The sequence below is a fragment of the Adiantum capillus-veneris genome, chromosome 17 (assembly GCF_014529385.1).
Source record: "Adiantum capillus-veneris isolate H3 chromosome 17, ASM1452938v2, whole genome shotgun sequence".
In the NCBI taxonomy this organism is placed as follows: domain Eukaryota; kingdom Viridiplantae; phylum Streptophyta; class Polypodiopsida; order Polypodiales; family Pteridaceae; genus Adiantum; species Adiantum capillus-veneris.
In genome coordinates this window covers 19,642,739-19,714,827 of record NC_140947.1, presented here as the reverse complement: position 1 = coordinate 19,714,827, position 72,089 = coordinate 19,642,739, and the positions used below count along the sequence as shown (strand labels likewise).

At 44.3% G+C, this 72,089-nt stretch overlaps 2 protein-coding genes across 2 annotated transcripts; one reads left to right on the top strand and one right to left on the bottom strand.

The window, feature by feature from the left end:
- The first annotated feature begins 5,519 nt into the window (after positions 1–5,519).
- On the top strand, positions 5,520–8,902 carry LOC147436888 (ACT domain-containing protein ACR4-like). Its single transcript, XM_086486277.1, has 7 exons — positions 5,520–6,595; positions 6,694–6,739; positions 6,855–6,969; positions 7,066–7,133; positions 7,248–7,829; positions 7,915–8,019; positions 8,155–8,902. Exons 1-7 carry the CDS (start codon positions 6,531–6,533, stop codon positions 8,506–8,508), a joined length of 1,335 nt encoding a protein of 444 aa, XP_086342403.1. The 5' UTR covers positions 5,520–6,530; the 3' UTR covers positions 8,509–8,902.
- A 4,098-nt stretch (positions 8,903–13,000) lies between these two features.
- On the bottom strand, positions 13,001–68,693 carry LOC147436887 (Photosystem II reaction center PsbP family protein). Its single transcript, XM_086486276.1, has 9 exons — positions 68,494–68,693; positions 68,218–68,321; positions 66,842–66,907; positions 57,504–57,584; positions 13,993–14,075; positions 13,840–13,915; positions 13,645–13,763; positions 13,374–13,418; positions 13,001–13,291 (listed from the first exon to the last, which is right to left on the bottom strand). The coding sequence occupies exons 1-9, from the start codon at positions 68,622–68,624 to the stop codon at positions 13,265–13,267; spliced, it is 732 nt and encodes a 243-aa protein (XP_086342402.1). The 5' UTR covers positions 68,625–68,693; the 3' UTR covers positions 13,001–13,264.
- Positions 68,694–72,089: the final 3,396 nt, after the last annotated feature.

The window sequence follows — 72,089 nt, the reverse complement described above, 5'->3', positions numbered from 1 at the left end:
CGTAGGTCACAAGGAACACAAAGATTGTATTGTACCAAGTCTCTCTTGATGGGAGAAACTATAATACAAATGCCTATTGGAGGGGGGACCGGCTCCATATGAATCTGGTTCTCAACTATTGTCATGTTCTCTAAACTCTCTCTCTTGCAAAAGTATTGCTCATGCCAAGTTAACTAACTACCATGTTTATGTTGCTACCATCAATTAAGTTCACCCGCTATGCTCACAAAGTAATCTCTCAAAAGTGCTTCACCTAATTTCCTAATTCCGCTACTCTCAAAGTTCATAGGCCCTTTGCATTACATGTCCCTTGAGTTGATGTTGTTAACATGAAGCATGTACATGGGCTCAAAGATGTTGAAGCTACTCTACCAAAGCATTTACAATAGCTCAATTGTGTATATTTAAGGTTGTTAAAGACTCTTGAAAGGGCACATTGTAAACTAGGAGTGATGTAGCTCCTTTAAACATTGTAAATGTCCATTTAAAAATATTATAATGGTGGGTGTATATAGAGCTGTGGGTTTTTGCCTTGATCCCCCAAGAGTTTTTTTCATTCACAGACAGGGACCTTTATTTGAGTGGGGGTGTTGAGCTATATATAGTATCTCTATATATAGCACCCTGGTCCCCTCTATATAAACTCATCTCGCGTGATCAGTTGACACACTTTGGGGTTTGCAATTGTGGACTCGTCTCTCTCTCTCTCTCTCTCTCTCTCTCTCTCTCTCTCTCTCACACACACACACACACACACACACACACACACACACAAGAAACACCGTGGTTGACACTATCTTGGTCGACATGTATGCCAAAGGTGGTGTACTTCATAAAACACAAAAAGTGCTTGAGGAGCTTCCTGTTCGGGATGCCTAAGGTAAGAAATTCGGCATAGCACCGCCGAAGGCGGCGCTGTTGTACTAGTAGAGATAAGAAACGCTGACAATTTTTGTTGACGTGAGCGGACAAAGATTGAACAAAGCTCGTGCGAAACTACCCTAATGTGAACAATCTCCCCCAATGGCCTACCTGTACCTAGCACGATGCTAGTAAAAGCCTCTTACAAGCAAAAGAATGAAAAAAGGTTGGCACCAATCGAAAAGCTTTATCCAATTGTCCACATTGCTCCACGATTGCTCTCAAGAGTCCTATGCTATCGGAAGGACTTGTGAGGCCAAAACGAGCCCATTCATGTTGGAAAAGCAGGACAATCATAAGGATGCAAATGATGAATAACAACAATATATATGGCTAGAATAAGACAATGAAAGTTTGTTGTAAGCGAAAGTTTTGATTGGACACCCACTTATGGATAATGCATCACCTCTATAGCTTTGCACATCATGCATAGTTCTTACTATTATGCTATAGCTTATGACAACAATTTCCACGACCAAAAAGGGGCTTCACACAAGGGGCAAACAATAGATGGAAAAAAGATCGTGGCGACAGTCTGCACACGTTTACACAACGAGGGTCAGATACAGGAAAATACTTCTCCTTTCCTAATGTTCGCAAAAGAAAAAAGACAAAAACATTGAAAATGGACCTGTTAGTGTTGGTTTTTGACATTTGGAAACTTGTGAAAACTAGGATTTTTCTTTATTTAAGTATAAATTGTAATTCTCAATGGTTTAATTTTTTGATGTATTTTAAAAAAAAAGTTTTTTTTTTTTTTTTTTTGGGGGGGGGGTGGGGGGGGGGGGCAATGGTGGCCCTTGGAGGCTAGGAGGAGCTTTGAGCACCACGTCTTTGTGTGCAATTGAAGCTAAACTACTACTAGGCCTAAGTTACTTGTTGACTACAAAATGTGGAATTTTGAGGAGTGAGTTGAAGGGTTGGATAAGTGGAATACAAGAAAGCGGTCAAAAGGTAACCTAGGAAAGAAGGCATCAACGTGGGGAAGAGGAAAGGTTGGTGGCCAAAGGGGGAGCAAGAAGAGTTGTGCGGTAGAAGGAACATGAAAAGAAAAAGGGGGATGCCAAATTCCAATCAAAGGAGCAAAATTTGGTTGTATGTGTGTGGAAAACTTATTCCTTTGGAACATGGGGAGTCTAGTGTGTGTGTGTGTGTGTGTGTGTGTGTGTTGAGTGGGTCTTTTGGCCCGCCCAAGAGGCAGGGCCATAGCATTGCCTACCCTTTTTGACATCTCCACCGGCCTTTTCGGCGTAGAGGGCGAGATGTCAATGAGTTGTGAAGGGGAGAAAGAGAGGTTTATTGAGGCATGTTAGAATGTGTGTGGTGTGTGGTGGTACCTAGGCTATAATTATAAGAGTCATGCAATGTTGTTGTTAGGCAAAGGTGAGTTGTCCCTTTTAATGAATCATTGAGCTTCCGTGGGAAGCTGGAAAAGGTTGCCTAGTCTTCTTCTTCTTGCCCTTTTCTAAACTTCTTAATCCTTTGTGAATAAGGGCAACGTGTTGAACTGTTGAGAGGAATGGGGATTCGTATCATGCCTAGGAAGGAGAGAGAGAGAGAGAGAGAGAGACCTCTTGGAGAACTAAAGATCTTGTCAACTTATTTGTTGTTTTTGATCTTTGAGCCTTGAGGGCCAAGACAAAGTTGAGGAACCAAGACAATTAAAAAACTTGGCTATTTATTGATTTTGATGTCTTTTTGTCTTTTGACCTTAGAGATATTTGTGTGTGTGTGCGTGTGTGTGTGTGTGAGAGAGAGAGAGAGAGAGAGAGAGAGAGATCGACACAAGAAGTTTTGGACAAATTCTCACAATAATTTCCACATTGTGACTTACCTCAACATCATGAGCTTCTCTGAGGGAGGCACCGCATACCTAGCTAGGTACGATTGGGGGCAGGGGACCCCCGGCCCCATGGGAGGCACCGCATACCTAGCTAGGTACGATTGGGGGCAGGGGACCCCCGGCCCCCCCATGGGGCCGGGGGTCCCCTGCCCCCAATCGTACCTAGCTAGGTATGCGGTGCCTCTCGAGCAGAAGCTCATGATGTTATGCATTGTATGAAAAACATTGAAAAAGACTCCGTTTTCCAACATGAGAATATTTCTAAATCTTCTTGTGAGAGTGTGGCGGGAAGGGGAGGGGAAAGGGACAGGGAGAGTTTTAGGCAACTCTTGCTAAATTTGAAATGGATAGGCCAAAACTAAGATAAAAACATTTTCTTCATAGAAAGATAGTTGTATGCATGGCTTCTAATTTTGGAATGGATTGGCCAAAAATCTATCGAAGGTGGATTTTTGAGGGTCGACATTAGATTGAAAGTTTGCCCGACCCTATCGAGTAGATTCATGCGTACAAGTCATTCAACTCTCTACAATGTATTCTTCCCACCTTTTAAGTGCTTATGATGTATTCTTCCCACCTTTTAGGTTTCTACAAGGTAGAATAATCATAAAGGAAGTGTGGTTGGGTGCTTTGAAGCCAAAAAAATTTCAACAAGGCTCCCTATTCATTGAGTGCCAACTAGGCATCACCATGATGGTGGAAAGCACTAATAGAAAGAGGTTCCAAATAGTCCATCGATCAAAGGCATGGTTCTTTGACTAACCAACGAGCCAAAATCTTTAGTGGGGCTTAAACAACACGTGAGATCATTTGCACTCGACATCAAAAGTAGAGTAGAAATTGGAGATTGACAACTTTAGTTGTTAACTTTCTTCTTTTCTTGAAAGCCAAACTGTTGTTGAGATCCATGCTAACAAAGACAATGCAAAAGATCGATGGAGGGGATCGTTATTGCTATCATTGACCTCTTTCTGAAATAGAGCAAGGAGGGAGCCATAAGAACGAATCCCTCGCCATCCTTTTGCTGCATGTAGGAGACATAATCTGGTGCCTCTAATGCCCTAACTTGTGTCATTGGAGAGTTGGAGCCCATGCACATAATATTCCTATTCTTTGCAAGGCACTAAGTGATTAAAGAATCGGTTCACTCAATACCTTGGGAAAGGTCCTAAGATCTACAATTTCTGGGCCAATGTATTACCTTTCAAGACACCAATTTTTCTATGTAACCATACAAATTTCCTTGCTTTGACTAATGTTTCCATATTATTTTCTATTAGATTTTGAAAAATTTGATGTATGTATACCCCGAGTAGGTTTAGAAGACAAGATCTCCAGTTCCAATAAACTACCTTGACATTTGGTGCCTTTGTTGCTTGACATCTACATTGCAACATATGCATGCACCCCTACATTGCATGACCGGTACAATGTTCTCCTCCCGTCCCGTCGCTTTGGTCCTCACAAGGTGGTATTTCAATTTAAACACAATATTCACGAGAAATTAGAATCAATGGGAAAAAAAGAGAAGATACGAACCAATAATAAAAGGGAAAAAGCCAACGGTGAAAGGGCATGGCCATGCAAAATATATTTTGGACAAATTCTCACAATAATTCCCACATTGTGACTTACCTCAGCATCATTAGCTTCTGTGAGGGAGGCACTGCATACCTAGCTAGGTACAATTGGGGGCAGGGGACCGCCGGCCCGGTGGGGGGGCCGGCGGTCCCTTGACCCCAATTGTACCTAGCTAGGTATGCGGTGCCTTTAAAGCAGAAGCTCATGATGTTATGTATTGTGTGAAAAACAATGAGAAAGACTGCATTTTCCTACATGAGAAAATGTTTAAATCTTCTTATGATAGTTATTGATATGATCTTACTGATGCAACTATGTCAAAATTGACATGGCAGGCCTTGCATAGTTGCATATAAGACAAATAATTATCCACGCGTGACCATGGATGAGGCACAACTATTGTTAACTATGCATCAAATGACCACTATCTTATACTGAAGAGTGTTTGTCTGATTACTTGGTGAGCCCAAGGTTCTTTTTGCAGTGTCTCAACACAGAAGCCACCACGTGGCATCAGATTATTTTTTTAACATCAAAGGTTGTCGCTTTTCTTCAAGGCAACCTTGAGATTTGGAAGAGATAATTTCAATTTTTGCCTTAATTAAAAGAATACTTGAAGGGGATCATGGGAAGTTGGAACCCTAACTAAGTGATGGAGGGGGTGATGCAAGCGGGCAAACCTGGCCCAAAGAAATAGAAGGATGGAAGGTCGTGGGACAAGGGTTTGAAAAGGGTGCTTTATTTAGTATTGGAATTGTGTAGGGCTTTCTGAAAGCCTGGAGGAGGGCGGATCTTGGCATGACTCTGGAGGGGGGTAGGGGCAGCGCCAGCCTGGCTGTGACATCGACACCTGCCGACAGTGCAGCCGAGGATGGTCCGGTGGTGGTGGTGGGGATTTGGCCGGTCACAAGGCGGCGCGGAAAGTGGCGGTCACAGGCGGCGCGGCAGCCCGTTGATGGCGGTGGCTTGCTGCTTGTCGGGGAGGCAGGCAACCGGCGGACCGCCTACGTGGCGGTCACCAGGCTGTGCTCATTCGTCTCGCCCTCTCTTCCAACGTTCCTGTCTCCTCTCTCTTCCCTTACAGGGTCCCTCTCTCTCTCTCTGCTCCAACTTCCAAAGATCCAGGCGCCAATCCTCTCTCTCTCTCTCTCTCTCTGCGCTCCAACTTCCAAAGATCCAGGCGCCAAATTGCGCCAATCCTCTCTCTCTACTCTGCAGTTCTCCCTCACACACACTCTCTCTCTCTAGCCTCGTCTCTCTCTTCCCAGCTCCTGGCCTGGCCTCCAAGGCTCCATTGCACCATTTTGGCTATGGGTTTCATTATTATTTGGTGAGCCTTTATCAATTCAAGCTGTCTGCCTGCGTGAAGAAATGCTGGCAAACGCTTCGCTTGCTTGAAGACAAGCGCCGCCCCTCTTTTCCTGATCATTATCACACCCCCGGCCATCCACACACACACCACACACCACACACACACTGCACAGATGACAAAATCTCCACTCTCTCTCTCGCCTCTGCTCTCCTTTTTTTTGCATGATATGAACCCATGATCCCCCCACGGTCCCAAAGACTGATACCCACGTACCACGTTGTGCTGCCCATTTTCAAAACTGGCATCCTTCGCCCGTTTCCTGCTTGCTTATAGGTCCATTCCTTCCTCCAGTCTCTCCAATCTGCGCTTTGCCCTTTCAGACAAGAAGCACAGAAAGAGAAAAGCCGATCTTCTGAGAGAGAGAGAGTGTGAGAGAGAGAATTTCTTGTTCTTTTCAACAGCATGTCTCTAGAGCCCCCCCCCCCCCCCCCCCCCCACAACACTCTTGTCCTGCTTTTCTCGTTGACATTGCATCCTGCATCTGTGCCCTTTTAGGCCCCGGATCTTCCCGCCGTGTCCTGCTTGGCTTTCTCATCTCTTAATCCCGCTTTACTCCACCCCTGCACCTAATTCCTCAACTTTCCCTCCCATTGTCTAGCTTTCACCTCTGCATTTTCTCAACTACCCAGCTCGAACTCCATAGCTTAGTCTGGGTTGTCTTCACTCACTCACTGCGAGGTTAACTCGCGTGGCACCCATCACGACTTCCCTGTACGAACTCGAGAGCTAGTCTCTCCTAGTAACCTCTGCATTCTGGCTCGATTTAGCGTGCTAGCCCCTTCAATTACCCAAAGTCCAAGGATTAGACGACACATGGAGTCGTCTCAAGCAGGATTCGATGAGTATGAGAAGTTTGTCTGGCGCATGAACCCGCCAAGGTTGGATTCCAAGCAACAGCCTCTTGCTCTGCAATTCACATATGTAGTGTGTGGTTTCTCAAGAGCCATTCTCATCTCCTCTTTTGCAATTGCTGCAGGGTAGTAATAGACAATACATCGAGTGAAACAGCTACTCTGTTCAAGGTAAGTAATGATGAGTTCAGGCCTTGGCTGCTTGTGCCATATTTGTCTGTGCAGATCTCCATCACAACTGGGGTTGAAAGGATATGCTTATTTTGCTACTTTGGGAACTATGCAGGTTGATAGCTCAAATCGGCATGGGATTCTGCTTGAAGTTGTGCAGATCATAGTAGATCTTGAGCTTAGAATTCGCAAGGCCTATATTTCCTCCGACGGTGGATGGTTCATGGATGGTAAGCATTTCATTTTTGTTGCCATTGGACAAGTGCAATAGCCCAAATCTCCTGTTTGCATGTGACAGGGTAAAATTGTTGGCTTTTTGTTTGCAGTTTTTCATGTAACAGATGTATTTGGGGACAAAGTCACCGATCCACAAACTATCATGTTCATCGAAGAGGTAACTGGTTTCAGAATCGGACCTTGTCATTGGTCGTTAGCTTGCTTTGGGTGTTGTCTTCTCTAGGAAAGATGCATGCACATGGTCGTTCTAACAGTGACTCGTTTTTAACAGAGTATCGGGTCGAGCCATGAATTTTCAAGACGAGGTGTCGGTGTTCTTCCATCCACAGAGCATACAGCCATAGAGTTAACGGGCACCGATAGGCCAGGGCTCATGTCTGAGATCACAGCATTGCTAGCTGAAATGCGATGTAATGTTGTTTCTGCTGAGCTATGGACTCATAACATGCGAGTCGCATGCCTTCTCTATGTTACCGAAGAGGCTACAGGAGGACCTATTAATGACCAGGAAAAATTGTTTCGAATAAAAGAATCTCTCTGCAACGTGCTCAGGGGGGACAAGGACTCTAAGGTTGCACGCACAAATTTTGCGACAAGTATCACTCATACAGAGAGGCGGTTGCATCAGATGATGTTTGCAGATAGAGATTATGAGAGAATTGAAGACGAGGATGATTGGGATCACAATGGCAAAATAACCGTCGAAGACTGTGATGAAAAGGGATACTCTGTGGTTCATATAGAGTGCAAAAACCGGCATAAGCTGGTCTTTGACACGGTCTGCACTTTGACGGATATGCAGTATGTGGTCTTTCATGCCACCATTGATACAGACGGACCAAGAGCCTACCAGGTAAAGTCTTTGCTTGTTTGGATTGCCTAATGATACATATCTCCTGCTTGCTGTTCTCATTATGCACTGTCTGCCTTCTTATTAGGAGTACTACATTCGCCATATCGATGGCTGCACCCTTAACTCTCAAGCAGAAAGGAGGAGACTTATTCAGTGTCTATGTGCAGCCATAGAGAGACGGGTTTCTGAGGTAACTACATGATGGTTTTGTCCTAGTATTCTACAACTATGAGTGTGTACTTGGTACATGAGCATCATGCCATATCCAATGAGATGAGATGTCTATGTTGTTGGTTTCTAACCGGCAGTCAAATTTTTTATGCAGGGCTTGAGACTTGAGTTGTGCACTAATGACCGAGTCGGATTGCTGTCAGATGTGACACGCATATTCAGGGAGCATGGTCTCTCTGTTACAAGAGCTGATGTATCAACAAGGAACAACAAAGCAACCAATGTCTTCTATGTCACAGATGCAGCGGGCAACCCAGTAGATGTCAAATTGGTTGAAGCTGTAAGGAGAGAAATAGGGCAGACGATACTCAAAGCCACAGAGGAGCCCCTCTACACAATATCACGATCGGAGGTGCAAGAAACAAAGGCCAAGTTTTCTCTGGGGAGCTTGTTTGGGAGACCAACACAAATGCTGTACAGTCTTGGCTTGATCAAGTCTTGTTCATGAAAGCATGTGATGGGCTTGAGCTTTTAAAAATGCTGGGTATGTCTCATCACATGCCCCCTCCATAGCACTTGAAAGACATTCAACCGGCCCGCTTAGATGAGACCCACTTCAAAAAGCCTATGGCAATACAAGAATGTACATGATACCTTACTTATTAGGCTGCAAATCCCAATACTCATTTCATCTAAAGGGAGTGGAGAACCCTCGACAGAAGAAGCTGTGTACACACACAAACAGGTAACATATTTCCCTCGTTGATGGGGGCAAAAGCTGATTTGTAAATAGCCATACCCTCTATACTAACCTCTTATTTGTTAGCCTTGTACAAACATGAACCCACTAATATGCTAAACTATTGTAGCAACTTTTTGGACCAGAAAAGGTCTCATCAGCAGTCTGGAGTTTCTCTTTTAAGTTTCCAGTGACTGAATTGTTTATTGTATTGTGTATAGCTGCTAGCCCAACCACAAGACAGTTAAAGCTGAAAAAATGACATGCAAGTATGATTGTTAGGGGCCATAGATACCTAGAGACACAAAAACTAGCCCTGCTAGAGTAGGTATTTTTGGCCCTTTGTGTATGCGTGGGCTACCATATCCAGACTTTAAAACCTCGCACGAATTCTCTGCAAGCACATGGGTAGATGATCACATGCCTTGTCTTCCAGATTCCTTGTTTTCTACATATGTGGGTTGTAATGGCCATGGAAGTGAACTAAACATCAAAGGCACACCAACTATGCACCAGTGAACTTTGATATTTAGTTCGCATTCAAAACCTCAAAAAAATAACGAACTTGGTGCATACACAATTGGGACACCTAAAACCTAGCTTTCAATGTTATTATTATGGACTCAAGATTTTCGAGAGTTTTTGCACAATGAAAAAATTGAAGGTAGAGTTCAAGCAACGAGAAATGATTGAGTTAGGGAGTCAAAAAAATACGTGCCGCCTTGGTTTTCAACATATTAAGTCCATTTGTAGTTGTTTTTTTTTTTAAAATAGCAAAACTCACAATTGTGAGTGAATTATATTAATCAACCCAAATGTTTTTTCCATATCTTATTAAGGAGGCTAAACCACTTCTTCTTATGCATCATTGTAAGGTAAATGTCTTTAGGATGGGGTTTCCATAAGAGTGCTTCCGGGCCATTTCCAAGCGTTCCAATCAAAATCCGAATCACAGATAGGCATGGTTAAATTGCATTATAATAGTCCCAATTCGATGAGAAGACCTCTTATTCAACATGTGCTCAAGTATGAAACACTAAGTAACACTTTCATTCTTTTGTAACACTAAGTACTAACACTTCGCTTTACAAAAACATAAAAAAGGCCGTATTTACAAAAAGATAAAAAGAATTTTATGATTTTTTTGGTAGAACTTGAAATTTTACTAAAATTTACAACTTAGAACTTAACCATAATTCACCTTATAGTGTTTGTATTTTGACATGGAGAAAAATTCATTGTTTTCTTTCCCTCATAATAAACTTATGGTAGAAGCAAGGTGTGAAAAACTTCTTTCTAGCTTGCCAAATAAATTGCCAAAACTTGGTAGAAAAGCAAGACACTTTAGTGTCTCAAGACAGTGTCCAATTACAAGACTAGTGTTAAATGATGAAATCCAAAAATCACAAGAGAAGTGTTGGAGTGAATATATCAAGATCATATGAAACGTGAATGTGATAGCCAAGCTACACAAAAACATACATTCCTAATTGGTTAAGTCTCATTTTAAAGCTCATGATCATTGTAGCAAAGTTGTTTCAGTATCAAGGAAGGCATCTTCTTAATATTTTTGCAAGAATTGAAGTCCAAGGGACTCCTAAACCCTTTGTAATCCACAAATCTCACTTCTTCATAGGATCTCAAATGCCACAAATCTCACTACTCCATAGGGGAGCCTAGAACCTGATACACAAAAGTAAACATGTAATGGTCCACATCTCCAAAAATACAATCTTAAGCCATCAGTCCTGGTATTCCCATGCTATATACATACACAGATGTTTAGGCCATCGAGACTTACAAGTAGGAAGCCTCAAAAGTTGAGGACCAGCTCCTCATCGCATTGTAAGGCATTGGGCTCATGACCATTCTTCTTACATGTGGTATGTCCAGTCTTTATCGTAACTAAAAACTTACCTGCAATTCTTTTCCGATCTTTTCTCTAGATTGATTTTCTGCTACCATCAAGGATGTTGGCCGTGAACCCTTGAGAAGTCAAATGCGTTCAAGCTTGACACTTGTCAATGCCTTCAAGCTTGGCCACTCCCATTTGTGTTTAAACAAAGCAAACTGATATCGCACTTAGATGCATGATTTGTTCTTTGAGATCAATCCAATCTCATGGCTTGGCTGATATCTAATAAAAGATGGCCAATATGTAGATGGTGCCCTTGTGTTTTTTTTTTTTGAGTATGAATGCATGAAACAGTCAACATGGTGATGGCAAGTGTTCCTTGTGTCTACACATGTGGATCAAAAAGGAATTTGTGATAAACAATTGAGATATATTAGACAGAAACTGTGCAAGACTAAAGCCATTCTCTTTGAATGTGTTGATTGTGAAATGAGGAGAGCTTCAGAATGGTTGTGTTGCTCATTATTCCTATATTCGCATACCAGCCACCAATAAGATCGCTATGGTATACTTTTACTTATAAGTACAGAAATGTATCATAGTTTTAGAGGCCTGGAAAATGGTGTTCCAAGGACAGCCTCCAACAAAGGTGGATCAGCCTTCTCCATTTTCTACAGACAAGATACCCAGAGGGGCATCCTAGTTACAAAGCCATGGTGCACTCAAGCCCACATAGAGGAGATTGCAACTGCTTTTTAGCCTTTGGAACCCTGATGAGAAGAGTTCAGCTCATCATATTTCGGAATTCCTGGATACTAAGGTACGGATCAAACTGCATGCGTCTAGCCAATTTTCCGTCCATGTGGACCAAGGGTCCGTTCTTTATGCACCCATTCACACTGTGGTTTTCCGCTCTGTCATCCGAGTGGCATGCTTAGTCATGGCCAACCCTTTACAAAAATGTTACGGGCTGCTCAGCCTGCCCATGGGTGGAACTCTCCATTTCCGTCCAATCAGCAAGCGACAACAACCGAGTCCTGCACTACAAAGCGCAGCACGTCCATCTGCAGAGTGTGAATCATTCTCTTAGACGAGCACACCAGCTGCTCATTTCCGGATGGAAAAGGGGTGGGAAAGGTCAAAAGAGTACAAGGCTACTGGGCTATTAGCCCTTTTCTCAAAAGGGTCTATTTACACAATCATGTAAGGTCTAGGGAACTTTGGGCTGATGGGGTAGGGAATGGTCAGGGGACCATTCCCTGTAATTTGTGCGACCCCTGTTAGAAGGAGGAATAACAAAATGAGCCATTCATGGATGAAATAGAACACAGTTAAGCTTCAATTCATCATAGCAATGAGTACATGAGGGCCCCTTATATAGGCAATGGCTGCAGAATGGTGTCGCACAGCAGGGCTGATGTTGACGTGGGAGGCCTTGAAGAATTCCGTGCGCTGAACTAGATGATTATCATTGGCTTGCAGGCTAACATTCTAGACACTGACATGTCTACATTCTGTGCGCTGACCTGGAGTGGCATGATTGGCTTGCAATCTGTATAAATTCCGGGTGCTGAAGTGGTGGCCATCCATCGACTGCACGCTGGAATCCTGCTCAGAATTGACAGTAGATGGAGGGCTGAGATTTGCAGTCCCCCCCTCCCCCAACCTTGATGGGTCACCATTTTCCCCCTGCCAATGGCCATTAACTCACGAAGGAGGAGCCCATGCATTCGCAAATGTAACTCATGAGATAGGTAGCTTGGCAACATTATACGAGCCAACAACAGCTTTACACGGTCATGTGAGTAAGGTCTAGGGATGATGAGTCACCATTTTCCATCGGTCATTGGCCATAAATCTCACCAAGGCGGAGCCCATGCACTTGAAAATGTAACTCCTGAGATAGGTAGCTCTTAAATGGTGTTTCTGCATCAACATGAAGACAACTTCTCCACCAAGAATTCCAAAATGGCTCAAGAAAGCTCCTGATTAGTAGGTTCACCACAGTAAAATACTAAAAAAATCCTGACAAATTGAGATCCCTTCACAATCAAAATAACTCCCAGATTCAAAGATGTGTTAGTGGTATGCCTCTCACACTGCACTTCAAATCTTGCATGAAACAACGCCCAAGCTCATTTCTGTCGACAATTAAAGATGCTCCTTTACACCAACTATATGAAGGTCTCTTTTCTCTTTCACTTTTCCCAGCGGCTCAACTGTGAGTTCCTTAACACCCACAAATGATTAATATGAGTGAAATCTCTATGCAACACTCCACTATGCCTTCTCTTCCCACCTCTCGGGTGTTTGCAATTTTGTCTCCACCTGAATTCACTCTCGTACACAGTCATTCTTAAACTCAGTGAAATTTGAACTTCTAAGGAGTGTCTTTACATATTAACATTCACACACTGAAGACACTCTTGATAAGCCTTTCAAAAAACTGTTGCGACAAGGTTGGGTTTTGGGTTCTCAGACTTAGCTCTTTTATTGTACAATATATAACAGCTCATGTCTTAACTTATACAGATATTATTCAAAATGTGCAATTTGATGCAACACCTGCATCTGTGTGGCCACTCAATGCATCTTGTAAGGTTGGTTGATAATACATCAGATCGAAGGGGAAATAAGGTATTCCAGCAACTCACTAATATCCTCTGATAACTAAGCGAATTTGAATGATTCAACCACCTGCATTCAGATAACAACAGAAGTGATCTCACATATGACATAAGGGATGCGCCGTTCAACATTGAGAAAAATTAACCATCACCTTATCTAACAAGGGACCATACTTGGCCTTATCATCTTCCCAGAACTGCAAGATTCAAATACACTATTAAGATTAATGCATTGCTAGAGCTTAACCATTGTGTTCAGTATATTGCCAGCTTGACCAATCAAAATCGGTCAGCCCTCAACAACCATAAAAACAATTTTTTGGCAATTCTAAAATAAACTTGACATGTTTGTTGATCAAAATTTCCTAGACTACGTGAAGAAAGCCAAGCCATCTGTGAAACAAACAGTCAAAAATTATGCACCTGTCCTGTTACCGTATACAAGCGATTGTACCATCCATTGAAACGCATTCCGACAACAGAAAGCAAATGTCTTTTCTTTTCACCAGGCTTCTGAACTGTGTATTCTATATAGTATAACCCTGGAAACAGTTGCTTCGATTACTGGCTGAGATGAATGTAGTTGACATTACTAAAAGCCTGTAAAATCAATCTTACCCTTGTTTGATTTAGAGTCCACAAGCTTTGCGGCTTGGCCTGGTGGCCTCTTCCAGCTTCTGTCTATACTATTTACCTGCAAGCAAAAGCCAGAATGCGGAGCCTGTAGCTATATAAACTTCAAATCCAAACAAGAAAGTGGTATTAAAATACCACTGTTTCTGCAAAAGCATCGAGGGTCCCAAAAGATCCTAAACTTGTGTAATCTGGGCCCACAGCTGTTATCAAGACATTGACTGCCACAGTAGAAAAGCACAATCAGTCAGCACACCCCCAGATACTACACAGCATCCCCTGCTGAAAGCTTGCATGCACTCCAGACAACTGTAAGCTTCTCGTTGAGCAAATTATGTCAACTGGGGTCTCATGAAAAAAACCTTGTACTATTCATATAGGAAGAGTGAGAAACAGAATTCAGACATAATGCAAAGCATGAAACTCCTGAAGAGTCCACCAAACGGGGTTATAAAAAACAGAAACTGCTAACCTCAAAGGTGTAGGAAATTTAAGAATAGCATGGTAAACTAGGCAGGTTCAGCCACTCCACAGTTTATAAAACTTGCTGGTGTAACATATCCATTCCTCTCTCTCTCTCTCTCTCTCTCTCTCTCTCTCTCTCTCTCTCTCTCTCTCAAAAAATGCAGCCGTTTTTTGACCTAGTAGACAGCAGTCCACTCTTTTGATCATAACTTCTTCATCCGAACTCCGATTTGGGTGATCTATAGCCTCAATCGAAGAGCACGAAGTCCTCTACGCATTGATGTAAAGACAGAAATTTTCAGAGTTATGGAAGGCGTTTCTGTAGCAGCATTTCCGAAGTGAACAGGTTCAACAAAATTGATTCTCATCTCCTATTTTACATACAATGTCTTCCGGCACTCGCAAGGGTTCTTCTTCTTCAACAAGGTCCACAACCATTGTGGAAAATTATCCAAAATCTCCTAAGTGTGGAGATAGCAACACAACCACCCAACCAACGACATCGGAAACCATGATCATGGCGTACTTGGTATCATTGCAAGAGACCGTAAACAAACAAGGCGAAGACTTACGAGCACTTGCAATGGAGAATGGCACACTAAAGGTACTTGCGGTTGAGAATGAGAATCTCAAGAGGACACTTGAGATGCAAACAACACGTTTGATGCAACTTGAAGAGGAAGTCAAGGAATGTAAACGCTCTCTTGTGGACTTGAATGCTTTGAAGGAGCGGATGAGCAAAGAAGAGAATGACCATGCATTGAAAGAGGAGAAATTTGACACTATGAGCCGGGATGTATGCGACATGAAAAATGTATGCACAAACAAGTCTTGGGCTGATGTATGTGGTAGCAATGTGGTTTCTAATTCCTCACTCATGCAAGCTATGGTTCAAACAAAGAATGTTGAGAATGTGGATGTGGAGGAGTTGAAGGAACGGGAGCGACGTTCCAAGAACATTGTTATTCGTGGAATTCCCGAAGAGAAGTTAGAGACACCTCCTTCTCTTGCCATTGTTATTGAAGATTTCTTCAAAACCCACTTTGGTATGTCCGGAGTTATGGTCTATGAAGCACATAGAGTGGGGAAGCAAGGAGCTCCTCGCTCGGGAGAACGGCCAATTGTATGCACCATGCCGGATGAGACCAAGCGAAAGATTATCCTTGATAATAGTTGGATCTATTTGAGGGATACAAAATGTTTTGTATGTGAAGATCGCACTATTAAGCAACAAAATATGCGTCGCAAGGCATATGAGGAAAAGAATAATAAAAACAAGGAGATCTCTCATGAAGAAAATGTTCCCAAGGAGGAGGCAAGTCTCTCAAGCAAATAGGGATGCGTGATCTATGAGACCGAGTTACAATTGAAAATATGCTTTTGGAATTGTAATGGATACCCATGGAATGCGGGGGTTGGCATTGATGAACTAACAAGCAAAGCCGATGTTGTACTTCTTGTTGAAACTTGGGAGCATGATACACAAAGGATTAACGGCTTGGAGGATTACAATGTACATTCATTGATGTGGTTAAAGAATCTCAAGCAACGAAGAGGACAAGGAGGGTTAGCATGTATGGTTAAGAAAGGATTGGAAGATTTTGTATCAATTGTGAAAGATGACAAGTACAAACGTTATGTATGGCTGAAAATTATGACACCAAAAAGAGCACCCATTTTTGTAGCCGGTTGCTACATTCCTCATCATGATTCTCCCTTTTATGCTTGCATGGATAGAGATCAATCATTTTCTGATTTGGAAGAGGACATTGCTTATTTCAAAGGTGAAGGTGATGTTATTGTATTTGGGGATATGAATGCTCGCACAAAAACATTGCAACATGATACTCAACAATTTGATATGCCATACATTTCAAGGGAGTTGGAGGAAGTTCACTTGTATGATTGTACTTCAATGGATGAGAAAGAGCCAGATCACTATGGAAAGTTACTTTTACACATGTGTAATAGCACGGGTATGCTCATTGCCAATGGTGTATCTTTGTGGAGTGGAACCAATGGATTTACATGTAGGAGACATAATGGGGATAGTGTGATTGACTATATGCTACTCTCTGAAGCCATCATGTATCGCATAAAGAGTTTTATGTTTGGTCAATGGACCCCGGAATCCGACCATCGCACCTTATGTATTGACCTTTCATGTGGAGAAGCAACTAAGCAAGATAATCTTAGCCAAAGGAAAGAGAAGTTATCACTATGTATGGATTTCAAACGAGCACCAATGTACATTGAAATGGTTGAGCAAAAATTATGGATGACAAAGCTTCAATGTGATGCACCATTGGAAACTAAATGGGAAGCTTTCAAGAAAGCTATTTGTTCTTGTGCGGAAGAATGCTTTGCCATAAAGCATCTCCATGGTATCAACAAAGATAGATCACGCAAAAGGTGGTTTGATAAAGAATGTCAAGATGCTCGAAAGTCCTTGATAAAGCTTGATGCAACTATGGACAAAGACAACTATCAAAGTCATTTGCATACATACAAGGCATTGATTTAAAAGAAGAGAAGAAGATGGGAAGTAAAGCAACAAGAATTTCAAGTCCAAGAAAAGGCACATGCATGTGGAAGATTTTGGAGAAACTTGAGAGGCAAGCGGGTTGAGAATTTTGGTAACTTGAGTCTAGTGGATATGTACACACATTGTAGGCAATTATATGAGCAAGCAAATACTGAAAAAATGCCATTTTATGGTTCACTCACATGTATGCCGTCTTTTTTTACTATTGAGGATGTATGCGGTGGGCTTGAAAAGTTGGCCACTCGCAAAGCGGGAGATCTTCAAGGTATCAAGCCGGAGATGATCAAATGGACGGGAGATTCTACCCATGAGTGGATGTGTGATATGTTCAACCTTGCACTTCAACATGGTATGCCTTATGATCGGAGTACTAATTGGGTTAAGCCTTTGCATAAAGGAGGAGATGTAAAGAATGTAAGCAACTATCGGACTATAATGATTGGGTCTCTTATGGCAAAGTTGTTTGGGTGCATAATGGAGATGAAATTGAGTGATTGGGCTGAAGAGAATGACAAGCGTGCAAAGGGACAAGCGGGTTTTCGTCGATGCCATAGCACCATTGATCATCTTGTCACTCTTTGTGTTCTCATGGAGTAAAGTCGGTTGAAAGGCAAGCGATTGTATTGTTGTTTTGTGGACTTTAAGAAAGCCTTTGATATGATTCCACGTAACAATTTGTGGAGAAGGATGGAAGAACTCCAAGTGCCAAGTGAGTTTATGCTTGCGGTTTCTCGAATCTATGAGAAGGTGATTTATCAATTGCGCATGGGAAGAGAAATTTCAGAAATTTTTGTAAGCACTATTGGGGTTAAACAAGGATGTCCATTGTCACCAACTCTCTTTGGTCTATGCATAGATCAATTGGAACAAATGGTACTTGACTTTATGCAAGAAGAAGGCATTGAAGAGGTCACTATTTGCAATGCGGTAATCATGCTTTTGTTGTATGCAGATGATGTAGTGCTTCTAGCACACACTTTAGAAGATGCACAAAAGCTTATGGTTGTCCTTGAGAACTTTTGCTTGCATAGTGGGCTGATTGTAAATGAATCCAAAACAAAGGTTATGCTTGTGAAAACCAACTATAAGGAGAAGCCATGCATTGTGTACAACAACAAGACACTTGAAGTTGTTGAGAGCTTTAAGTACCTTGGCCTTGAGGTTCCATCCAATCACAAGTGGCATGAATGTGCTATGAGTCGTTTGGAAGCGGGAAAGAGAGCATATTATGCATTTGAGAACATGTGTAATGCGGGAAACATCAAGTGTTGGGTTCTCAAGAAGTATCTTTTTGATGCATTGGTGACACCGGTTCTTCTTTATGGAGTTGAAGTGTGGGGCGGGAGCATCTCAAAGTCTACTTGGAAAGAGTTTGAGAATGTCCAAAAGCGTTTTCTTACAAACTTTCTCCAAGTTAAGACACAAACACCATATATGCTCCTACTTCTTGAGTCGGGATCTCTTCCAATTGAGGTTATGGGCATGGAAAGGGTTGTGGAGTACATGATAAAGATGCGTCAAAACCCCTCACATCGACTTCCTACAATTGCATGGGAAGCAAGCAAAACAGTTCAAAAGACGCATAAAAGCAAGATCTTGAGCACGGGATGGATGCAAGACATAAAGAAGTGGTTTGGGAGATGGGATGCATTACACTTGCTACATGATGCTTCAATTGACTCTCAAGTGAATGAAGCTTTTCTACAACGCCAATGTATTACGGCTTGGGAGAAATCCGGTGGGTCACGCTTCATACATTACACCACCTATATTGCCCCCAATTACAAAACCATGTTCTTCGCTGAGAGAAGAAACCGTACTCACACTTACATGCTTGAGCCTATTCCCTTGTCCGCGATACGCACTATCGCAGCAATTCGGCTTAGCTCCCATTTCCTTCGATGCGAGATAGGGCGTTGGGGCAATGGAGAAGAGTCAAATCGATTGTGCACATTATGCTCACTGCAAGTTCGAGAGTCTGAGTACCACACACTACTAGAGTGCTCAGCTTTTGATCGCATCCGAACTTGCTTCTCTCACATTTTCAGCCATAACTTAGACCTACACACTTTCCTCTCCCAGCCAAAGTGTGGGTTCTCCATTGCGACTCTCATCACTACAATTTTGGAGCATCGAGAGTCACTCATCAGCCATACACATACTACATCACATGTAACTTTGGTCCCATAGGTCATATTTGACCTCCGAGGACGATAATAAAATCTCTCTCTCTCTCTCTCTCTCTCTCTCTCTCTCTCTCAGCACCAGAACCCCATCAAGGAAGGAGAGTGATTTGTAGGGTTTGCAGTGCTCACTCATCCATGAACCTGATTGAATTCAGGAAAGGGCCAAATTCAAGTAATAAGTGCAGGCTATGTACTCATGAAACTATCCACAAGACAATAGAGTCATCAGCTCCATTATGCATACTGCAATCGCACTAACATAATAGGGGGTAAAAAAAGGTCCCACCATATGCAGCCATGCTACATTCACAAGGTCTCCGTTTGGATCAGTGTAAGGTTTCATTTTCACATGTCTGCCCTGGTTGTTGAAACTAGGGCATGGAGCTTTTCACGAGACAATATAGCCATCAGCTCCATTATGCATACTACCATAGGGGGTAAAAAGACGTCCCACCACATGCAGTCATGCTACATTCACAAGGTCTGCGTTATGTTCAGTGTAAGGTTTCATTTTTCACATGCCTTCCCTGGTTGAGTGAAACTAAAACAAAAACATCAAATTCAAAAAACAGTTCACTGTTTCCTGTTCCCCTTTCTGCCACTGGAAAGTTTCTTATCTTAGGTTCAGTAAAGGGCATGATGAACCATTGATTAAGCCTATCACAAGGGTGATTTTTGCACAACTTTTTGCTGAGCTTCATTTTCCCACACCTTTTCACACTTGCTTTATCTTTTTATGTGAGCTTTTAGTCCAAGGTTGAGCCCTTTATGAGAGCAAGAATAACCTTGAGGCAGCTCCGTAAACATTAATCATCACATGGCTCCCATGTAGCCTCTAGATGCATCATCGTTTGATATGTGAGCACAAAAGACTATGCACTACGATGATAAAAACCTACAAAGGGTAATATGGTTCTGGCAGTTCAGGCTACACACTCTTTTGTGTAGAAATAAGATAACTCTTTTTTGTCAGATTCTTGATGTAGCACAACCACTTAACAAGGCCCGTGTTCACAAAGGTTTAAAACATCAAAGTTGATACCTTCCTTTTAAGCAAACCCTTTAGCAACAAGAGTCCAAGACGAGCCTTGTACTTGTTTAGATAGCCATCAGAATGAAACTTCACCTTGAAAATCCACTTCACACCAATTACCTTCTTGTAGAATTAATAGAAAATATCTTAGCTATCATGGCCTCTCTCCAATGAGAGCGACATCGCCTCCTCTACAGACTCTGGCTCAACAACCTGTGACACCAAAGCATGATTCACCAACTGTAAAGTACAAGTCACACGACGAGTAGGTAATAATCTGAGAGCCCAAAATTTCGAAGAAGAGTGCAACCCCACCTAGGAGGAACCTTAGGCTTTGCATGTGTCGTAGAGGATACTAGCGCAAAAGCACTACCACTATCACCTAACACGAAGGGCCAAAGAATAGCCGAAGTAGCGGGATAATGGATAATAGGGAAGGATGCAGAGGGTAAATCACTAACCAATGAGAACAGGAGGAGGGGTGGTGGTTGTGACAGTGGATGGAGGTGCTAAAAGAGGCTGAACAATCTCAATATTTGAAACTCAAACAACACCAGGATGAGATGAAGGAGCTCCAAGAAAAACAAGCCCAAATCGGGTCTCATCAATCCAAACATTACAAGAAAGAACAATATCCTTCATGGTAGGATCCCAAAATCGAAATCCTTTGTAGCGAAAGGCATAACCACAAAAGATAATTTCTTTAGGTCTACAATCCATAGTGAAGCTCCCTTCTTCCAAGGCACATAAACATGAGCAGCACACCCAAAAAAACATGATGATGAGAGACATTAGTTTTATGAGTTGTAAATACCACCTCTAGAGTGATGCCATCCATTGCTTTTGTAGGAGATTGTGAAGAAGATAGATTGTTGTAGCCCCAGCTTTGCCCCAAAATGAGGAAGGGAGAGAGGCATGATGCAAGAGAGTGCATGCCATCCCCTTCTTTGTCATGTCCTTCCTCTCCACAACACCATTCTATGAGGGCTGAAGGTGGGAGAGATTTTTCTTTAAATGCTTTAGAAGAGAAATGAATCAAAGGGTATAAATTCACCTCCATTGTCAGTTCTCAAGATAGAGGCCTGTGCAAAGCTTGAGCAAGCCAATAACCTTATCATTGGAAACAAGATGTTGCAAACTCACAACGGGGACATGGACAAAGCGAGAGTGCCAAAGAATACTCTGATGATCCATCATAATTTGCTTCAACAGGTACAACTCTGGGAACTCTGCTCTACTTCTCCATGTGGTAGAATGCCAAAGAGAGAGCGCGCACAACTTATTTAAAGGCCCTTGGCGTACCAAAAGTATCTCTAGTGAAAAGCATTGCACCCAAAATCAACTGGACTAAACTCTTGCGTCCAAGAAGCTGTACATACAGCGCTGCAACGTCATCAGCCCCTCCCACAAAAGGCGGGCCAGTATGTACAATCCAGCCATGTCATCAAGTCTACGCAATTTATCTGCTAGGGATCTTTCTAAGGGTTTTAGGCCCGTTGACCACTAATCTGCAAGTTGGTTGGGCTAAGATTTTTAATCCTAGCCCCTTTTGTCCTCTAGGCCCCTCGACTGGCTTCAGTAAGCTGGTAAGAACTTCTTCTACTTCTTCTCTTAGGGTTTAAGCCCCCGGCCGGGATCTGCAAATTGGCCGGGGTTAGGATCAGGGAGTCATAACCCCCTTCGTCTTTAGTGGTTGACATGTCACCAGTTTGTGGCAATGGGTAGGGGAGTACAACCAGTGATATGCGAAACACTAGCTAGCTCCATATGGTACCAAAATGAGGGTGTAGTATGGCATGCGCAGGTGGCTAGGGAGGGAAGAGTCCTCGTAACATAGAAGAAGGTATGAGCAAGCCCGATCCATCTCGCTCTATCTAATCTGCTCGTGGTTGTCGAGTCTCTCGGATGGCCATATGATGTACCCTCTGGGCTTAATATCCTCGTGCTCTGGGACGTCTACTGGCTCGGACAATCTCTACTTGCTTTAGGCCTCTCTCTAAATATCTCTGGCTGGAATTGCGGGAGCTTTCTGAGAGAAGTCCATGAGCCCTGACTATCGCTCTCCCTTCGTGGGTGTGGATGACTGTAGGAGAGACTCTCAATGTGTCTTAATGTCTAGTAAGAGGCAACCTAGCTCTCTCTGGTCCCTCGATTCCATTAGCACTCTAAGCATGGGCTGTCATTCAAAAAGCGCTATATAGCGGCCCTGTATGCTCTCATATGTTGGACATCTGCATATGCATAGTGCTCCTCATCCTCCACCTCAGCTCCACATACCTTGCATCTCGCATGTTCCAAAATCTCTATCAATACGTGCTCCCTGCCCAAACTCTAGTCTATGAGATGAGACTCTGGGCTGCCCAATCGCCACTCTAGCACGATGTGGCATATATTTATCCCAAATATCCTAGACTCTTGATGAAGCCATCCTCTAGAATATTCATGAAGTGCTCTCATCATACTGTATCCTCAATGGAAGGGGTTGTCTGGGCACAATCCATGTCTCTCAAATGTACGAGTGTCAAAGGTCCTGCCAGAGAATCCAATTCCTCTCACTATGTAGCAAGCATGTGATGGTGAGTCTAGGTCATCCAGAATTGGTGGGATCCACTCTATATCCAAACCATGTGTGCTGAACCACTGTGTCATCTGTGCATACCATGATCTACTCTCTCCTGCCTCTGCCAGTAGCCTAGATGCCTTGGGGACTGTCCTGTGGTACTTCCCTCATTCTCTCAATAAAGCATACTATCTAAAAGAGAAACATGGGCAGTGTGGCCAGGTCTGCTCTAATATGTCGTTTGGGATGGACGGTTTGTTGCAGATAAAGCGGGGATCATCATGACCTATAGCCTCTCAAACTATTCACCATGAAGCTATAAGTCCACATACCCAAACAATTGCTGCATACATCATGGCAAGGGCAACTGGGGCGTCAAAAAGCCACCCCTTCCTGTGGGGCTCCCGAGAGTATGCCCGTGGCAACAACGCTCTAGCATCGCTAGTACAACATACACTCTAGCGAGTTTGTCTTTAACTGCACTCGCTATGGAAAAGTGGCAGTGGTGGCTATTAAAGTAATCCCAAGGTATGCATATGAGTCTTACCACCTTCATTTTTCCTCCGGCTAGTGTGAGTAGGGCTCTGCTCTTGATTTGTCTAGGTGTATGAAAAGTCAAGACCTTGGTCTTCCCGAGGTTCATTGTGAGTCCTCTCTTTGTGCAAAACTCATCCGAAGCCTGCACAAAGAGAGAGAGAGAGAGAGAGAGAGAGAGAGAGAGAGAGAGAGAGAGAGAGAGAGAGAGAGAGAGAGAGAAATGAAATGAAATGAAATGTTATAGTAACGTCTTCAAAAGGCCAAAGTGACTATGAGACCAGAAAGTTACAATGTGGTGGATCTGATTCAAAGTCAGAGTAACAAGAAGACAAAATGATAGAATGACAAAATGACAAAATAAAATACTATGGAATCCTAAACTGCTAGGTGTGGACTAAGCAGCTAAACAGCTAGTTGGGATAGCTAGATCACAGGAGATCCAGCATCGGTCACTGGCGGATCTCATCAATCTCCTCCATGGTCAGTAGTCTGACCGGGCGTCGTGCATGTCGAGCCAAAGTGACCCGATCCTCTGATGCAGCCTCCGTCGATGTTGTGTAGTCCTCCGCAGTCGTGGGCGTATGGATCTCCCCAGCTTAGTCGCTCGGTCGATCAGTATGCCTCTAGTGTAAAGCGAAGAGCTCTGCTGTGGTAGTAACTCCTTCGGGTGTCTAGTGGCAGCTCTAAAGAAGTCTGTGGTCTGTCTCTGAGACTGGCTAGCCTCTCCTCTCATCAAGCTCTCTCTGTGTCTGTGCAGCTCGAGCAAAAACAAACCCAGGCATCTGTGATCCTCGTACCGCATGACGAGAGAGAGAGAGAGAGAGAGAGAGAGAGAGAGAGAGAGAGAGAGAGAGAGAGAGAGAGATGAAATGAAATGTCACATTAACATCTTCAAAAGGCCAAAGTGACCTATGAGACCAGAAAGTTGAAGGAGTACGAGCGGAAGTGCGACGCAAGAGAGTGCGAGAAGAAGAGCACGACGATATGGTGAACTCGCTCTACTGTAATGTGTAGAGCATAGTGAGTTCTTATTAGGTTTTTACAAAAGAATATGTGTACATACCTGGCGGACCGCCCACATACCTGGGCGACCACATTGGGCTTTATACCCCAACAACCTCCCACTTAAAGTCCAATGTGGTACTTTAAGTGTGAGAGAAGCTACTATACAAGCTAATATACAAGAGATGTAGAGAAGTGATGTACTACCCTACACCTAACTGCTTGCGAAAATGCGCAAAGCTCTCTGAGGGAAGTCCTTTTGTAAGTAGATCAGCAGGATTTTCTGTGGTGTGAACTTTGACAAGCTGAAGTTGCTTATCCTCGAGCATTTCCCTGATGAAATGATACTTCACATCCACATGCTTTGTCTTTGAGTGATAAACTGGATTGCGAGCCAATTATATAGCACTTTGACTATCACAATATAACAAAGGCATCTCTTCTTTGATTCCCAAATCTATTACTAGTCGATTAAGCCAAATTGATTCTTTGCATACCTCTGATGCTGCAACATATTCAGCCTCTGTAATAGACTGAGTAACACAATCTTGTAATCTAGAACGCCATGATACTGCTCCACCAGCCAATGTAAAGACATACCCTGACGTAGACCTTCAGTTGTCTAAGTCACCTGCATAATCTGAGTCTGTAAAACCCTTTACAATTAGCTCCTGACTCCCATAGCATATACGCATACTCTTTGTAGCTTTCAAGTATCTCAATATTCCTTTCACTGCTTCCCAATGTTTCTTGCCTGGGTTTGACATGTATCGACTTACTACTCCCACTGCAAATGCAATGTCTGGGCGAGTAGCAATCATTGCATACATTAAACTACCCACTGCAGACGCATTTGGAATCTTATCCATTTCAGCCTGTTCTTCCTCAGACACAGGACAATCTTGTTTGCTAAGTTTCACATATGGTAGCAATGGAACACTCAATGCCTTTCCCTTCTCCATATTGAAACGTTGCAAAACCTTGTCAATATACTCTGTTTGAGATAACCAAATCAACTTCTTTGATCTGTCTCTCTCAATGCGCATACCAAGTATATGACTTGCCTCACCCATGTCTTTCATGTCAAACGATTTTGCCATCTTTGACTTCAAAGCTGAAATTTCTTCCAAGTGCTTGCCAGCAATCAACATGTCATCCACATACAAAATAAGGATCAACCAACTGCCATCCTTAGCCTTCTTTGTATATAGACAATCTTGTTTGCTAAGTTTCACATATGGTGGCAATGGAACACTCAATGCCTTTCCCTTCTCCATATTGAAACGTTGCAAAACCTTGTCAATATACTCTGTTTGAGATAACCAAATCAACTTCTTTGATCTGTCTCTCTCAATGCGCATACCAAGTATATGACTTGCCTCACCCATGTCTTTCATGTCAAACGATTTTGCCATCTTTGACTTCAAAGCTGAAATTTCTTCCAAGTGCTTGCCAGCAATCAACATGTCATCCACATACAAAATAAGGATCAGCCAACTGCCATCCTTAGCCTTCTTTGTATATAGACAGTGATTGAACTCACTACGTTTGTAGCCTTGAGAAAGCATAAACTTGTGGAACTTATGGTACCATGCCCTCGGTGATTGTTTTAAGCCATAAAGACTCTTTAACAACTGGCATACCAAATCTTCCTTGCCTTTCTCAACAAACCCTTCTGGCTGCTGCATGTAAATTTCCACATCTAAATCACCATGCAAGAACGCTGTCTTGACATCCATTTGGTGCAACACCAAATCTAATACGGCAACCAATGCAAGAAAGCATCTCAATGTAGTCATCTTGACCCCGGAGAGAAGACTTCATCAAAGTCAATGCCTTGTTCTTGCTTAAAGCCCTTGGCAACAAGCCTTGCTTTGTACTTTGGCTGACTATCATGAGCGGTGATCTTATACCTGTAAACCCATTTACAAGGTAGAGCCCTTTTGCCCTGTGGTAATTTAACTAGCTTCCATGTCTGGTTTTTATGCAGAGCTGTCATCTCTGACTGCATGGCCAATTGCCAATTCCCGTAGTCCTTCATTTGCACTGCTTCCTTGTAACAAGAAGGCTCATTGCAATCAGTCAACATGACATAGTTCATAGATGGAACAAACCTATCAGGAGGTCGCATGATACGTCCAGATCTACGCACAATAGGTGGCTCAGGCTCAGCCACAACTTGTGGTTCCAATCTATCCTGTCCTTGCTCCTCTTGAGCCCTGACATTTTGTCTTGCACGTGCAGGTCCATCTTCTTGGAAGACAACTCTTCTAATCTCCTCAACCCTCTCTGGTTTAGAATGATATTTGGATTCATTAAAGTGAACATCATTGCTGCGGACAACCTTTCTGGATTCGGGATCCCAAAGTCTGTACCCCATCTCACCAGAATTACCATAGCCTAGAAAGATGCACTTTCTACTCTTTGGCTCAAGTTTGTTCCTAAATTCCTTTGGAACGTGAGTATATGCCTCACAGCCAAAGACTCTGAGATGCTTGTATGAGGGCATTTTGCATGACCATACCATCTCTGGCACTGAATCCTTCTGCAAAACCTTGCTAGGAGATCTATTTACAAAATGAACAGCTGTTGATACAGCTTCAGCCCAAAACCCATTTGGCAGCTGTGCATTAGACAACATACTTCTGACCTTCTCTTATATGGTCCTATTCATCCTCTCAGTAACACCATTTTGAGGAGGATTGTAAGGAGCAGTAAGTTCACGTTTTATACCTTTTGACTCACAGAAGTCCTGAAAGGCCTTTGAAACATACTCTCCACCATTGTCAGTGCGTAAGCATTTAAGCTTCTTGCCACTCTGATTCTCCACAAGTGTCACAAACGTTTTGAAAACACTAAACGCTTCATCCTTGTGCTTGAGAAAGTAAACCCATACTTTCCTCGAGTAATCATCTATAAATGTCATAAAGTAAGAAGCTCCCCCTAGAGATAGGTTAGGCATAGGTCCACACAAATCACTATGAACAAGTGCCAACTGTGTATCTCTTCTACTGCTTCTATGCTTATGTGGCTGCTGTGTTTGCTTACCATACAGACAATGTTCACAGAATTCAAAATCATTAAATGAAAAGCCAGACAAATAACCAGAACGAGACAAGATTTCCATTCCCTTCTTGGACATATGTCCTAACCGGCTATGCCACAAAGAAATGTTCGGCTGCTCGGTTACATTGATTACATTTTTAGAGACATTTGATACATAAATCATGTAAAGTCCTCCAGACTTTACTCCATGTGCTACTGTCATAGAACCCTTGGATATCTTCCACATGTTCTGTCCAAAAGTGGTGACGTAGCCAGCATCATCAAGTAAACCTGTGCTGATCAAGCTCTTTGTAATTGCGGGAACATGTCTCACATTCTTCAGCGTGAAAGAAGAGCCATTCTGAAACTTCAATTGAACATCTCCAACACCTAAGATCTCACATGTCTGCCCATTGCCTAGCCGAACATGATCTTTAGTGGTCACATAAGAGGTAAACCACTCCTTGTTTGGAGACACATGAAGCGATGCCTCTGAGTCTATAATCCAGTCACTCAGTGCATTTCCATCAGATGCTGTAAGAAGAGCTAAGTCCATTGTATTCTTCAAGAAGTAGATGTCTCCTGACACTAGACTGTCATCCTCTGCAACAGTGTTTGTCACATTTATTTCTTGAATCTTCACTGAGGACTTGTTCTTCTCACCATGGTCTTCAGCTTTCTCTTTGCCTTTTTCTGCTTTCCATTCTCTGCAGTCTCTTTTCATGTGACCCTTCTTGCCACAATGGTAGCATTCTATGTCACTCTTGCCTTTAGCACTGCGGGACTTGCTACGAGACTGATTCCTCTTTCCACCTTTGTACTTTTCTTTGGTCCTTTCCCTGACAACTAAGGCTGTTTCTTTGCCTTTGTCCATTGTCTTTCTATTAGTTTCTTCAATAAGCAGACTTCCTTCTACACCTGCTATGTTCAAACCATCTGGAGGTGCAGAATTGTGCGAAAAGTGTCCCAACTTTCCGGCAATGTGATCAACAGGAACATAGCTCTAACAGGTTCATCAAACTTGACACCTTGAGCTGACAATTGACTCTAGATTGTGTTGAATTCATTCAGATGATTGGACATAAGTGTCCCTTCTTTCGTCTTCAAGTCAACAAGCTTCTTAAGCCAGTATACCTGTGAAGTTGCACTCTGCTTCTCATAAAGATCACTCAACTTTAACCATGCTTGATAAGCCGACATCTCGTCTGCTACATTGAAGTAAACGCTTTCTGCCAAAGTCAGCATAATGGTAGAAAGTGTCAATTCATCCATTTCGCTCCATTCATCTTCGTCCATATCTTCTGGTTTTATCCCCTTGAGCTTTATAGGTTTTATCTGCTTCTTTTGTACCCACACGTGCCAAATCTGCTTCTTCCACAATGGGAAATTGGTTCCATCCAGCTTCTTGATATTGTAAAGAGCAGTGTCCTGTGATCCAACCATAGCTACGCTTCACAATAGTTTACTTTCCTGGGAAAAATTCGGCAGAGTTTCCCCTGTAAACTGACCTCTGAACCAATATCAACCTGTCAAATGAACCAAGAAAGCTTCAGATTCTGCATAAATTTTGACAAAGTCTCCTTTGTAAAATGGCTCTGGTGTACTAAAAAACAGACCAAAAAATAGCTCCAAAAAAAAAAACATTGTCTCTCTAACACTGTAAGCTGTGGGTAAACCTGTCTTGCACCTGTACTGTCTCTCACTGTCTTGTCACTGTCCTGTAAGCATAGACTGCGACAATGCCTCAACGGCAGTAAAGCAAAGATGCAATCCCAACTGTCTAACTCACAGTCAATACATCCTAGCTGCCTATCTAAAGGTGCTCGAGGGATCGCTCCAAGACCTGTATCACCGAAAGGATCTCAACATTCGAGAATCCCCCAGCTCAATAAAACCTCACTCGACCCTCAACAAAGGCTGCAGTAAATCTGACAGTACATAGACTTCCCACAAAGTCATACATCCACAAATTTCCCACTATATGCGGTAACCGTTGCGGCAGTTGTTTGCTGCGTGACTCACAGCCAACAAACCCTCAACAGACATACATCATCTCTGACAATACATCCCATGTGGAAGTACCTGCAATGTCAAGATGAAATCTGGAATATCAAGCAGCAAACACAAGCTACCTGATGAATGGGTGGATGTCGCCTACAGTTTGGGTGTAGGTGCGCCCGTGTCGTATGTGACACGCCTCCAAGAACTGTAAGCCGTTCTTCGATGTGTAGACAGCCACAAATCAACACTCTGGGAGTGCCGATATCCTCAGCATCTGCAGTCGTAGGCCGAAACCCCAAATTTGCGAGTCAGATCTGCACCCGTTGAGACCACATAGTTGAAAATGGCCTGCGCAGAACTTTGTCGAAGCCGAACGGTGGCCAAGATGACCTCAGAATGAAATTCTGAGAACACAAAGCCCTTCGGGCTTACCCACACGATTTAGGGCCGTGTCTTCGCCTGTCGAATCTCACTCCAATCTAAGCAGGTGACTCTGGCTACTTGCAAATGCTGCCCCGAGCCTCGATCTGAGCTCTGATACCAATTGAAGGAGTACGAGCGGAAGTGCGACGCAAGAGAGAGTGCGAGAAGAAGAGCACGACGATATGGAGAACTCGCTCTAGTGTAATGTGTAGAGCATAGTGAGTTCTTATCGGGCGTCGTGCATGTTGGCCAAAGTGATCTGAATCCTCTGATATAGATTCCTTCAATGCTCTGTAGTCCTCCGCAGTCTGGGACCCCTAGCTTGGTCGATCAACATGCCTCTGGTATAAGGGGATGTGGGCTCTGCTGTGGTAGTAGCTCCTCCGGTTGGCCAATGTCTACTCTAAAGAAGTCTGTGATCCCCGTCTCTGAGACTGGGTAGTCTCTCCTCTCATTAGGCTCTCTCTGTGTCTGCGTAGCTTGAGCAGAAACAAACCCAGGCATCTCTGGTCCTCGTATCCCATGACTCTAGACAGTGGTCCAAAGCCCTCTCTAAACAAGCAGTGGAAGCGGCCTCATATCTCATAGTAGACTGGGCAGTGGTAAATGTAGTGCAACTCTGTCTCAGACTCCATGTCACACAGGGGGCATGTCCTGGCCTCTGCTGGTACTCCGCTATATCTCCCAGTCTTGACCCGTATCTCCTAGTCTCTACCTGAAGTTGGTGTGAAGATGTGCGTATCTGGCCAATAGCACATCGAATCCCATGAGACAAGTGGGTGTCCATGTATTTGAGTCTCGTCATAAAGCCGTCCTCTATCAGTTGGAGAAGATGCTCTCTGTAGGAAGCCATCTTTGTGCCCGGCTCCTGCGCTGGCTGTATCCATGTCTTGGCGGATGAGCCTGGCGATCTCGGACTGTGTAAGAGTCAGAGAGGGTGCATCCAATATGTACTGGAAGGGAGGCAATCTGTCGATGTTGAGCCCATGTGCCTGCAACCACGATGCCATCTGAAACCGGCCTGTTAAATCCAAAAAGGGCGGTAGACCTTAGACTTAAACCTTATTTGCTTTCACCCATTTAATTTGCCACCCACTTTACCTATACTTTCAAGACACAACAAAGGGGAAAGGGATACGGGTTGCTAGATTGCACCTGTATGAGAAGACCGACACCAGATTGGCCCCTAAACAGGCGCCCCTTTCGGTATTTCTTTATTCTTTAAAAGACGGAATAAAAGCTGTGGTTCCCTACAGGCTGTCCCGCACAATCTTGGCTGAATTTCAACTGTTCTGGCCCGATTTCGGTAGCATAACTGTACTAGGACCCTTCACAGTCAGTATTCCCACGCATATGATGACTTTCCCGACGCATACGGACACTTTGCAAAACCTGGCAAGAATCTGCAGCACGCTGAATTCTCTGTTTTCTGCCCCGAAAATGTGCCAGATCACCTGTACAGCGGTCCCCTCGCGTCCCCGAACCTCCTGGGGGTATTAGGGTCCGTTTAGGGCCAAAACCCTAAACCTGCAAAAATACACAGCAGTCTGTAATTCACTGTTTCGGGCTCCGTTTTGCGTGCCGGTCGCATCCGTAGCAAGTCCTCGAGCTCTCGCACCTGTAGAGCTACTTGCCCTTTGAATCGGACGAGATTTCGCACGTGAAACCTCTCCGAATCACCTGTACCTGCAGGGGATTAGCCGCTAGCTAATCCAGTACCTATGCAAGAGGCTCTTGCCTCAGCAATCGCGCATGAACCCACACAACTGTACATTGGTCAATTGAAAAGCCCACTAGAGGGGCATAACATACTGCCATAGGGGAGAGAGAGAGCAGTGCGTAGCGTGCAGGGCATCACTCCTGGCACCGCACTGTACATAAGAGGGAAAGGAAGCACTCCGTAGCTCTCAACCTGTGAACAAAGACTGAAAATGATCCTCTCTAAAATCAGCGCCACTTCTTCATGCATAAGGAAAGTGCACAGAAATGCCACTTGGCACATTTACAGGCCATTTCTCGTTTCAGGGTTGCCGCCTAAAAATCTCCCGACCGGTTGCCCAGTTGACTTCACGGCAAAGTAATAAAATGTTCCCCTTGTCATTCCGGAGGTAATGGCGCGAACACATTTTCAGGTCCAAAATAGCAGTTGCCTAAATTTTAGGAGATGCTGCCATTATATCTCTCTAGGTCATCTGACCCCCTTTGTACACTGCAGCCACACCCAGAACTGAAATGTAGCCTCTATAGCAAAGGATTCCACTTTGGCTAACCATAGTCCTTGTCCAACCTTAGTGCTCTCTTGTCCTTAGGCCTGGACTCCCTCTGAACAGTTCCACACTAGCTATGCAATGCACGGCAGTAAGATTTCCAGAGGGGTGTTTCCAAAAAGTGAAAATGAATAAATAATAAGAAAGAAATCAACAAAAACGATAGATAGTAGTCACACGCTGGTGACATATCCCCCTCTTGAAATCTCAAACGTCCTCGTTTGCATCTATGTCATACATGCTCACAGTCAACCCTGGTGTATTCAACACCTCGTCGACACATGTACGACACATACATGCTCATTGTCAACCCTGGTGTATTCAACACCTCGTCGACACATGTATTGCCTGCGTGTGAACCCTGCCACTGTCTTTAGTACACGTTGGATCCAGTAACACTTTTGAGCATACCCAAACCGACAGTTTAAGAATGCAGTTACACATGTACCCTTTTATAGAAGCAATTACTGTATCCTTGACAAACTGACAAGAAATACTCACTTCTATAGCACTAACCACACTTTTGGACATTCCGTAAGAGCAATTGCCAAACTGACAATCTGTACAGCTCTAACATTCATGTAACATGTACTTGACATGAGCTCATTTAAAATACCATGTACATCATTTCTTTCAGAAGCCATTGTCACACTGACAATCCATGTAGCTTTGAAACTCAAGGAGTCAAGGTAGGTGTTGCTAATTGGACTATTCTCTTATTTTTTTAATGATTAATTTCTTTTTCTAGGATATTTTATTGTGTACACTAAGAACTGTTAAAAGATTGTAGCTACAAGAAGTGCCATCAAGAACGGACAACTCTGATGTGTCATTTGATGGGTGACGGTAAACATCGCGAAGGAGTTTCCGTAAGTTCGGTGGAAAGGGCCGGGTTACGAGTGCCCCTGATGCGTCACATGATGGGTGACGGGTGCATCAGTAAGGGGGCATTCCGTAGGCTAAGGAGGAAATCCGAACTGAGTAAGAAAATACGCGTAAGAACGCAAGCACAAGAATAAAGATGGGTTCAATGAAGCTTTTTACGAAAAGCAGGAACATTCGCGGAAGGGCAGATGCTTTCCTGCGAGGAGTCTGTGTCTGCATTGCATCTGTGCCGTGTTCTACACCCGGGGACGCCTAGAATGTGTTCGTGTAGCATTATTTTCACTAACTAAGTGAGTTTTTAGAGTTTGAACAGGTTCACACTTTATTTTATAAAGTGGCCGGTCACTTTTAAGTGACCAGCCCTCTTATAATAAAATAAAGCAAGGCTCTCAAAAAAATCCAACGCTAATAAAGCTACGCAGGCTGAATCGGCGATCTCTCTCTCCTCTCTCTATAAAACGCAGATTCAGCGATCTCTCTCTCCTCTCTCTAGGGGCGCCAGAGGGGTTTTGCTTTTCGGCTCTATTCCCGCCGGGTGCCAGGCCCTATAAAGTAGCAGCCAGCGTTCCAGTTTTAAAGAAGCTGGAAGCAGCAGAAGGAGCTAGCGCTAGGATTCAGGAGCAAGGGTTGGCGACGGAAATTGCAAGTGTTCGTGTGACGACTGAGTACGGAGGTCACTTTTCCGAGCAAGGAGCGACAGGCATAAGGTGTTGATACGCATTGAGAATTATTGCTTTGTGTGGTTTGTTTTGCAGGAATCTCCAGTCTTACGGGAAAGTACGGCTTCGCGCCTAAGTCCCTTACGGGAAGGAACGGCCTTGTGCCCAAGCCCTTTACGGGAAAGCACGACCTTCGGGTCTAAGATTACAGAACGGAGGGGTTTCCTCGGGTTCTCGTGCTTGTATAAGAATTCTCCCTGAATAAAGAATACTCTTGACGAGGGGGGCCAACCCATCTTCTGGTCCCCAATACTGTGTCGATCTTCTCCCTTCTCTCACCTTTGCAAAGTATTTTATTTTTCAGATTTCTAAGTGCTCAAGTACGCTCCCGTTTTGTGACAGTGGTATCAGAGGTCGGACTCCTCTCTTTCTCTGCAAAGAAGGACGATTCCGGGAAGAACGGGAAGAACCATGTCGAGCCAAGGGAGAAGTGTTGAAGAGGAGCTTCAACAAGTGCGAGCTTAGCTTGCGGATTTGCAACAAATCTTACTACTGCCAGATGTCCAAAAGCTCTTGGGCGGAATGAAGAGAACGAATGGAACCGATGCAGCCGGGCATCCAGACCACACAGTTGGCGTGAGACCACAGGAGGAAAGAGAAGAAGAACGTGCTGAGGTGCACAAAGGATCTTCAGATCGGAATGAACGGCCTACTCCAAGGAAAGGCCAAGAAAAAGCGCTCTCTTTGCTAGACGAGAGCAAGGACATCTCTATCTCATCTCCATCTTACTCTCCTGATTATACTTCTACGTCTTGATCGTCTCGTCAAAAGAAGGAAGCCGCTACTACTACTACCCTACATCAACCCAAAGATAAGCCTCGATTCAAGAAGCATGGTCGTAAGTCTCAACATCGCATGAGAGTCTTCAAATCGGGCGACAAGGACATCAAGTTCGAAACCTACCACGGACGGAGAGATATCTCCAAAGCACTGTCCTTCATCAGACAGTTTGAAGTCGCCTTTACCAATGGGCACTTCACAGAAAGATCCAAATTGCGCCATGTGGGGATGCACCTCAAGGAAACGGCCAGTAATTGGTGGTTAGCCAAGATTCTGGAAGGTTCTCAGGCCAGAACTTGGGAGAGATTCAAATCTGAATTTTATGAACAGTTTCTTCCGCCTGACTTCGAGCAGGACATACGGAAGGAATGGGACTGGCTCGCCCAGAAGGAACATGAAAGAGTAACAACCTATGTGGACAAGTATTGGTCGGTTCTTCTGAAGGTCACTCCCTTCATGAAGATTGCCGACGAGGAAAAGAAACGAAAGTTCGAAGCGGGTCTTCAACCGCAGCTTCGAAAGAGTATGAAAGTGTATCCGCATGATACTCTTCAGAGGATGATGGAGTCAGCAATCATTTTGCTGAGGATTTGCACTTAACTGGGACGCCCAAAAAAATGGAGCATAGCACTTACCGTGCGAGACAAAGAGGGGTCTACGATGACTAAGGGAGCCAAGGAAGGAAACGTCCTCCATCTAGGGACTATGATCATTCTAAGAAGCCAGAGGGCAATGGCAAGCGAACTAAGTATCTCTCTCCTACTCAACTTCAAACTTTCAGAGAGGAAGGAAGATGCTTCTACTGTGGCAAGAAAGGACATATGAAACCCGATTGCCAGCTAAAGCAGCAACGGCAAGAACACGCCCCTACGAGGCAAGATAAAGCAAGGAAGGAACCCGCTCCACCAAGCTCGAACTCAATTCCAGATGTTCAAGGAAACACAGTAACGGAGAAAGGGAAGCGTCAGCTTCTGAAGGGCTGGGGGTCTCTGAACAACCAGCGAGTACTGATTCTTTATGATCCAGGATCCACGGATAACTTCATCTCCCTGGATACTGCGGAACGTTTGTGCCTCACACCGGCTCAGCTTCACACACTAGTTACATCCGGATCGGCATTCGAGGGGTTGACAACCAATGCAACTCCCGTGCAAGGACAGCTCAATCTTCGGATTGGCGAGTACAAGGACCGCGAATCATTTTTGATGGCACCCATCGAGGGATGTGATATCATCTTGGGTATGCCATGGCACTTCCACATGACACCTATCCCCGATTATGTGGAAACGACCCTCACTTTTGATCATGGGGGTAAGAAAATAAAGATTCATGCTGATGTAGGAGATTGGCAGTTCCCAATTGTAAGTCATATCTCCATTAAAAAAGAAATGAAGACGTGTGTTTCTGCTTGCACGTGAGAAGGATAAAACTAGTGGGGATCCACTCTCTAGTCTGGACATTAAGCGTTTTCAATTTATTGAAAAGTACAAAGATTGTTTCACGGAAACACTCCCTGATGAACTACCTCCGGTATGCCCGGAAGATCACCGCATAGATCTCATACCGGGTAGCTCGCCTCCCAATCAACCCCCTTATCGGGTGAGTCTTGCTTAGCAAGAGGAAATTTTGAAGCAAGTCAACGAGCTTCTAGAGAAAGGGTTAGTACGGCCAAGTGCTTCACCCTACTGCTCTCCAGTTCTACTGGTGCAAAAGAAAGATGGCACGTTTCGAATGTGCATAGACTATAGGTCTTTAAACAAGATCACGGTCAAGAATCGCTTTCCGATCCCTCGGATTGATGATATACTTGATAAGTTGCAAGGTGCAAGTGTCTTTAGTCGCATAGACTTAAAGAGTGGGTATCATCAGATACGGATCGCCCCTGAGGATGTCCATAAGACTGCTTTCCGCACAACCTTTGGACTATATGAATTTTTGGTAATGCCTTTCGGCTTGACCAATGCTCCTGCGACGTTCAATCGCATGATGGACCGCATTTTCAGCCCGTATCGAGCTTTTACGGGAGTATTCTTTGACGACATACTCATCTTCTCTAAGTCAGAAGAGGAACATCAGAAGCACTTGGACTTAGTGTTTCAAGAATTGCGAAAGCATGAGTTGCATGTGAATGCAAAGAAGAGCGAGTTCTTTCTCTCAGAGATACACCATCTCGGCCATATAGTCTCTCACAATCAAGTGAGTATGGATCCTGCCAAGATCCGAGTGGTAGAAGATTGGCCTATTCCCACTACGGTACATGATGTACGTAGCTTCTTGGGATTATGTTCGTATTATCGAAGGTTTGTCCGAGGATTTGCTCATGTAGCAGGACCACTTCATGATTTGACAAAGAAGAAGATTCCTTTCAGATGGGGATCGAGACAACAAGGAGCTTTTGATCGGCTCAAGTACTTGCTAAGCCATGGACCTATTCTGATAGTGCCTGACTTAAGGAAGCCATTTGAGGTTCACTGCGATGCTTCAGGCGATTGCATCGGAGCAGTGCTAAACCAAGAAGGCCATGCAGTGGCCTACGAAAGCAGACGGCTTAAGGATGCAGAGCTGCATGCATCAATCTACGAAAAGGAACTTACGGCTGTGATTCACGCCTTATCCAACTGGAAGCACTATCTTCTAGGAGCGGATTTTGTGATCAAGACTGATCACCAGAGTTTGCGGTATTTTCTTACGCAAAGGAAACTATCTGAGAAGCAGATGAGATGGGCAAACTTTTTGTCTATGTTTCACTTCCAGATCCTTCACACGGCTGGGAGTAAGAATGTGGTCGCGGACGCATTGTCTAGGCGGCCAAGGGTGAACGCTACCACTTCCGTGTATCACCAAGAATTAGAAGCACTACCGGATTTGTATCCGAATGATCCAGACTTCTCCACCGTTTGGGAAAAGCTACATCGTGGAGAGAATGAGTTTCCCTATTCCATTCGGGACGGTTATCTCTACCACCATCAAGCCATATGTGTGGCGGAACCATTAAGAAAGAAGATCATGGATGAAGCACACGCTTCGCCTTATGCGGGTCATCGGGGTATTCTCCCTACGACCTTAGCAATGGAAAGATATTTCTTTTGGCCTAGCCTTAAAGCAGACATTGATAAGTATGTCAGAGAATGCTTGGTTTACCAAAAAGTGAAGTATGATCGGCATAAGACGCCTGGGTTGCTACAACCTTTGCTTGTGCCTAATGAACCTTGGGAAGGTATTGCCATGGACTTCATCATGGACCTCCCTAGAACTCAGACTGGAAATAACACGATCTGGACCATTGTGGACAGGTTTAGCAAGCAAGCACACTTTATACCAGTCAAGAAAACGATCAAAGCAGATCATATGGCTACGGTCTTTCTGGCGCAAATCTTTAAGCATCATGGAATGCCTAAGTCTATTGTGAGTGATCGAGATCCTCGCATGACAGGAAATTTTTGGCGTGCCTTGATGGATAATCTTGGTACGAAGTTGAATTTTTCGTCTGCCTACAATCCTCAAACGGACGGGCAAAGTGAGATAGCCAACTCCACAGTATTGGATATGTTAAAAGCTTATGTGTCAGACCGGCAATATGACTGGGATAAATATTTGCCTCTTGTCGAGTAAGCGTACAACAATACCATACACTCATCGACGGGGAAAGCACCTTTTGAGATTCTCTATGGTAAGCCTTTGCTTCCACCGATCCTTTTAACTAAGGATAAGATCTTTGCAGCAGATGAATTTGTCCGGGATTTGGACACAGTCTACGGGCAAGTTAGGAGCTCTATTCTACGCTCTCAGGAAAAGCATAAGAAAGCTGCAGACAAGCACAAGAGGAATCTAGACTTAACAGTCGAACAGTTAGTCTTACTCAAGTTTGAGAAGGCAAGACTTAAGAAACAAGCGTCTCATAAGGGGAAAGTGGTAAAACTTTCTACCCGTTATTATGGGCCGTTTAAGATCACTGAGCGAGTGAATGATGTCACCTTCCGATTAGAGCTACCGCCTAATTGGAGGATCCATAATGCTTTCCATGTCAGTTTACTCCGGCCGTATGTGGGACCGCCTCCGAGCCAGCCTAGTGCTGAGGAACCTCTCGAGGTTGAGGAAACAGAAGAAATACTCCAACCGGAGCAGATAGTAAGTCATCAGGAGCGGCCTCTCAAGTCCGGAAAAATAACACGGAAGTATTTGGTTAAGTTTAAGAACTATTCGAATTTAGATGCTCAGTGGATGACGCAGGAGGAATTAGCAGCTTATCCCGAGATACTGGAGGTATATGTCCAAGCACTACAGTTGAGGTCAACTGTTTAGAAGCCAGAGGGATGTTGCTAATTGGACTATTCTCTTTTTTTTTAATGATTAATTTCTTTTTCTAGGATATTTTATTGTGTACACTAAGAACTGTTAAAAGATTGTAGCTACAAGAAGTGCCATCAAGAACGGACAACTCTGATGTGTCATTTGATGGGTGACGATAAACATCGCGAAGGAGTTTCCGTAAGTTCGGTGGAAAGGGCCGGGTTACGAGTGCCCCTGATGCGTCACATGATGGGTGACGGGTGCATCAGTAAGGGGGCATTCCGTAGGCTAAGGAGGAAATCCGAACAGAGTAAGAAAATACGCGTAAGAACGCAAGCACAAGAATAAAGATGGGTTCAATGAAGCTTTTTACGAAAAGCAGGAACATTCGCGCGAGGGCAGATGCTTTCCCGCGAGGAGTCTGTGTCTGCATTGCATCTGTGCCGTGTTCTGCACCCGGGGACGCCTGGAATGTGTTCGTGTAGCATTATTTTCACTAACTAAGTGAGTTTTTAAAGTTTGAACAGGTTCACACTTTTATTTTATAAAGTGGCCGGTCACTTTTAAGCGACCAACCCTCTTATAATAAAATAAAGCAAGGCTCTCAAAAAAATCCAGCGCTAATAAAGCTACGCAGGCTGAATCAGCGATCTCTCTCTCTCTCTCCTCTCTCTAGAAAACGTAGATTCAACGATCTCTCTCTCTCCTCTCTCTAGAAAACGCAGATTCAACGATCTCTCTCTCCTCTCTCTAGAAAACGCAGATTCAACGATCTCTCTCTCTCCTCTCTCTAGGGGCGCCAGAGGGGTTTTGCTTTTTGGCTCTATTCCCGCCGGGTGCCAGGCCCTATAAAGTAGCAACCAGCATTCCAGTTTCATAGACGCCGGAAACAGCAGAAAGAGCTAGCGCTGGGATTCTGGAGCAAGGGTTGGCGACGGAAATTGCAAGTGTTCGTGTGACGACTGAGTACGGAGGTCGCTTTTCCGAGCAAGGAGCGACAGGTATAAGGTGTTGATACGCATTGAGAATTATTGCTTTGTGTGGTTTGTTTTGCAGGAATCTCCAGTCTTACGGGAAAGTACGGCTTCGCGCCTAAGTCTCTTACGGGAAGGAACGGCCTTGTGCCCAAGCCCTTTACGGGAAAGCACGACCTTCGGGTCTAAGTTTACAGAACGGAGGGCTTTCCTCGGGTTCTCGTGCTTGTATAAGAATTCTCCCTGAATAAAGGATACTCTTGACGAGGGGGGACCAGCCCATCTTCTGGTCCCCAATACTGTGTCGATCTTCTCCCTTCTCTCCCCTTTGCAAAGTATTTTATTTTTCAGATTTCTAAGTGCTCGTGTACGCTCCCGTTTTGTGACAGTAGGTTGCAAATCAAAGGCTTCAAGGTAAAGTGATAACACAGTTGGTGACTTTGCAAGTTCACCTTCTTCCATCCACTTAGCATCCATTGGTGGATAGTTTTTAAACTTCACCAAGTAACGCCTAGCAACCTTGCCTTTCACTTTTCTTTCTTTATGTGCCAAAATCTGTTCCGGGACCAAGATCTCGTCAAGTTCCTCGACTTCCGGCTGATATTCAGCTGGCATATCTTAGGGCACATCACCCACATAGGGTCTGAGAAGACTCACATGAAACGCATTGTGAATCTTCCAACTCTCAGCAATTTCAGCCTATATGCAACATCACTAATTATGTCGCATACTTGAAAAGGCCCATAGTAACGCATGCTGAGATTTGGAAACGGTCTTTCCTTGCCCTTCATCTTCTTTAACCTTGCCTTTTCAAAGCGTAGAAGCACCCAATCACCAAGTGAAAATACCACTTCACGACGGTGACGATAAGCTGCTTTCTTTTGCTTTGCCTGAGTCTTCTCCAAGGCCACTTTGACCTTCTTGTACATGTCATCCATGTCCTGAACATACTTATCTGCTTCAAATATCTTGTCCTTTGTATGCAGTATGGGAGGAACTTTCTTGCCACCTTCAACTATCTCAAAAGGTGCCTTGCCAGTTGATGAATGCACTGTATTATCGTATGCATACTCCTCCAATGGCAAATACTGCTCCCACTTTCCTTTATGCTCTGACACATAACACTTCAGCAGATCTAGGACAGTAGAATTTGCCTCTTCTGACTGCCCATCTATTTGAGGATGAAATGACGAAGAGAATTTGAGCGTTGTGCCCATATTCTCAAACAAGCCTCTCCAGAACAAACTTGTCATGCGTGGATCACAATCGCTAACAATCGAGTGTGGCATGCCATGATACTTGAAAATATTGCTCATAAACAAGCATGCCATCTGATCTGGCTTTATCTTCTTCCTGACAGGAATAAAATGAGCCTGCTTGCTGAATCTGCAAATGATGGCCCAAATACCATCGTTTCCTGTCTGCGTTCTCGGAAGATCAAAGATAAAATCCATAGCAATACTTTCCCATGGTTTATCTGGAATAGGTAGTGGTTGCAATAACCCTGGTGCCTTTTGCCTGTCAAACTTGACCTTCTGGCATATTAGGCATTCTCGCACAAAGGCATCCACATCTCTTCTCAATGTAGGCCAGTAGAAGAATGTCTCAACCGCTCTAACTATAGCATCGATACCACGATGCCCTGCATACGGTGGGACATGACTCTCTTCCATAACTTTGCGTCACAATGGCTTTGTGACACACAATCTGCCATGCATCATCATGAAGCCATCTTTGAGGAGATAGTGTTCATGACGTTGTCCATCCATTAGCTGCTCGAAGACCCTTGCAAACTCTTCATCATTTGCATACTGTTCCCTCATATCATCAAGCTCATGATGATAAGGAATTGACACAACTGAAATTTGTGGCTTCCTTGACAAGGCATCAGCCACAACGTTCTTCTTGCCTTCCACATGCACAATCTGAAAATGGAACATGGACAAGATATTTGCCCATCGCATATGTTTCTCAGATAACTTTGCCTGTGTCAAGAAGTATCGCAAGGTCTGATGATCCGTTTGGACAACGAAATCTGCACCTAGCAGGTAATGTTTCCAACTTAAGAGCGCATGAATCACGGCCTGCAGTTCTTTTTCATAGACTTGCATAGTCTTTTCTGGCCCTTGCAAGATTCTACTCTCATAGGCTACTACCCTGCCATCTTGCATTAGCACTGTACCAATGCTACTACCGCAGGCGTCACACTGGACCACAAATGACTTCCTAAGATCTGGCAAGACAATGACTAGATCTGAAGTCATCTCTTCCTTTAAGAGATTAAAAGCTGAAATCTCTTTGTGTGTCCATCTGAAGGTGACTGCCTTCTTCTGAAGAGCATGTAAAGGTGAAGCAATCTCAGCGAAATTTTGGATAAACCTTCTCTAATAGGAGCTTAATCCCAAGAAGCTTCGGACATCGTGCACCGTCTTCAAATCTCGCCATGACTTGATCGCTTCAACTTTAGCAGGATCCATTCTGACACCATCCTTTGAGACAATGTGTCCCAGAAAGTGAATCTCTTCCAGAAAAAATTCACTTTTCTTTGCATTGATGAGCAACCTATGGTTGCGTAGCTCTTTGAACACAATGGCCAAGTGATGCCTATGCTCCTCTTCATTCTTCGAGTAGACTATCATGTCGTCAAAGAATGTACCAACAAACTGCTGGTGTGGACGGAAAATTCTGTCCATCATCCTATTGAGCGTAGCAGGAGCATTTGTGACACCAAGGGCATCACTAAAAATTCGTAAAGGCCAAACGTCGTGCTAAAAGCAATCTTGTGCACATCCTCTGATCTAATGCGGATCTGATGGTACCCACTCTTTAGATCTATCCTGCTAAACATAGCTGCTCCTTCTAATTTGTCTAGAATATCATCAATCTAGGTATAGGGAACCTATTCTTGATGGTATTCTTATTCAGTGCACGGTAGTCGATGCACATACGCCATGAGCCATCCTTTTTCTCCACCAACAGCACTGGAGAACAGAATGGAGATGAACTTGGCTGAATCAGCCCCTTTTCTAACAGCTCCTGTACTTCGCTTATTATCTCTTTCTGCTGAGCCGCACTAACCCTGTACGGAGGTCTATTTGGTGGGATACTGCCTGGCACCAAATCTATCGCATGGTCCTCAGGTCTCACTGGCGGTAATTGAGATGGTAATGAATCGGAAAAACAATCACTATACGGTTGTAAAAACATTGACCTTTCTTTATCTAACACAGATAAATTTGATTCATCACAATCTGACACTTCACGTGCAACAATCAAGTACGCAGAAAGATGCTTTTTCATTACAAAAGTAATAGAAGAAGCTGATACAATGGGAATAGGCTCCCCTTTAAGCTTTACATCCAGAATGTGAGTCTTTCCTCTACTCTGTACAGTGATCTTTTTGTTGTAGGCATCCATGATTCCCTGTACACGATACAACCAAGGAATGCCTAGCAAAACACATCACATCCATCCAGTGGCATGATGTAAAATTCTTCATGCATCTACATAGGATTGGATATGTAGGCGCAACTTTCCAATGATGGGTGTCACAGCCTCTGTATGGCCAGGACATGCCAAACCTACCGCTGCTGTATACCCCATCTCTTCAGGTCTGATTCCAACTTTGAAGCCAATTCTGGGGAAATGAAGTTGGCTTTGGCACCTGGATCAAAGAAGATAAGCATTGTTTGATCCCTGACCTTTCCCCATGCTCTGCAAAGCTCACTTGCATCTGAATTTGGCTTGTCGCCCACCATATCTGGTATTAGACCAGCCATGGGCCTCTTTCCTTTCCTATCCTCCTTGTCTTTAGAATCAGCTGGCCTTTTCTTTTGAGGACAATTCTGAGCAATGTGGCCAGGCTGCTCACAGATAAAGCATTTGTTCTCTGACCTCAGGACCTTCTTTTGCTCTTCCGACTTGCGAGGAAAAGGTCTTTTCCATTTCTTTGCTGGTCCCTTTTCTGATTCAGCCATAGCTTTGCCTTTCCCTACTTTGGCTGGCTCCAGAGTCGCTCTAGGAACCTCATTGCGAACGTACTTCTTCGCTGAATTTTTCTTGGCTGATCCTTCCTTGATGCCAGTATTAAATTCACAATATTTTCCCTTGAGCAAACCATTGCCAGTGTATGCTACCTCGATGAGCTGCATCAAAGTAGTGACTTTGGTCTTCGTGCAGTACTTTCTCAATCCTTTGGGTAGGCCACAATAGTATTTTTCAATCTGTTCTGTCAATGGCACAAACCTATAGGAAGTTACTGGAAGTAGAGCTTTCCAAAACTTCCGATTGTAGTCATCCAGATTCTTGCAAGTAGCAGCATTAAGCTGGTGTCATTCTGTCATGACATCTGCTTCAAAGTCATCAGATAACCATGCTGCTGCAAAAATTTGCTTGAAGTAAATCCATGTGGACGGAGCTTGCACTTGAAGCAATAAAGTTGTCCACCATTATCCCGCATTCCCTGTCAAGAAAGTGGCTGCCTTGCGGACCTTTGAAGCCTCTGTAAAGTTTCCCCCTGCATAGGCCTTGTCAAACTGCTGGAGGAATGAGAGAGCCTTCTTCCTGTCATCAAACCCTGTAAAGGTTGTGAATGTCACACCTTTGCCACCTTCTTTGTACGGAGTTGGCCTCTCCAGCGGCGTTAAGTTGTCATATGGAAGTGACTGAAACATGGGAACACTGTTAGGGTTCATCTGTGTTCCTTGACCGCTATTAAGTTGACCTGGAAATGCCATATTTGGCTGTTGATTTGTAATTCCAGCCATACCAAAATTTACCTGTGGCATCCCAAATTGGCCCTGAGTGCTTTGAAACCCTGGTTGCATGCCCATGACACCATACGTGGGGTTAGGCATCATCGTTTGAGCACTCCCGAACACTGTTCCTGGCGTGTAAAACTGATTTCCAAGTGCATGACCAGCCATGCTCTGCAATACCGATCCACCTCCAAAATAGCCAGGGTGTACTAAAGGTGGTGGGAAGACTTGTTGCACAGCCTGTAGGTTGCTTCCCTGCCCATTAGAACCAACTATAGGCTGCTGAAAGGTGGCTTGCTGAACTGGTACAGCTTGAAAGACTGGCATCTCAGCCACCTGTTCTTGCACTGTAGGCACAGGTTTTGGAGACTGCATGGTCTCCGTCAAGTGTACAGGTGTTTCCATTGATTCTGCAGTATGAATCCCCTGTGCTTGAGCCTTAACAGGCTTCTGAATATGATCCAGTGACCCAACTTGCTGAGACGGAAGAGGAGGTTGCAGAAAGGCTAAAAACCTCGGGTTCTACATTACCTGTGTAAACATAGCCACAGCAGTAGCCAACTGGGTCCTGAATATATCATCATCCGTCTGTGGTGGTCTTGAAGACTCACCCACTTCATGTGTCTGTTGACCCTGTGATGAGGAAACCTCTTCAGTCACATCATCTGGTCTGTCAGCCATAATTGCAATTCCCTGTGTCTGATCTATGATCCCCTGTGTCTTCAAGCCCAAACTGACCAAGGCTCACTTCTATGGGAAAAAGTGATTTAATCCCGGCGATGGAACCATGAAACCGGCCTGTTAAATCCAAAAAGGGCAGTAGACCCTAGACTTAAACCTTATTTGCTTTCACCCATTTAATTTGTCGCCCACTTTACCTGTACTTTCAAGACACAACAAAGGGGAAAGGGATACAGGTTGCTAGATTGCACTTGTATGAGAAGACTGACACCAGATTGGCCCCTAAACAGGCACCCCTTTCGGTATTTCTTTATTCTTTAAAAGAGGGAATAAAAGTTGTGGTTCCCTATAGGCTGTCCCGCACAATCTTGGTTGAATTTCAACTGTTTTGGCCCGATTTCGGCAACATAGCTGTACTAGGACCCTTCACAGTCAGTATCCCCACACATTGGATGACTTTCCCGACGCATACGGACACTTTGCAAAACCTGGCGAGAATCTGCAGCACGCTGAATTCTCTGTTTTCTGCCCCGAAAATGCGCCAGATCACCTGTACAACGGCCCCCTCGCGTCCCCGAACCTCCTGGGGGTATTAGGGTCCGTTTAGGGCCAAAACCCTAAACCTGCAAAATACACAGCAGGCTGTAATTCACTGTTTCGGACTCCGTTTTGCGTGCCGGTCGCATCCGTAGCAAGTCCTCGAGCTCCCGCACCTGTAGGGCTACTTGCCCTTTGAATCGGACGAGATTTCGCACGTGAAACCTCTCCGAATGACATGTACCTGCGGGGAATTAGCCGCTAGCTAATCCAGTACCTGTGCAAGAGGCTCTTGCCTCAGCAATCGCGCATGAACCCACACAACTCTACATTGGTCAATTGAAAAGCCCACTAGAGGGGCATAACATACTGCCATAGGGGAGAGAGAGAGCAGTGCATAGCATGCAGGGCATCACTCCTGGCACCACACTGTACATAAGAGGGAAAGGAAGCACTCCGTAGCTCTCAACCTGTGAACAAAGACTGAAAATGATCCTCTCTAAAATCAGCGCCACTTCTTCATGCATAAGGAAAGTGCACAGAAATGTACCACTTGGCACATTTACAGGCCATTTCCCGTTTCAAGGTTGCCAACTAAAAATCTCCCGACCGGTTGCCCCGTTGACTTCACGGCAGAGTAATAAAATGTTCCCCTTGTCATTCCGGAGGTGATGACGCGAACACATTTTCAGGTCCAAAATAGCAGTTCCCTAAATTTTAGGAGATGCTGCCATTATATCTTTCTAGGTCATCTGACCCGCTTTGTACACTGCAGCCACACCCAGAACTGAAATGTAGCCTCTGTAGCAAAGGATTCCACTTTGGCTAGTCAATGACCCCACTTTGGCTAACCATAGTCCTTGTCCAACCTTAGTGCTCTCTTGCCCTCAGGCCTGGACTCCCTTTGAACAGTTCCACACTAGCTATGCAATGCAGGGTATTTAGATTTCCAGAGGAGTGTTTCCAAAAAGTGAAAATGAATAAATAATAAGAAAGAAATCAACAAAAAGGATAGATAGTAGTCACACGCTGGTGACACCATCTCCCCATACCAGCATGATGTATCTCTCTGCATGGCTAATTGTCGAGAGGACTCAAGTGCTAGGCGGCCATATCTGTCTTTGGGAAGTTCCCACAGGCGGTGTATGAAGGAGATTGATCTGGTGAGCGCCTCGACCACTAATCGGGGGGCAGCTAGCTCTGCTCGGATAATGTCACTTGGTACTGAAAAGTTGGCTCTAATAAGTCGTGAGATCATGACAAGAGGCTTCTCCATGTCCCCCCATCCATCAGTGTGGCCCAACCTCCCATGATGATCCAATGAGGATCCCCAAATCTCAACTCCATAGAGCAATGCGGAAGCCACCAAAGTGTCAAAGAGCCAAAGCTTCGTCCGAGGCTCCTGAAACTGAACCTGTGAACACATCCTCTCCAATCTACCCAATGCTACATGGGCTCTGGTCAATCTAGTCTCTGCTGCCCTCCTCAATGAAAATGCTGGTCCACTAAAGACCACCCCAAGGTAAGCGTAAGCATATGTATACTCCACTGTCTCCTCGTCGTATGTGAATGCGGGTGCTAACCTCCTGATCCACTGTGGGGTGGTATTAAACACCATAACCTTGGTTTTACCAAGGTTGAGAGACAAACCACTTTCATGGGAAAACCTATGCAAAGCATCCAAGTGGCGTTGTATCCCCTCCGGAGAGTCGGAGATCAACACAATATCATCAGCATATAACAATAGTGGAATCCATGTCCCTGTCAACTGTGCACCTCTATCACCATCTCTCTCAATATAGTCAGAGACCTCATCCACATGCATACCAAATAGAGTAGGAGAGAGCGGGCAGCCTTGCTTCAGCCCAATAGTGGAGTGAACCGGTGTAGATAGACCCTTCGAGGTGCGTACATGCCCCACTACTGACCTGTATAATGCCATGATCCCCCAAATGATCTTTGTGGGTACCCCCATCTCCTGCAGTCTACGCATGAATCTAGCTCTGGGTACTGTGTCAAATGCTTTGTGGAAGTCCACAAAGCTACAATAGATCCGTCTCCCATGTGATTTGTCCTCCTCAATAATGGCTCTGAGTGTCATGATATGGTCAAGAGTAGAAAAACCTCTCTTGAGCCCTACCTGCCCGGCTGCACGCATCTCTTCCCTCTCTGCCCATCTACTCAATTGCTGCTCAAGAATGGATGCGTACAACCGTGCCAATGTGTGCCCAATCATGATAGTGCGATAATTCTTTGGCTCCATAGGGTCTCCTGACTTGAAGATAGGTACAATAGTAGATAAGCTCCAAGTATCACACAAGCCCTCACACATGGCATGGTTGAACATAACTGCTAGAAGCTCTGCTAGTAGATCTCTAGCATGTATAAAATGCTCAGCCACTAAACCATCATGATCATATGCTCTCCCAGTCCTCATCCTGTCAATGGTCTTCTTTACCATCTCAGTGGTAAAGAAAGCACGTGTGTGGACATGGATCCGGGGGGGGGGTCAGGAAGGGGTAGTTGTCCAGGAACTGTGTACAAAGATGATGCGTACTGGCCCCAGGCCTCTGTAGAGGTAATGGCAAGGGGAGGGGAGTGCTCATGAAAGAGTCCCCATGCCTCACGTGAGTCCTGACTCAAGAATAACTTGTACATATCCTACTCTAGTCGAGCCAAAAATGCCCTCTTCTTCCGCCGCACTAGGCGTCGGAAATCAATCTGTGACTGTCTGTGAGTGATGTCCCCCAAAGGCACCTCCCTCTGAAGTCTGTTTCTTATCTCACGACATTCTTCATCATACCAACTATTCTGGGACATGCTCCCAGAACGACGTCTCTGCTCACGCTAGGTGTGCGGATTTGCCTCTGTTGTTGCATCATGTAATGTCTGTGTCAGTATAGTAGTAAGCTCCTCCAGCGCCAGCGGTCGCCCTGGCTCCTGAGTGCACATGCCATCTATGTATACAGAGTCCGTCTTCCACGTGAAGGTGTAGCGAGTACGGGCTGTAACCCGTGGCCTGACACTAAACTGGAAAGAGATGATCATCAACACAAGGGACACCAATAGGTCTCAGTCCAACCGTGAGATCCTGGATACTAGAGATGAAGCGCGGCTATGCCATGACATAATCCACTGTGCTGGCTCCATGTCTTTGTGGAAAGCACGAAAACCTCCTAAAGCGGGAAATATTTGTAGGCCATTCAAAATGGCTATTCCAAGTGCAATCCCCATGTCTATCAAGTGTTGTCCATACTCAGTATGTTCCACATCCTGTGATAGTCTAGACAAGCCTGTCTATGTAACATCGAGCTCTCTCAGCATCTCCTTTGACATATCATAAAATACTATCTGGTGATGTGTAGTCCTAGCATTAAAGTCCCCTAGGATGATAATGTCACCATCTTTAGAGAACTCCCATATGTCATCATCCAAAATAGAAAAGGGGGATTGTCCTTTGGGTGCTGCATACTGACGTACTCGAGGGAAAGTAGCAAATAGCAGTGTAAAGATACCTTCATGTCTCTGCTCTCAATCTCACCCACATGTACCTCATCCCTGCGGGCTATATGTATCAACGGCTGCGACTCCTCCCTCAATAACACTGCCATTCCCCTAAGCCCCGCCCTCTGTGCTCTGATCGTGTCTCATGTCTGCAAGCTGTCTCCCATCTATATCCACTGATGTGAGGCATAGACTGCCCAGGGGCCTGATGTGTCTCAAAATAGAAGACGATGTCTCTCCCAGTAAAACTATCCTCAAAGGCACCCACATCGAGACGCATAGATCCATTACAATTCCAGGTAGCAACTTTGAGTGTGGTCCCATAGGTCTCGCACCGTCATGTGGAGCGTCGCTCCAATATCACCACTCTTCCATCTCAGTAAAAGGCAATCTTACCTTTTTCCCTTGCCGCTCTAATCTCCGACATTACCTCCTGCATATGAGCGAGAGGGTAAGATCATCCCTGAGAAAGATGCCCGTCTTCTTAAGAGTTGGTCTCTTCTTCAAGAAGTCCTCCTTCACTTCCATGGAGGGAAAACGAAGGATGAGTGCCCTTTCTTTCGAGGTTTCCCCATTGCTTCCATTTTTCTTTTTATTGGCCACTCTCCAAGCTTTTGTGTGCATCTGCTCATTAAATCCCATCAAAGCCATGAGTTCTTTTACCTCTTCGTCCACATTGTCTTTCAAAAGCTTTGCAAAAATCTACAAAACTACAATAGATCCTCATGCCCACGATGTCTACCCTCCTCAATAATAGCTATGAGTGTCAAAATCTAGTCGAGAGTAGAGAAACCTCTCCTGCATCCTGCCTGCCCTGATGCTCGTATGCCTTCTCTCTCTACCCATCTAATCAACTCTTGCTCAAGAATAGATGCATACAGCCTAGCCAATGTGTGACCAACCATGATTGTGCGATAATTCCCACGAATCATGGGATCTCTTGACTTGAAGATAGATACAATTGTGGACATACTCCAAGTCTCAGGAAAACCCTCATACATGGCTCGATTAAACATCATAGCAAGAAGCTCTGCAAGCATATCTCTGGAATGGATGAAATGCTCTAATACCAGAACATCATGATCATGTGCTCTCCTTGTCTTCATCTTGTCAATGGCTTTCCTTACCCTCTAAGCTAAAAAGAAAGTACACGTCTTTGGGCATGTCTCTGGTGGATCCGGCAAAGGTGGCTGTCACGTCACACATCCAACCCTATGTGTTCGTGGACAAGCTACAACATGATCAGGGTTCAGTCAGTCCAGTCAGTCTAAATTAGAAGTGATCTAGCACTTTTGTGAGTCTATTCGTAGACCGTGCAATGGCGTGCATGCCTAGGCACTTAGTATAGATGCATATCCTCTGGTTGCACACATCATGATCATAAGCATTTCCATCAGAATCCTTCAGGGGAATTTTCCAGTGCATTTAGCCTATTTTCCCTATTTTTGACATTTTTCACTTATAATTTTTAAGTGACTTTTGTTGGAAAGTAGGTAGGGCAAATTTAGTAAGTTTGTATATAAGCAAACCTAGACTAGCACTAATTGGCAAAAGAGGCAGCACGAGCACCTTGCTCAACAGGCAACTTCTCAGCAAGCCCCCTCCCGGCAAGAGACTTAGCGTTTTCAGCCAAGGACAGCCAGCGTTTTTCTCCATTGCAGATCATGTGCATTGCAGACCAAACCGGCGACAGCAAGACACAGCAGAAGCCTAGCATTTTTGCAGAAGCACAGAATTCAGCCCTAGGGTTTTTGATTTGCAGACCAACCTCACTGTTTTGCAGATTACCGCGACAGAACCTCAAGCAACACCAGCGTTTTCAGTTTTCAGCCTTTAGACATCGCAGAAGAACCCCTGAACCTCGCAGATTCACCTTCCCGCAGCAGTTCCTCGCCGCACGATCAGTTGCCGCAAGGTTTACAGTTTCAGCCCGGAAAACGCAGATTTCAGCATCTGCGTTTTCAGCACATCGTCGTCGCGTCGTCGCCATCAACATCGTCATCGACATAGAGTCAGAATTCAGCAGATAAAGATTTGCGGATTTCAGTCATTAGAGTTTTCAGATTTCAGCCCGTCTCATCGTCGTCGATATCGTCGGCACGTCCAAGCATTGTAGAGATTTGTGCAATCATAAGTAGACTGCGCTCTCCATAGAGAGTGGGACCTTCGGAGGAGGGTTTTACAACGTCTCTGGTGTCATATTTCTCTTCTCTATCTATCTCTCAGTCTCATACACTTTCAACCACAGTGTCCATTCACTTTGTTCGTATCCATTGCACTCTCTCATTAAGAACGGAAGGCTCTCCCTTCCATAAAAACAAAAGGAACCTTGAGCACAGTTCGGAGCACTCATCTTGAGCAAAGTTCAAACATTCATTCCGCTGCACCTAACATTGGTATCAGAGCTTTGGCAATGTTCTGTATCACTCAAGGAAAGAACCACAAGAACCACATAATTTTTTTTGCTTGTTGAGGTCGCACGAACCCAAGTTCACATGGGCGTGTCGATTCCTAATCGTGTTTTTGAAGAGTGACGGGAATCCCAGGAAAGAAGGGCTTGTCCAACCTCCCCTTGGACCTCTTTTCACTCATTGAGAGCGGACCGTGCACTTAGCGGCCGGCCAATCGACATGAGGTGGAAAAAAGAAACCTTGGTGTGAGCGCAAGGCCGCCAAGGGGTGCGCCCACAGAAAAGAGCAGAACTCGGGTGAAGAGAAGATCCTTCTCGAACACAGATTGCAAGCGAAAGAAGAACCGCAAGAACCTCAAGACCCTCAAGAACCTCAAGACCCCAAGAACCAAGACCCACAAGAACCCAAGTTCCTCGTGAACTTAAGAACCCAAGACCACAAGAACCCACGACTTCAGTGGATGGTCATCACTCGAAGCGGAATGGATACTTCGCTTGGAGGTGATGAGCATGAGAGAGGCGAAGAAGAATTTTCCCAACCAGGAGGTTTTTCCGACCCTCCCCCTTCCCCATCTACGGCAAGGATTGTACTTACTCCTATGGAGGAGTTGGACCAGATGTTTATGGAAAGAAAGTTAGAACGCGAAGCAAGAAATGCAGAAAGAATGGCAAAAATGGAACGCAGACACGCAAAAAGCAGAGCAGAAAGAAAAGCAGAAATGGAGCGCAAACACCAAGAAAGAATGGTAGCCTTTGAGCGTGAGCGTGAGCAAGCGCACTTGGCGGCCAAACAGAGAAACCGACACATGCAAGAGTTCTTGCGACTCTTTTCTCAAGTGCAGGCGCAGATGCAAGAGATACAGGAGACTCGAGACTCTCTCAGTCTCTTCAAAGATCCCTCACAGGAAGTATTATGTGTTCGCATGATTGATACGCACGCATTGTTCGAGTGTTTCATTCGTGATCGTTTCTTGTATTTTAGTCAACATCTTTATGTAATCCCTTTTCCTAGGCATAACATATTGTACGTTGAGACGTTTCACTCATGGGTGAGCATGAATGTATGCGGATTGTTCATGAAAAGATGGAAAGTATGCATTCAAGGACGTCACATTCCATGTCTCTTCCTTGGCATGACACATTCATAGAAAGAGCACATGAAAGTATGAGCACCAAGCATGGGCATTTCCGTTGTGAATTGCCACAGTTGATTGCTTTAGATCAGAAGAGAAAGATTCGATCTCATTGTTTGCGTGTGTGTTGTGAACGGGTTAGCACCCCGTCTCTTTGTTCATCTACATTGCATGTGCAGTCTTTGAGGAAGACAAGATTTTTTCCACTCACTTTACATGGAATAGGTATGTTCATGGTTTTGTGTTGGAAATGGTTTCAGGAATTTTCAGCCATGGAGATTCTTGAAGAAGAAAAAAGCATGACTCTAGACGAAGTTGAAGCATCGAAGAAGCCACGGAAGACTTTGTGTCGCTTTCGGCGCGGCCCAAAGAAGCAGGCGTTGCAGATCTTTATGAAGTTCAAGTACCGCACGACCTACATATCAGAGTGGGCCGGCGAAGAGTCCCTTCCAGGATTCCGGATGCTATTGGAGATTTCCCTCGACGCCATACAGTTCAGTACCAGTACCTCACTTTGAAAAGGAGGGGATGTCACGTGACACATCCAACACTATGTGTCCGTGGACAAGCTACAACATGATCAGGGTTCAGTCAGTCCAGTCAATCTAGATTAGAAGTGATCTAGCACTTTTGTGAGTTTATTCGTAGACCGTGCATGCCCAAGTACTTAGTAAAGATGCATATTCTCTGGTTGCACACATCATGATCATAAGCATTCCCATCAGAATCCTTCAGGGGAATTTTCCAATGCATTTAGCCTATTTTCCCTATTTTTGACATTTTTCACTGATTATTTTTAAGTGACTTTTGTTAGAAAGTAGGTAGGGCAAATTGAGTAAGTTTTTATATAAGCAAACCTAGACTAGCACTAATTGGCAGAAGAGGCAGCAGGAGCACCTTGCTCAACAGGTAACTTCTTAGCAAGACCCCTCTCGGCAGGAGACTTAGTTTTCAGCCAAGGACAGCCAGCGTTTTTCTCCATTGCAGATCAGCCCCCGTTTTGCATTGCAGACGGAACCGGCGACAGCAAGACACAGCAGAAGCCTAGCGTTTTTGCAGAAGCACAGAATTCAGCCCTAGCGTTTTTGATTTGCAGACCAACCTCAGCGTTTTGCAGATTACCGCGACCTCAAGCAACACCAGCGTTTTCAGTTTTCAGCCTTTAGACATCGCAGAAGAACCCCCGAACCTCGCAGATCTCACCTTCCCGCAGCAGTTCCTCGCCGCACGGTCAGTTGCCGCAAGGTTTACAGTTTCAGCCCGGAAAACGCAGATTTCAGCATCTGCGTTTTCAGCGCGTCGTCGTCGTATCGTTGCCATCGACATCGTCATCGACATAGAGTCAGAATTCAGCAGATAAAGATTTGCAGATTTCAGCCATTAGAGTTTTCAGATTTCAGCCCGTCTCGTCGTCGTCCTCATCGTCGGCAAGTCCAAGCATTGTAGAGATTTGTGCAATCATAAGAGACCGCTCTCGCCATAGAGAGTGGGGCCTTCGGAGGAGGGTTTTACAACGTCTCTGGTGTCGTATTTCTCTTCTCTACCTATCTCTCAGTCTCATACACTTTCACGCACAGTGTCCATTCACTTTGTTCGTATCCATTGCACTCTCTCATTAAGAACGGAAGGCTCTCCCTTCCATAAGAACAAAAGGAACCTTGAGCACAGTTCCGAGCATCATCTTGAGCAAAGTTCAAACATTCATTCCGTTGCACCTTACAGTGGCTGCCCTGATGCTCTGTAGAGAGATGTGGCATATTCCCCCATGTCTGATGTGGAGGTGATGGGTGGTAGTGGTGAATGCTCCTGAAATAGCCTCCATGCCTCGCCTGAGTCCTGACTCATAAACAACTGATACAAATCCTGCTCTAATTGAGATATATAAGCCCTCTTCTTTCGTCGCACTAGGTGGCGAAAGATAATCTGTGATTGTCTGTATGGTAGTACCCATAAGCACCTCCCTCTGTAGTCTGATACTCGTCTCTCTACACTCCTCATCATACTAGCTGTTCTGGGGCATGCTCATTGCTCGCAGATCATCTACGTGTAGGCTGACTGTGGGGATATGCCTCTAATGTTGCATCATGGAGCGTCTCTGTCAATATCTGAGGAGCTCATCTAGTGGCCGTCCTGGCTCATGAGTGCATAGTTGCCTGTATATCTCATCAATATACACGGAATCCGTCTCCCTCATGAAGGTATACCGAGTGTGTGTGGAGATCCTAATCGCGCTATGCTGAACTGAAACATGAGAGTGAAAGGCAAGATAGCATGATCTACTGCTACTCCAATTGGCCTAGTGCCCACCATGAAATCCTGAAAAAAAGGTATGAGACCTGGCTAACCATAACATAATCCACTATACTAGCCCCATGTCGAATTCAAAATGGCCAATCCATGTGCAATCCCCATGTCTATCAAGTATCTGCCATACTCAGTGTGCTCCTCATCTTGTTATAGTCTAGATAGGCCCATCTCTATAACATCTAGCTCCCTAAGCATCCCCTCTGAAGTATCATAGAATATTGTCTCATGATGGGCAGTCCTAGCATTGAAGTCCCGTAGGATGATAATGTCACGATCCTTGGATAACTGCCATATGTCATTATCCAGAATAGCAAAGGGAGACTATCCTCTAGGTGATGCATACACTAACGTACCAGGAGGGAAATAACATATAGCAATGTAGAGGTATCTGCTCGTCTTTGCCCTCAGTCTCAACTACATGTACTTTCCATGCCTTTGTGTGAGTAGCCTCACCACCCACAATGCAGAGAAGTTCCTTAACTTCCTCTTCCACATCATCCCAGTCTTTCAGACCGGTTACTCGTACATGCAAAGCTCTAGTCTTCCTCCTTTACCCTTCTTCTAATGTCATGTTGATGATTGTAGAAGTGGGGATAGATGCTATTTCTTTCTCTTTCCCTTTCTTGGCCACTTCTATCTATTTCTCGGCCTCATCCACCTTCTTCTGTGTCTTCGTGATCACATCCACCCATGAGGATGTCTTTGTCAAATTTTGCTTCTCTTCCTGCTTGATCATCCGTATCTGCTCCTTGATAACTTTGAGTTCCTCTATCATTGAGGGCTGGATTTCTCCTTCTTCAAGTCCACCGCTTGCTCTATCGGCAAGCTCTCGCTTGAGGGCTGAAACCTCCTCTTTGAGTACTTGAGAGTCCGCCTTGAGTGCTTGGATTTCTGTGTGTAAGTCCTCTTTCTCCTTTTTTCATTGCTTGCCTTCACTGAAAAGCATTTGGAGAAGCCAAGCAAAAAAAAAGGGGGGGGGGGATAACTCAAGAGTGTGCTCTAGGTCAGCTTTAGAGGAATACAAAAATTGGGGGTGCCCTAAACTAGGACCACATTTAGTGCTAGAGAGGATGCCCAGCTAAAAATATGCAACCTCATCTAAAAATGGGGCAACTGGGTTGAGGAAGGGTAAATTGACTGATAAAAGATCCGAAACAATTAATATGGACCACAATGGACTAAATGCATATGCAGGGCCAATCTGGTCTACAACCATGACCTGCAACCCAGGATGCCACCATCCCATGATGACATATCTTGAACAACTATAAAGAGCAAAACAAGGAGAACTATCACGACCTCGAATATCACAAATGAACAATAAAACACTTGACATCACATACTTACATACCAAGAATCCATGCTACCGAGACAAAATCTCTCCTGCATCCTAAACAAGCTCACTCTGTCTGACACTAAAGTTGGATACAACCCTCCTAGCTGTTAGTGTAGTGATCATCCTCCATAATGAGGTAGTGGTAACAACCATAATTATGAAGATTGTGACCACACAAGCCTCTCCACTGCATTGTTGTCTACTGAGCTAGTGTGCAATAATACTAAACCAAAAAAAGTATCCACCATTGTCTGCTAATAAGTTGTATACACTGTCTGCCCTTTCCAGAAATGATCACGTGAAGGGTCAAACAAGAACACGCCATAGCTGAAGCACCCAGTCCTCGGAAACAGGACCCTGGAGCTCTTTGCATGAAGAACGTGTCTATCTGCAAGGATCCATTTCTCAGTTGCTCCTTTGAAAATCTCCGCAGATCAACTGCACGGAAATGGCTCGGTTGCAGCATGGAGCCGGGGCATCTGATGGAGATGAGAAGCAGGACAGTGAAGAGTGGTGGCATGGCAAGTAAGGGTTGATGCATCGTGGCTGAGTGGATGACAGCGGTGGCGAAGGCTGCAAGGAACAGGTCGATGGGCTGCTGAATAATCCTTATAGATCGATACAGTTTGAACTGACTGGTCCTTATGTATTCCCAGACTTACTGCATAGTCATTGCTCTGTCGAAAAGTTGCTTAACAATTCCCTTCTGAAATTTATATCATATCAAATATTTTTGACCAAGGGGAATGGCTCTTGGTGTCCAACTAGCAATTACTAGTGACTTGAGGTTATTACAGTCACATGTGCAATATAAAGTTTTATTACGTAGTATAATATTATCGACACATTTTCAGAATAAACAAGTTACGCACCTGCGTTATACATAAGCCTACGTCAAGCAGGTAGGTGTTAACAGACTAGCTTAGCAAAATTACCTATGAGATGAACCGAAACATTCTACACATGATATAAGGGTGCCATTTGTGTAAGTATTTCACGTGAAGATTTTTTGTTTAATCATAGCCTGACAAGCAGATGATAAAAAGCCTTACCAGGCCTTTGAATGTGGGTCAATTCTAGTCAAAGCAGATTTTTGTAAATTCTGTTTGTGAGCATGCATGAAAGTATTTAAGCAGCTTCTTAAGATCCCCCTCCTATCCAAGACAAAAACAATACATCTAGCGGCTAATAACGAGGAGCGGAGATCACCACAAGTTACAGCAATGCAAAGGCTGATGAATGTGAGTGTCTATTAAGCAGAAATAATGTTACCACTGACGGAGGTATCATCAGTTGGATAAAATGCTGTCACAGATCTCTGGCCTGTGGCTGTCCCAGTTCCTTTGATCCAATCTGAAACATGCAGATACATGTCAAAATGAAATACAGGGCAAAGAACAGCTCCTAATCAAGCAAGAACAGCTTGTAGTGTCTACTTTAACCGAGAAAGGGCTAACGTTTGTCCAAAAAAAAAAAAAAAAAAATGAAACCATAAGAATATCCTGTAACCACTTTTAACAAGTGATTGGATGGAAAGAGTGTGAATAACCATATCTATAAGACTACTTCAACTTAAATACTTCAAAACAACTTAACAAACACAAAAGAATCTCCAATATCCAACTTCGCGCTTCCAAGGCAGTGTGCAATGGCGCATTCCAATAGAATAAGTACGGCCTCCGCATAACCACCCTGGATCAAAATCCGGGAGAGAGAAGCCTCGAACCATCCTTGGCCATCGATCACAGGGATGTGGTGCTCTTCAATTTGTAGGCATATATATACAAGGCATGGTGCAAATCCAAAGAGGCTAAAACCACCCGTAGACCCACCAACCCACAACCACCAAGCTGGTTTCAAAACTCAATCGCCCAACAAACGGGGGAAAACAAACAAAAAAATAACAAGCAGTAAACAAGCAAAGCAAGCAACCATTCACACACCCGCCCCTTCACAAGCAACCACGCAGCCATGCACACCAAGCATAGGCAGACCCACACATCATAGTTTTCTTTCTTAAAAGCCACAGATTGTTTTCTCCCTACAGGCAAAATTCTCTCTCCAGAATCAATCGTTTGAAAAAGAGCTGATTTTCTCTCTCTAGAAGCGAAAAACTATCTTTGCTCTCTCTCTCTCTCTCTCTCTCTCTCTCTCTCTCTCTCTCTCTCATGGCTATGGATGCTTGGATTTGTGAGGCTGTGGGCTGATCTTGTGAGATGCAGCAGAAGTGAATGTTGAACTTTGCCCAAGATGAGTGCTCCGAACTGTGCTCAAGGGTTCCTTTTACTTACGGAAGGGAGAGCCATCCGTTCCTTTAGTGAGAGAGTGCAAATGATCACAAACAAAGTGGTAAACACTGTGAGTGAAGGTGCTGAGACTGAGAGATAGAGAGAGAAGAATACGACACCAAAATGTTGTCAACCCCTCTCCGAAGGCCCCACTCTCTATTGTGAGAGCGGTCTACTATTGATTGCACAAATCTCTACAATGCAATGGACTTGCCGACAATGTCGACGACAATGAGGACGACGACGAGACAGGCTGAAAACTGAAAACACTAAGGGCTGAAATCTGCAAATCTTGTATCTGCTGAATTCTGACTCTATGTCGGTGACGACGACGCGACGAAGATGCGCTGAAAACGCAGATGCTGAAATCTGCGAATAGCGGGCTGAATCTGCAAACACTGGCTGATCTGACCGTGCGGCGAGGATCTGTTGCGGGAAGGTGAGATCTACGAGGTTTGAGGGCTGTTCTGCGGTGTCTATCTACTGAAAACTGAAAACGCTAAAGCAAAGGCTGAATCTGTCGCCAAGGAACTGCAAAACGCTAGGTGATCTGCAACTCCAAAAACGCTAGGGCTGATTCTGATCTGCTGCAAAAACGCTGTTGAATCTGTTGTCGCCAGGTTGGTCTGCAACTGCTAAAAACGCTAGGCTTCTTCTGTTGTTGATGAAAAACGTTGGCAAGTCTTTGATGGCTGGAAACGCTAGGTCTTCTTGCCGGTCTTGCTGAGAAGGTGCACTTCAACTGTGGTCTCCTTCCTCTTTTGCCAGAAAGTGCTAGCGCTAGGTTTTGTTATATACTGGCTTGGCTAAATTGCCCTACCCAATTTCCCAGCAAAGTCACTTATTAATAATAAGTGAAAAATGGCTAAAATAGAAAATATAGGTTATGTGCATTGTAAAATGCTTCTGATGGATTCTGATGGTAACGATGATCATGCTGTGTGCAACCAGAGGAAATGCAACTACTCTTAAGTGCCTGGACATGCAAGGCTTGCGAACAGAATCACAAAGGTGCCAGAACACTTCCTAAGCTGAACCGAACCCTGGTCATGAAGTAGCTTGTCCACATGCACATAGGGTTAGATGTGCACGTGACAAGTCTGGTATGGCTGATGACGAGGATGCTAATGAGGATGATGTTGTATGCTGTACGCAGGACCTGCATGTCGAGGCACTTTAGCGTAGTTGCATACCCTCTGATTGCACACGAGCACAGCCTGTGTTTAGTAGGTTTAGGCACTGGAGAGTTCTCTCATTTCGTCCCATCAGTAACACAAGTCACTAACTAGGCTTGTTACTGATGGGACGAAATGAGAATACTCTCCAGTGCCTAAACCTAGTAAGCACAGGCTGTGCTCATGTGCAATCAGAGGGTATGCAACTACGCTAAAGTGCCTCGACCTACAGGTCCTGCGTACAAGCTCACAATGGTGCCAGAACACTTCCGATGTTGTCCTAAACCCTAGAAGTAGGAGTTAGCTTGTCCACATTCACATAGAGTTAGATATGTAGGTGTCACTTGGAGCCATTGTTACAACTGTGGAAAGCACCTCGGAATTGTAAATCCAAAGGCAAAGGTAAGATCTCGCAAAAGGATAAAGACAAAGGCAAGCTTTATGAGGAAAACAACGATAGTGATTCTACCAAGGACTTAATCGAGTCTGCTCGTGTACACTGGCAAAAGTTCAAGTCTTCTAATTCGTTGGTGGGTGCCGTAACATGCTTCAGCCAAAGAGGGACGTGAGAGATTGATTTGGACTTGTGTGTCGAAGTTCGCAAGTCATTGGTGTTTGAACTGGTGTATCAAAGTTCAAAGCACATTGCATCTGGATTCTGACAAGGAACCAATATGACAAATACAAAACACCATGAATGTTGTTCTCACAATCCATTGTTCTTAACAGGCTGGATTATGAACAAGGTGTGCTCCAAAGTGCATTGTCTTATAAATCTTGCCGTGATGTGTTCACAATTCACGAATTGGGATTCTTGGACGTAGTGTGGTCTTCAATAATCAATTCAACTTTCTAAGTAGCAACCGGTGCTCAAGGTGACTTTTTTTAAAGTGGCAGTTTGGTGGTTGCAAATCCGAGGTGTATCCAATAGTCGACCACTACTGCGGTGTCCATGGCAGCTTCTTCATCAACTTGGTCTTCCTATTTATGTCTACTATGAGCTGGAGAGAGGGTGTTAAAGTATATGCAACTTAAGTGAATGCCCGATGCTTTTCATTTTAGGTATTTATTTTACTTATTTGACGCGAGTCTAGGCTGCGCAATTCATTTTGAGGGGTACTTAAGGTCCCCAGAGTAGTATATAAGTAGCACTATGCCCCCATTGTACAATCATATAATTCATTACCAAGTTGGTTGGTTTGAGCAACTCTCTCTTCCTCTCTATCGTGCGTTTTCTCTCCATCTCTATGCTTCCGCATTGTTGACTTTGACTGATTCTTGTCGTCAATTGTACTCAAACTCAATTCATGAAGAAATACCCAAACCGCGACGATGAACTGGTGGTTCAGGGCCATTGTCTCTCTTAAGCAAAGAACATCTTGTTCCATTATGTTCTCCACCTCCCTTGTCTCTCTTATTTAGTTCTGTAGTTTTCGGCCTTCTTCAACGAATTTTTGCTTCAGCTCTACTACTTTCTTCCCTTACTCCCATGCTCCTAGCTTTCGAAGTATCACCCACCCATCTTTTGTAAGTCTGTATCACATGTAGTTTTTTCCCTTAGGTTGTTGAATAATTCAAGGGCGTTTTTACTTTCAGATCCTTTGTCTTTTGTGTGCCTGCTAATGCCTTCGAGCTTGTAATTCGATTATGTAATACAAATGGGTACCAAGCCCCCCTTCTTTTGCAAAAACAAAGTTCTAAAGAGAGAGAGAGAGAGAGAGAGAGAGAGAGAGAGAGAAATAAATGTAATATTAACGTCTTCAAAAGGCCAAAATGACCAATGAGACCAAAAGGTTACATGTGGTGAATCTAATAACAAGTTTGGGTACAAAAAGTACAAAGAACTGAAAATAAAATAGTGGGTAGGGGTGGGGTGAAAGCTGATACATAGGGAGATACAAGGGGGGGGGGGGGGGGGGGGGGTTGCTGATACAATGGAGCTCTCTGATAGTAGAGACATCAGTATCCAAAAGGCTGTAGAGGTTCAATGTCCTCCAAGGTAAGCACTCTGTCAGGATTAGCTCCTATGTCGCGCCAGTATGGTATGGATCCTTTGTCACAATCTGCGTCAATGGAGGGAGAGAGAGAGAGAGAGAGAGAGAGAGAGAGAGAGAGAGAGAGAGAGAAATGAAATGAAATGAAATGTTATAATAACGTCTTCAAAAGGCCAAAATGACCTATGAGACCAGAAAGTTACAATACGGTGGATCTGATACAAAGTCAAAGTAACAAAAGTAACAAAATGACAAAATAAAATTACTACGCTATGGTATCCTAAACTGCTAGGTGTGAATTAAGCAGCTAGCTGGGATAGCTAAATCACAAGATCCAGGATCGGTCGCTGGCGGATCTCATCAATCTCCTCCATGGTCAGTAGTCTGACCAAGAGTCGTGAATGTCAGGCTAAAGTAATCTGGATCCTCCATCCATGCTGTGTAGTCCTCCACAGTCGTGGGCGTCTGGATCTCCCCATCTCGGTCGCTCGATCGATCAGTGTCTCTGGTATTAGGCGACGAGCTCTGCTGTGGTGGTAGCTCCTCCGGGTGTCCAGTGTCTGCTCTAAAGAAGTCTGTGATCTGTCTCTGAGACTGCCTAGCATGTCCTCTCGTCGGGATCTCTCTGTGTCTGCGCAACTCGAGCAAAAACAAACCCAGGCATCTCTGATCCTCGTACCGCATGACTCTGGAGAGTGGTCCAAATCCCTCTTTGAACAAAGCAGTGGAAACGGCCTTGTATCTCGTAGTAGATAAGGCAATGGCATGTGTAGTGCAACTCTGTCTCAGGCTCCATGTCACACATGGGGCATGTCCTAGCCTCTGCTGGTACTCTGCTGTATCTCCCAGTCTCGATCCGCAGCTGGAGTGAAGATGTGCGTATCTGGCCAATAACACATCATATCCCATGAGACAAGTGGGCTAGGCCTCGTCACAAAACCGTCCTCCGTAAGTTGGAGAAGATGCTCTCTGTAGAAAGCCATCTTCGTGCCCAGCTCCTGTACTGGCTGTATCCATGTCCTCTGGTGTCTAGCTGGGTCAAGTCCTGGCGGATGAGCCTGGTGATCTCGGACTGTGTAAGAGTCACAGAGGGTGCACCAGTGAGTACTGGAAGGGGGGCAATCTGTCTATGCTGAACTCATGCGCCTGAAACCATGATGTCATCTCCCCATACCAGCATGATGTATCTCCCTGCATGGCTAATTGTCGAGAGGACTCAAGTGCTAGGCGGATATATCTGTCTCTAGGAAGTTCCCACAGGCGGTGTATGAAGGAGACTGATCTGGTGAGCGCCTCAACCACTAATCAGGGGGCAGCTAGCTCTGCTCGGATAATGTCACATGGTACTGAAACGTTGGCTCTAATAAGTCATGAGATCATGACAAGAGGCTTCTCCATGTCCCCCCATCCAATAGTGTGGCCCGACCTCCCATGATGATCCAATGAGGGTCCCCAAATCTCAGCTCCATAGAGCAATGCGGAAGCCACCAAAGTGTTGAAGAGCCGAGGCTCCTGAAACTGAACCTGTGAACACATCCTCTCCAATCTACCCAATGCTGCATGGGCTCTGGTCAATCTAGTCTCTGCTGCTCTCCTCAATGAAAAGGCTGGTCCACTAAAAACCACTCCAAGGTAAGTGTAAGCTCTTTATACTCCACTGTCTCCTGGCCGTATGTGAATGCGGGTGCTGACCTCCTTATCCACTGTGGGGTTGTATAAAATACCATGACCTTGGTTTTACCAAGGTTGACAGACAAACCACTTTCATGGGCAAACCTATGCAAAGCATCCAAGTGAAGTTGCATCCCCTCTAGAGAGTCAAAGATCAACACAATATCATCAGCATATAACAATAGTGGAATCCATGTCCTTGCCAGCTGTGCACCTCTATTACCATCTCTCTCAATGTAGTCAGCAACCTCATCCACATACATACCAAATAGAGTAGGAGAGAGCGGGCAGCCCTACTTCACCCCAATAGTGGAGTAAACCAATGTAGATAGACCCTCCGAGGTGCGTACATGCCCCACTACTAACCTGTATAATGCCCTGACCCCCCAAATGAGCTCTGTGGGTACTCCCATCTCCTATAATCTGCGCATCAATCTAGCTCTGGGTACTGTGTCAAATGCTTTGCGGAAGTCCTCAAAGCTACAATAGATCCGTCTCCCATGTGGTATGCCCTCCTCAATGATGGCTCTGAGTGTTAAATATGGTCAAGAGTAGAAAAACATCTCCTGAACCCTGTCTGCTCGGCTGCGCGTATTTCCTCCCTCTCTGCCCATCTACTCAGTTGCTGCTCAAGAATGGATGCGTACAACCGTGCCAATGTGTGTCCAATCATGATAGTGCGATAATTCCCAGGCTCCATGGGGTCTCCTGACTTGAAAATAGGTACAATAGTAGATAGGCTCCAAGTATCAAGCAAGCCCTCACACACGGCACGGTTAAACATAACTATTAGAAGCTCTGCTAGTAGATCTTTAGCATGCATGAAATGCTCCCACTAAGCCATCATGATCATATGCTCTCCCAGTCCTCATCTTGTCAATGGCCTTCTTCACCATCTCAACGGTGAAAAAAGCACGTGTGTGGACATGGATCGAGGGGGTCGCGAAGGAGCGGCTGTCCAGGAATTGTGTACAAAGATGATGCGTACTGGCCCCAGGCCTCTGTAGAGGTAATGGCAGGGAGGGAGGAGTGCTCATGAAAGAGCCGCCATGCCTCATGTGAATCTTGACTCAGAAATAGCTGGTATAGATCTTGTTCTAGGCGAGCCAACAATGCCCTCTTCTTCCGCCGCACTTCGGAAGTCAATCTGTGACTGTGAGTGATGTCCCCCAAAAGCACCTCCCTTTGTGTGTGTGAGAGAGAGACCCCAAAAGCACCTCCCTTTGTGTGTGTGTGTGTGTGTGTGTGTGAGAGAGAGAGAGAGAGAGAAAGAGAGAGAGAGAGAGAGAGAGATTGAATTATTGTCCACGGAGGTGCCTGCCAATGCCTTCAGGCTTGTAATTTGATTAAGTAATACAAAAGGGTACCAAGCCCCCCTTCTTTTGCAAAAACAAAGTTCTAAGAGAGAGAGAGAGAGAGAGAGAGAGAGAGAGAGAGAGAATAAAATGATATATTAACGTCTTCAAAAGCCCAAAATGACCTATGAGACCAATCCGTTACAAACCGGTATCTCATACCATGTCTAGGTACAAAAAAAGAGATATGATGACAAACTTGAGCGCCCCAAGTCTAGATTCTATCGCAACACAAGAGAGGATCACTTCAAATACTTCACTACTTTAAAATTCACAGTTCAATTTGGTCGACACGGCCCGGCGTAGTTTCGTGCCAAGAGAGATTGGCCCCTAAGACTGACACCCCTTTCGGTATTTCTTTTATATTAATCTTTGAGCAAAGTACAACTCCCGCAAGGACCTCTGCTCTCAGACTATGCATCCAGATGCTCTGAAGAGTGAGGCCATGAGGCCCGAGGGCTCTTTTATTCTTACAAGGGATGTCAAAAGCAGAGCCCCAAAATCAGTCAAACTCAAAAGCAAAAGTTCCAAAAGCAACTGATCCTCAAAAGCTTTCAAAAATTAAAGCATCCAATCCCAAAAGTTGCCGTGAATCAACCAGAGCAATTTCCGGATTTCCGTACGGACTGCCATGTCAACAATGCGATTTGCGGCGCAATTTCCGGAGGTCCGTACATTCAGCCACATCAGCTTGTCAACGCGTTTTACGGAGCCTGCTGCCACGTCAACATTGTGGTTGTCCGGGCAGAAATGCCACATCATCAATTTGTGACATACCCCCCTCTTGAAAGAATTGTAATCGCCCTCGATTATGCCTGCAAAACAGACAGAGGCCATAAATTGTCTTAGTAGACACTGACTGTTAGTACCGATGCACTAAACACGACACATCTAGCACATGTACAAAGACGACAGTCGCTGCACATGACATCACAAGACATCACATGACAATCAATCACAGAAACATTCATTCCAAATCTCAGACCATGACTGCCAGCAATGTATTTAGTAACCACATCTAAATACATTCCGGACTTCATTGATGTCGGGTTAACTAATCCCATATTGCGATCATGTCTATAGAATTTTTTTTTTCTTATTTCCGACTTGATTATAATTCTTTCAAGAGGGGGGTATGTCATAAAATGATGACGTGGCATGTCCACCCGGAAAACGGACAAATGTCGAATATTATAAATTGTTCCAACTTATAGGGTACCCATCCCAATGGGGCCTGGGAACACTAGAATAAATTTAGAAAAGCCAATCACATGGACGTGCTGACGTGGCAGCGCTATACGGATGCTTTCGTGTTTTCCGTCGGCTGTTGATATGGCACTGTACTGAATTCCGCAATTTGTGCTGGCAGTTTTTGGCGCCAATTTTTGGACCAGATGCTTTTGGAACTTGTAGCTTTTCATGTGATTGCTTTTGGGGCTCTGCTTTTGAGGCAACCCTTGTAAGAATAAAAGAGCGCTTGGGGCCTCGCTCTGGAGAGCATCTCGGGATGCAGAGTCTGAGAGCAAAGGTCCCTCAGGAGTTCTACTTGGCAATGATCAATGATAAAGAAATACCGAAAGGGGCGCCAGACTTTGGGGCCAATACCTTGGGCACGGAACTCCGCCGGGCCGTGTCGACTCTCTCTCTCTCTCTCTCTCTCTCTCTCTCTATATATATATATATATATATATATATATATATATATATATATATATATATATATATATATATATATATATATATATATATATATATATATATATATATATATATATATATATATATATATATATATATATATATATATATATATATATATATATTAAAGTTCAGTGATTTTGAAGTTTCAGTTTGTGTGTTGCTATTGATTTCTCGTTTGGAGTGTCCAAGCCTGTTACAAACACGGTAACAAACCACTAAGACATGGAGCTGAACAAAGCTAAAGTAAAGCAGCAACAGTCAGCCAGTGATGGAGGTATAGCATGCACACAGGAAAAGAAAAGGGGGGGGGGGGGGGGGGGGGGTTGTTAATTGTGAGATACATGACTCAATTAAAGTGCTTACCTGTTGAAATAAGAAAAGACTAAAGGTATATTTTGAAATAGATGATTGAAGTAATTTGCTTACCTGCTGGAATAAGAAGAGAGTAATTGTCATCATTGCTTATATACTGACTGTAGTCGCCAAGAGATTCTGGCCAAATAGAGGACAAGTACACCTTCAGAATCGTGACCCATAAACACAAATTAAAAAGAAGGAAAATGACTACAAAAGGGTATAAAAGATCTTTGAGAACTGGAAATCGTACTTATTAAATACTGCAGATTCACTGATGGTGTACTTTCTAATTGCTTTTCATTATCTTACACGTATGTGTGTAACTTGCAAGAAGAGACCGAAAGATTTATGTAGAGTGAGGGATTAAATGAGGCAGCATAAAGAAATTAATTGTAGCCAGTATTTGCAAGTCAAAGAGTGCCAAGAAGCTATTGAAGCAAAACCAGATAGTTCTGTGATCTGTGTTCAACTATACATTCATGAACCTGGTCCAAATGACACACACTCTTGCAGTTGTCCTTGCTACAGCTTCCGAAAACATCCTCTCTCCATGTCATCCTCCATCCTCTCTTCTCTAATCTACCTCCCAAATGTCTAGTGTTTCCTCAATATCTTCTTGCATTGCTTCATTAAACTCACTTTTACCTCTTCATCCATACACGATTACAACACATAATGTAACTGGATGCAAGTTCACCAGGTCTTCTCCAACCATGCTCCTGTTGTAGTGTCATATCTCATGGCCTTTATCCCGCGAAACATACGTTAGCCATACCACTTTATAGAAAACTGACACAAGCCATCAGCAAAGGACAAGGCCAAAGCATCCCAGGAGCACAATTCATTTTTTCCAGTTTAGCTTCACAATTATCTCTATAGCAGGCTCATACAGGCTGAAGACCAAGTAGTAAAGTTATGTTGAGCCATCACAGCTCAATGCACCAGTCATGAGCGGCAGCGCAGGCACACATCAAATTGTCTAGCCATAATTACACCATCAAAAGAACAACAATGCAAAAGGCCACCCCTGAGTCCAACAAAACCATGACATATCACTAGTTGCCCCATGAAAACATGCATAATACATTATGCGGGCTTCTCTCTGACATCCCCTCATAAGATGGATAAGATTTAAAACAAGCAGCAAATGAAAGCCGTGTGGTATGCCTGTCGGTTGCCTGGAGAGGCCATACTTGCTTAGAGCTTCACGACCAAATGCTTTCTTGTCAATAACTTGATGAAAATCACACCATGAATAGAGTTGTGCAAAGAAACAGTATGAGGAAGGCACTGGATTCCCACCCAATTACAGAAAGCATTAATAACTTAATGCTCACATACGGAAATCATACCCTATCCAGACACTTCCATGACCTGGTTATGCATTAATTAACAAGCGAGAGTAAGGGTAGGATAAATTTTCTAATTAGGAGAAACTTGAATACCAGATTTTTCATCAGAGGCCAATGCAGGAAGAGAGGGAACAGCTAACAGCGAGAACAGAAGGTGGCCAGCAAGCTCTCTTCGTGTAATTGTCAAGCCAGAAAGCCTTCATCCAGGAAAAGCTCTGTCATTGTTTAACCAAGTACGTGAAGTTGAAATCAGTAGGCAAAGGATGCCCACACACACATAAGACAAGAAACGTAATTTCGCACATGCGTCGCTTGCAGGAGGACGTACACTCAAACACAGCCATATTCGTGAGCTTGGGCTTGACTCACCTGGCGAGAGACGTAGATTGGTTGTCAAAAGCTGGAAGAGAGCAACGGGGTCTTGCGCTAGGAGTCGAAAGCCTCGAAAGATCACAATGGGCCGGCAAGGTGGCGACACAGGAAGCACAACCGGTCGCCATAGCTGCCTAGAACGTTATCTCGGTTTGCCACTCGCGAAAGGCAGCTATTTGAAATGGCCCTCTCCTAAGAGCTCAGTAGTCACTAAGTGACATAGTACTCATCATATGTGCTCCTAGCAGCAAATTGTTTTCTTGCACAATCAAGCTCAAATTGGTCTTATTGTTGCCACATGTCTAAGCATCCCTAGCCAATATTATTTGCACTATTTATATGTCAAACTCTTTGACTCCCCTTGCCTCCATAAACGTTTTGTAAGCAAGAGTTTAAAAATGAGATTAATTTTTAGTTTAATCCACCTTGAATATTATGTGATGAAATATATGATATAAAGTGTGATTGATGTGCATTAATAAATGAACCGATGTAGACAATGAGAACTTATCCACTTCATGTGGCCTCTACTTCCACAATAAGAGCTTATTTAATAAGAAACCTCTCTTACACCATAAATACACTATTTTTTATAAAGTAGTTACTTTTAATCCGAAGTGGAGTGTACCTCTCTTTTTTAGATCTCTTACACCATAAATACTGTATTTTCAATAAAGTAGCTACTTTTAATCCGAAATGGATTGTACCTTTAGATCGTTTTTTTATGTTTAACTAATACTAGTAATTACATGCACAAAGGACAAGCTCACTTGTGCATGGGGAGGATTGAACCCAATCGATGTCATCTTCTCCACCCTTAAATCTTAGCATGCTTGTGTGTATAGTTATACCATGTTGGCGTATTGATGAGTGCAATAGTGGTATTAGAGTAGTGGTATAGCAAAAGAAGAAGGCTAATGACATCAGATTTCCTCGGGGACCTCCCTGTATCAACCATTGAGAACCTGCAATGTCTTGGAAGCATGCTCCTTAGTTGTATGATCAAGGCATAGACCTAGGTAGACCAAGTCTCGACAGAAGTCCTCTCGAAACTCTTGCAATAAGGGGGCTTTGAACTCATCACCTCAAGATAAAGAGCCACTTTTCACCAAGTCCTGTCAAGGTTGGGAGCCAAGGGGTTGAAGATCTCATTTGTCCATCACCACTCCATTCCTGTTGTAAGCCTGAGAAGCATTGTTAGATGCACGCCAGATCAGCATTCAGAATTTAGCTGCGATTGTCCAATCAAAACAACCTTGCAAATCACGCTGCTTTTGACATGTTAGCACATAGAATAAGCTAAGTGAAACTCTGGTGCTAATAAGTCAGTGCATGGAATGGTTGATGGCGACCTAGCACAACTCTAGTGCTGACAAGTCACTGCATGGAATGGTCGATGGTGACCTTTGCATGAGTCAATAGCCTCCACATCAATGCTCAAAATGGCTGATGGTGATCTTTGCAAGAGAGGAGAACCTCCACATCATCACTCGATGGTTAATGGCAATGTTTGCATGAGTCAAAACCTCCACGTAGTGCAGTGATCACCTGATGTTAGGTTTAATGGCCGCCCATCACTAACTGCTACTAACCCTAAGTGTACAGCTATACACTTGTGTGAGCCACTAACACTAAGTACAATGTGTATTGTGCCTTAGTGCATAAGATAGAGAAGAAAGAAAGGGGGCACACCGTACATGTCGGCTCTCCCCCGCCAACTTGTGTGAGTGGCTATGGTGGTGTCTGTGTGTGTGCATGTTCTCCTTCCGCTTCCGCTGTGCTCTTGGCTCCTCCCCTTCATCTGGTATCAGAGCGGTTTCATTTCCGAAATTGTTTTCACGCGTGCACACTTTCAAGAGTGCAAACAGGGTTCCAATTTTGGCATCGGCAAATTCAGCTTTCCGAGAGCGATTCCATCAGGTGTTCCGAAGTTCTATCTCCCTTTTGGAGACATTTGAGCCATAAGAAACTCCATTCAAGCTACGGTTCAGGAGTTGCATTTTTCAACCCTTTTTTGGTAATATGTGTTGCAGAGCTTCCATAGCCAGTTACAGGTACCATTGTTGCAGTCTCTTTCATCTACGAGAGCCCAAGGCTCATTCAGGAGTATGTAGCCTCTTTCGGAGTGGCCTCATACACACACATAGAGTGGGAGTTTGACGGCATTGTCTTCTTCGACTACAGATACAAGTACAGGTACATACAACGGCTTGGTTAGCTTTCTCTGTGCTTCTCAGCCTCGATTTCGGCTTCAGCTACGGCATCGACATCGACTCATAGGCTACAAGTTTCAGTGTTTGCAATATTCTAGTTCCAGTGGGAGCAGTTTTTATGCGTACATGCGTATGTTGACACTTTTGACAGTGTTTGAGCTCTTTTGAGAGCGGTTTGACTCCCTGCAGGAATATTTCTTTGCATGCACATGCTTTTGGTGCCTCTTTGAGTGTCATGACAGACTTATACGTTTTTGTGGATACTACCATTGTAGCTTTTGTGGAGCCATGTTTTGGCTAGTACGGCAGTCCGACCATTCCTGAGACTTGGTCCGAAAGATAGCCATTTCTGAGACTTGGCTATACGTTTTGCTGTATAACCTACGTTGTTGATAGTCGATAGCGTGAGGTTTTCATTGAGCTAGGGTATTCTCAAATGTGGAGATACCTTCGGTGATACAGGTAGCTGGAGCATCCCTTACGAGGCCTCGCCATAGGACACGTATAAAGTGGTATAGGTGCTTTTGACACCAAGTTGGTGGTCTATGGTCAGTTTGACAGTTTATGCGCCTCAGTTGATCTCTATAAAGTGTGCTTTTGAGAGGCATTGCCCTCTTTTATGATTTGTGAGTGACATACTTGATCATTTTGTCTCGTATTTTGGTTGACATAGTCCCAAATACAAAGGAGACTCTGCCAAAATTTTCCCAGAATCTGTTGGTAGTTTAGTCACCATGTCTACTAGCAAAGACCGTGACATTTATGACATAAAGAAGTTTGATGAAAATTTTCAACGTTGGAAGAACCAAATGCATGATGTGCTTGTCCAAAAGAAGCAAAAGTTGCCTATTGCCTATGAGGCTATAACTGAAGATATGCACATGACTCAGTTTCAGTGGGAGGAGCTTGATGAGCTATGCAAGTTTACGATTAGACTGCACCTTGGTGAATTGGTGTACTTTTCATTGTTAGAATGCAAGACTTCTCATGCTTTATGGCAGAAATTATGCGACACTTACGAAAAGGATACGGCTAGCAATAAGGTTTTCCTGATGCGAAAACTTTTCAACCTTTGCATGAAGGAGTCAGCTAGCGTTGCCAGCCATATCAATGATTTTGATTCTCTTTTTGCCCAGATTCGTGCACAACACATGACCATTGATGAGATGAAAGCAATCTTTTTGCTTTGTTCGTTGCCACCCTCTTGGGATATCTTTTGCATAACTGTTAGTAACTCTGCTCCTAATGGTATGCTAAAGTACGATGATGTTACTAGTGCACTTTTGTCAGAAGAGATGCATCGGAATACCGTAACTAGCTCGCATCATGGCGAAGCTCATTATGTGCAAAGGGATGATAAGCAACGTAAGGGCCGTTCTT

Bases quoted from the DNA above. Each gene is read 5' to 3' on its own strand.
- LOC147436888 (XM_086486277.1), top strand. From the start codon at position 6,531: ATGGAGTCGTCTCAAGCAGGATTCGATGAGTATGAGAAGTTTGTCTGG. The intron at 6,740-6,854 runs GTAAGTAATGAT...GGAACTATGCAG, and splicing joins AAACAGCTACTCTGTTCAAG to GTTGATAGCTCAAATCGGCA. The intron at 6,970-7,065 runs GTAAGCATTTCA...TTTTGTTTGCAG, and splicing joins CGGTGGATGGTTCATGGATG to TTTTTCATGTAACAGATGTA.
- LOC147436887 (XM_086486276.1), bottom strand. From the start codon at position 68,624: ATGGCGACCGGTTGTGCTTCCTGTGTCGCCACCTTGCCGGCCCATTGT. The intron at 57,585-66,841 runs GTAAGCAAATTA...TGCATGTTTCAG, and splicing joins CTCTCTTCTTATTCCAGCAG to ATTGGATCAAAGGAACTGGG. The intron at 13,419-13,644 runs GTGCATAATTTT...TGAATCTTGCAG, and splicing joins TGTATACGGTAACAGGACAG to TTCTGGGAAGATGATAAGGC.